This window comes from Phodopus roborovskii, unplaced genomic scaffold (assembly GCF_943737965.1).
Source record: "Phodopus roborovskii unplaced genomic scaffold, PHOROB, whole genome shotgun sequence".
NCBI lineage: Eukaryota > Metazoa > Chordata > Mammalia > Rodentia > Cricetidae > Phodopus > Phodopus roborovskii.
The window spans coordinates 9079154-9149219 of NW_026126516.1; the positions used below are offsets into that span (position 1 = coordinate 9079154).

General features: G+C 53.9%; 2 protein-coding genes across 7 annotated transcripts in view; one reads left to right on the forward strand and one right to left on the reverse strand.

Moving 5' to 3' along the window:
- The window catches only part of Wdr25 (WD repeat domain 25), a 135172-nt gene extending 112408 nt beyond the window's left edge, over window positions 1-22764 (forward strand). For both annotated transcript variants that reach the window (XM_051196601.1, XM_051196602.1), the window contains 3 exons: window positions 19208-19378; window positions 21506-21646; window positions 22374-22764. In XM_051196601.1, coding sequence (XP_051052558.1) covers window positions 19208-19378; window positions 21506-21646; window positions 22374-22595 — 534 coding nt within the window. In that variant the 3' untranslated portion in view covers window positions 22596-22764. The remainder of the gene's footprint in view (window positions 1-19207; window positions 19379-21505; window positions 21647-22373) is intronic.
- A 4498-nt stretch (window positions 22765-27262) lies between these two features.
- On the reverse strand, window positions 27263-59226 carry Begain (brain enriched guanylate kinase associated). 5 transcript variants are annotated; one of them, XM_051196595.1, is made up of 8 exons: window positions 46570-46652; window positions 46150-46460; window positions 45721-45749; window positions 32984-33145; window positions 31822-31888; window positions 31168-31275; window positions 29501-29695; window positions 27263-28647 (listed from the first exon to the last, which is right to left on the reverse strand). In XM_051196595.1, the coding sequence occupies exons 2-8, from the start codon at window positions 46183-46185 to the stop codon at window positions 27298-27300; spliced, it is 1947 nt and encodes a 648-aa protein (XP_051052552.1). In that variant the 5' UTR covers window positions 46186-46460; window positions 46570-46652; the 3' UTR covers window positions 27263-27297. The 5 variants fall into 5 exon arrangements, with proteins under 5 accessions (XP_051052552.1, XP_051052551.1, XP_051052554.1 ...); XM_051196594.1 differs by lacking the exons at window positions 46150-46460; window positions 46570-46652 and adding an exon at window positions 58942-59226; XM_051196597.1 differs by lacking the exons at window positions 46150-46460; window positions 46570-46652 and adding an exon at window positions 58942-59080 and having other exon boundaries at window positions 29612-29695.
- Between the last annotated feature and the right edge of the window lie 10840 nt (window positions 59227-70066).

Consider the following 70066-nt stretch of genomic DNA (forward strand, 5'->3'; position numbering starts at 1 on the left):
ACCAGAAACCTCTGTGGCAGTGTTAATGAGTGGTTTTTCCGCTGGCCTGGTCACAGAGCTGCGCCAACCCCAAGTAACACATAGAGATGCTGTATTAGATATAACGCTGTTGGTCTGTTACTAGTCTTTCTTATCAGCTAGCTCTGTCTTAAATATTAACCCATTTCTATTAATCTAAGTGTTTCCACGTGTTCTTATCTTACTGAGAGAGGATTTGGCCTCTGTTCTTTTGGTCCTATATCTTGAAACTCCTCCTTACTACTTCCTCTCTCCTCCTTGTCTCTTAGTCCCGCCTATCTTGCTTTCCTATTGGCCAACAGTGCTTTATTCATTAACCAATACGAAAAACATATTTACAGAATAACATCTCCCATTATGGCATCTTTAGGGTTACATCTCCTACCCCACCGAAGTCCTCATGCTCTCCTCCTTCGGGACAGTGTAAAGTCATGCAGGTTGTCCACTGCACACAGATTCCTGGCCAGAAGACGGCCAGTATCCAAGCAGTGTCCATATGCTGGTGAGCTCCGCCGAAGGGTGTCTGCTTTCTTTTCCTTATGTGGACCATTTCTATATATAATTATTAGCGTATATAATACAAAACATTGCTTTCATTATGACGTGTATACATGTATATTATGAACTTTGATCATATTCACCACATTATCCTCTCTTGTCCCCTTTCCAGAAGATGGCATCTGGGTCAGCAGTGGCTGTCTCTTTCCCTGCTGTTCCTTACTTGGTATGAGAGGGACCATGAGCTGTATAGAGGGTGTGGTGAGGTCCCCTGTCACTTAGAGTGACTTAGAATAGAGAGGTGCTAGAGACCCATGCATGACCAGGACCAGGATAGACAGATAGGTGTGGGTGGGCTGGGGAGCTATGACCTATATAGGTCACACGATGACCCAAGTGGAATGAAAAGAAAGATACCCACCAGTGCTTAGCTTAGCCAGCTGGCACCCTCCATCAGTGGCTGGCACCCTCCACTGAAGCTCTTTGGGCACATGCATTTGCATTTTAATGTGATTTTCCCCGGCTTAATATCACATCATTAGCATTTCCCATATTGTTAAAAGACTTTTGGACGCTATAATTTTTAACAATTATCCAGTATGCCATGATGTATTTAACCAGTCCTTTGTTGTGGGTGTTTATAATATTTCTGTGTTTTCTTTATTACAACATGGAGACGAGTGTCTGGCTTCCTAGTTGGGGTGCTTGGTCAGACGCATGCACACTTGTTAAATCTGTGTAGCCCACCCCCTCCCAGAGGGCAGCTGCCTGCCTGCCCCCCAGACTCATTCATCACTTTGCTTTGCTTTGTCTGGGGCACTGTGAGGCTTTTGTAGACCCAGTCCTGTCTGGAGAGGAGCTGGTACAGAGAGAGGGGCTAAGTAGGGTGACCAAAGAGGGATCTGGGCCTAGGGTCTGGGAGGAAGCAGGCAGAGACTAAGGTAAATAGATAGGCCAGGGGAGCCTGCCTTCCTCCCCTTGGGTGTCCTGGTCTGGAGCAGGTCCAGGGTGTGAAGCTCCTGATGTCTCTGCTCTTCTGCTCTTTGCTCATTAGTCCCAAAGAGTCCTTGGAAGTCAGACAGCAGTCGGAAGGCTGTCTTGGTGTCAGATAGGATGGATGGAACGACATAGTAAGCATTGGATGGGGAGACAGAGGGAGCCCTAAGATGACAGGGGACTTGCTCCCTGTGTGGCCAGTATTTGGAAGTGGGCCTTGCAGCCTGCCTGGCCCTTCCATCATCCAGAGAGTCCCAGGCCATTGTTGCTGTCCTTTGTTTGGATCATACGGTCTCCCTGATGTACACCGTGTATGCTCAGGCTGTGGACACAAGAGGGCCTCATTCTCACCTCTCTGTTCCTGTGCGTTTGTGTTGCTCAGGGTCTGCAAGTCCCTAGAGGAGGCCCTGTCCTCCTGGCCTGTTAGTTAGTTAGTTAGTTAGCCCAGCTCATCCGGGCTCTCCTTCCCAGGTGCCCTGGCTTTGGAGGATACAGAAGTAGGGTTATTGTTGTTGGAGGAACATGATGCAGGCAGAGACATCCCTGCAGCCCAGGCGAGGGCACCCTGTCCTCATCTGAGAGAGACCCCTCCCCTCAGAGTCCTAAGGCTTTCCAGGGATGTCAGGGCCTGGTTTGACAGCCTCTGTAGTTTGGTGATGGCTGAAGTAGGTGAGTCTGTGTCCTCCAACATCCTGTATAGCCTGGATGCCTGCATACCTCGCACTGTGTCGCTTACTGGGGCTGGGAATGCCCGATGGGCTGATGTATAATTTCAGCATCCAGCTTGGGTCCTCTAGTGCTGGGAGACTGGGGAGCTGCAGTGTTGGAAGTCACTCCTAACTCATGGCTGCACTATGGGGGAGAGCCTTTGTAAGGTGTACGGTTTTTCCTCCCGCCGCCTGGTCTTGTCCTGCCGCCGTGCCAGCCCCAAATAATACACAGAGACTCTGTATTTGATACAATGCTATTGGCCCAGTTACTTGTTTCTTATCCGCTAGCTCTATCTTAATTATTAACCCATTTCTGCTGATCTATGTATTTCTCTTACCGGGAAGCTGGCTGGCATTTTGCTTTCTCCAGACTCTCCATCTTGGCTCCTCCTTCCTACTTCCTCTTTCCTCCTTGTCTCCTAGTCCCTCCTATCTTCCTTTCCTATTGGCCAACAGTGCTTTATTCATTAACCAGTATGAGAAACATATTTACAGAATGACATCTCCCATCAAGCCTTCACTTTGGAGGGCTGGCAACATGGATGCCTGTGCCATTGGCCCTTTCTGTTTTACCCCCTTGTGTTCTGTATCCATGATTTGAAATTTCACGGTGGTCAGTTCTGCTTTTTCCTGGGAGGATGCTATGGTCTCAGTCACTTCCAGGAAGCACTAACTGAGCAGCTGCTACTGTGGAATGTAGCATGGCAAGGTCAGGCATGAGTGTCAGGCTGCAGACTTGTCATGACTGTAGCAAGGCCTCTAGGTAGCTGTGTGGTCCTGGGCAGGATAAATCCCCTTTCTGAATCAGAGTCCTCATCCATGCAGCGAGGGTGCTAACCTTGACTTCCCAGAATGCCCACAGGGATTGTGGGTAATACGTATGGCACATAGCAGTTATTGTTTGCTCAAATGGTCACAGCAGACCCAGCCCTCTGTGAGCTCGTGGTAGTCGAGCTGTCTTCTGTTTGCTAACAGCGGGTAGATCTGTTCTTGTAACTGGGTGCACCCTGACCACAATGCCAAGTGTCTGTGCTGTGGGCGCAAGATGGTCACCCAAGGCAATGGCACAGCCAGCGCAGGGAATCACAGGCTCCAGCAAATGTTCTCCTGCACCTTTGATACATTTTTAAAAGGCAAAAGTAAATTAATTATTGCCAAGTAAGTGTGGGCACTCAGACTACCTGGAAAAGTCGATGTGGAATCTTCTGTGTCAGCCATGGAGGTTGCAGCCCAAGATGGCCCAGGAACTGTCACTTCACATGGAAATCTGGCCACTGACACCCTCATGCTGGGAATGGAGCCCCTGAGGCTACAGCGGTGGCCATGGTCAGAGTGGGGCCAGGCTTCCCTTTGTATCTGCTCCTCACTCCTACCAAGTCCAAGGCCTCAGGACTCCCAGGGCGACTCCTTGGGCTGCCCCGTGAGGCTCACGCCAGGAAGACAGCGTGTTCTGGCCTTTGTTCTCTCTCTCACAGTGACTGGACAGTGCTGGGAGGCCAGGGTCACCGTGTTCCCTGGGGTTGGGGCCTGGAAGTCCTTGTCACCTGATTTCCTCAGCTCCTCGCCCTCCTGTCCCTTACCATTGGGAAGAAGTTGAGCCCCATGGTGTGGACCAAGGGAGTCAGGTCCCAAGGCTCATCTGGAGGGCTCAGCTGAGACCTTCACACTGCCCACAGTCAGCTCCTTCCTCAGAACTGTGAGGACCCCTGCAGGCTGCACCATGCTTCGGCCACGGCCCCGTCAGTCTAGGCTCCTCCTCGTAGGAGTCTACAAACAGGCAAGGGCCAAGTGGCTATGAAACGGAGGAGGACGGAGGTTCATCTCCGCCAGGCCCTGATGTCACTATCGAGGAGGGAACTGGTTCCATTGTGTGACCTGTAGGGGCCACACAGTGGAGATGACAGATCTCAAAGGGATGAGCTAGTGATTTCATATAGGCACGTTTAGGGGTTTTAAACTGTGCGTAGCAGTTTCCCAGGTAACAAGTCACATTAGGGTGTTTTAGGCCCAACAGTAGTGTCAAGATATCATAGGTAAGGGAATTCGTGGTAAAGGGTTGTGTGATTAGAGACCACATTGCTTCCGTGTGTGCGCATGCATGCGTGTGTTGTGTGTGCATGCTCATGCATGGGTGTGTCCATCTCATCCAGAGGAAGGTTAGGAAAGAACATCAGGCCCGTGTTTTGGGCTAGTCAGGGCAGGGCTTCTACCCCAGCCATTTGTGGCTTGTGACCCACAGCCAAACCCTCCAAAGGGAGCCTTTGGATAGGGGACCCCTTCACATATCCTAGACTGCTCTCAGCTTGTCCCCGGGGAGCCAGGCAGCTCATCAGTCACACCTAGGTGTGAAGGGGAAGGTGCCCTCCCAGCATATGGTTATTAAAGTGTGCCATCTTTAAGCCTCATTAGGGAGTGTTAAATGCTAATGAATTTAGAGAGGGGTGTCTTGGGGCCTCTGTTTCCTTGGAAACATTAGAGAGCAGGTGCTTTATAATGAGCTGTACCTATTTTAAAAGTGAGCGGCGAGGGCTCTTTGATAGGGCCAGCTCTTAGATGCTGATGGGCAGGTGTGCTCTGAGCGGCAAGGCCAGTGGAGATGTGCTGTGCTCTCTGGAATAGCATCTCTCTGGTGGTTTCTATAGAAACGGCCGGCACCTAGGTAGGAGAACAGCCAAGATCCAGGTTCGCTTACGCAACACTGGGCACACCCAACCTCTGAAGACTGGATCCTGTGGGACGGGGTGGGGACAGATGCGCACTGCTACAGCTGTAACATGCGATATTAATTCTCCACCTACTGCCCAATTTCAGCTGTCCCCACCCTGCCTATTATTCAGGCCCAGCTGATGAGAGGTAGATGAACATTTGTGGAGCTAATTCCTCCCCGCAGAGCACTTTAAAGAAACTTTTCATTACTGAAAAATTTAAATATCCATCGAAGTAGAGAGCTACCTAATGACCCTGCACAGCCATCGGCTCTCTCAGCAGCTGGGAACTGGTGTCCAGCCTCGTTCTACTCTAACCCCACCCATTCCCCAGCAGCCTCCACCCCCTCCCACTGCGTTATTATGAAGCAAGTCTCACAGATCCATTTCATTTGTAATTACTTTTTTTTTTATAAGATAAGGACTTCAAAAATTATTATAATACCATTATCCCTTCTAAGACTTTAGCAGTAATTCCTTAATACCATCAAATATCCAGTCTCTGTTCAGATTTCCCTATAGCCTCATAATTTGCCTTAAATAGTTGCCCTGTTTAAATCAGGGCCCAAACATTTGGTTGGTAAGTCTCCCCAGTCTTGTTTAATCTGCAGGTTTTCCTTGTAACATATTTATTGGGTAATAAACTGATTGCTTGTCCTGTATTTTCTGGATTTTTGTCCCTGTGACATCACTCACATACGCCTGTGGTCTCTGCATGTCTCCTTCGACCTGCAGCTTCCAACCCGGCACATTGCACGCAGGTCACTTGGGGGAGCTGTGTTCTGCACCGTCTGAGCTCTTGCCCTCCATCCACCTATGATGCAGGACCTCTTCAGCCAGGACTTCTCTTTCCAGGCTTTAGTTACCCATACTCAGCCATAGCCCATGTTATGCAGGGGAAGTCTCTGGAATCAACAGTCCACAAGTTTGAAGTTGTTGAACATTCATACAGTCCCACAATACCCGCCCACAGCACCCAAACTGTGTGTGCCAGCTGCCTGTCAGTCACCCTGCTGAGGCCAGGGTCTTTAGTGTCCACATAACCATTGTTTACTTAACCCCGTCTCAGCTGGGGCTTTTTCTGTTTGCTTGCTTGTTTTGTTTGTTTGTTTGTTTTCCATGATGAAACACCATGATTAAAGCAAGCTGGGGAGGAAAGGGCCTGGCTTACACTTCAGCATCGCTGTTCATCACTGAAACAAGTCAGGACAGGAACTCACACAGGAAAGGGTCCTGGAGGCAGGAGCTGATGCAGAGAGACCTTGGGGGAGCTGCTCACTGGCTTGCTTGCCCTGGCTCGCTCAGCCTGCTTTCTTATGGAGCCCAGGACCACCAGTCCAGGGGTGGCCCCACCCACAGTGGGTCTGGCCCTCCCTGGTCCATCACTAATTGAGAAAATGCCTTTCAGCTGGATCTCATGGAGGCGTTTCCTCAGCTGAGGTCTTTCCTCTGATGACTCTAGCTGGTGTCAAGTGGACACACAAAACCCGACAGTACAGACCCCACAGCCCAAGAATAGTGGCATCAGTTGCCCCGTGTGTGGAAGAGAAGATGGGAGGTACCTCCTTCAGGCAGGAGGGAAAGCGGTCTGAGAGGAGAAGAGCCTTGTGATCATGTGGGAGCCTTGACGAGAGGCGCATGTCCCATTCAGTGTCCTGTTGCTGTGAGGAGACACTGTGACCACAGCAGCCCTTATAAAGGAAAGCATGTAAATGGGGCTGGCTTATAGTTCTGAGGTTTAGTTCATTACCTTCGTGGTAGGGAGCATGGTGGCATGCAGGCAGACATGGTGCTGGAGAGGGAGTTGAGATTTCTGCGTCTCCGTCCACAGAGAGCAGGGAAAGGGGAGAGAGCTTCTGAGCCCAGCTTGAGTATTTAAACCCCCAAGCCTACCACCCCAGTGACATACTTCCTCCCCCCAAGGCCACACCTCCTAATTCCTGTCAAGGAGTGCCACTCCCTAGTGACCAAGCATTCAAACATGAGCCTATGGGGCCCTTCCTATTCAAACCACCCATGACCCGGTACATGAAGACATCCCAACACATACCATGATCTGCTTAGCTTTTCCTACGGTATATCATTATCACTGCCCCATTTAATTTTCAGTTATTGATATTAATCTTCTTTTGTATCTAAATTATAGGTTAAATTCCATGATATACACAGACTGGTTTGAATACCGTTTGTATCACAAGGGCTAATGTTCTGGGATGGTCCTCAGTGTGGTGAGATTGGAGAGTGGTACTGGGGGGGGGGGGAGGGGGGGACTTGAGGCCCTGGAGCGGAGAGGCTTGTGTTGAGGTCATTGTTCAAGGCACAGGTCATGATGTCAATTCTTATGAGAGGAAGGTGGCTTACCATTTCTCTTGATGTTAGTTTGTGTTTCGAGACAGTCCTGACTGTCCTGGAACTCGCTGTGTAGACCGGACTGGCCTTGAACTCAGAAGAGAGCCACTAGCTGGGATTAAAGGTTCGTGCCACCTAAACGTCTTAAATTCTATGTCAGCTGACTTCTGTTGCATTATGTTCTCCTGTGTTCTGTTAATGGGCTGTGTCATTAAAAACAGCACCCTTGGGTTTCTGGCACAAGTCTACCCCAGATGGGATACACCCTCCTTCTTCTGTGTGCTTGGGTTCAAGTTGGCAAGGAATTGTTAAAAGTTCTGCATCTGTGAGGATCGCATTAATCTCTATCTTATTTTTTGTCTAGTTTTAGTGTGAGGTTAACACTGGACTTAGAGGAGTGATCTGAGGCTCCCTCATATTTTCTAACTGTTCGTGTAGAATCGCCTCTCCTTCTTTCTTAATCCTTGACAGAGTCCACCGCGAGGCTGTCTGGAGTACAGTGTTCTAGTAGGAAGGTGATAATAACAGTAATAATAATAATAATAAAAATAAATGCAGTATCAAAATAAATATAATAACATCATACATAAAATATAATAACATCACACATAACAATATATAATAATATAATGTCACATAATGACATATAATAGTGTAATGTCACATATCACTCTATAATAATTTACACATATAACAATATACAATTACATAATACCACATATAACAACATAAAATAGTATAATATACATAATGATACATAATAATATAATCACACATAATAATAGCAACATAATATGTAGTAATGTGATACACAATATATGTAACAATGTAATGTAATACATAGTAGTGTGGAATTAGCGTAATAAAGGGCTCTGCGGGCATTCTGCTTCTCCCTTGATTACTTTCGGGCCCTTTCCCTGTTAAGGAAGTCTGGATGTCACCTAAGATCATCGACTCTCTTGTCTTACACGTGTCCTCGTCCCTTCAGTGTGGAAGCAGTGCCCAGCTCCTCCTGAAAGTGTCGCTGCTGTTGCACGGCCTTCCTTCGGCACCTCTCCTACACAGGTTTGAGGATAGCAGGGCCTCTCAGTCATGGCTCTTCCCATGTCCTTAGCTCCCTCTTCACACGGTAGTGGTGGCTTGGTTGACATGTCATAAACAACACATGCTGGAAGTATGAAGGATGTTTCATGCACTTTGACATATATAGACATACTTTATTTATTTATTTTGGTGTTTTGAGTCAGGGTTTCTCTGTGAAACAGTTCTGGCTGTCCTGGAACTTGCTTTGTAGGACAGGCTGACCTCAGAAGGGTACCCTTCTGAGGGATCTTGGATGTGTCTAGCACTCCCTTCGCCCTTTTACAGTTGTTTTACCTGCTCTGAGTTTATCTCACACACATTTTCATTTTCAGTCACTCTGCCGAATTCCAACAAAACGAGACGACGTCGCCGGGCTTTGGTATTGTGTCTGCAGGTGGCAGAGAACTGAGCCCCTGATGAGTGAGGGAGGGTTCTGATCCGGGAGCAGCCTTGGATACCTGTCAGGAATGTCTGCGCTTCTTCCTGGATCCTGGTCAGGCTTATCCCCGCGTATTGACGCTTTTGATGCTATAGTTGTAACTCATAGCTACGAACTATTTTTGTAACCAGTTTTTAAAATTTCAGCTTATGATTGTTTATTGTTAGAGAAACAATCAGCATCTGAATAGTCACCCTGGAGCCTGCAGTTCTGTTATACTCCTTTCCTGGTGCATTCTAGGGAGATGGGTCAGCTTAGACGCCATTCACATGTATTAATTACCCACTTTGACCCGCGTATCCATTTCCTTGCTTTGGGCCCTGCCTCAGGCATGGATAGCAGCATTGTCAGTGGATAGCCGGGTCTGGCTTCTGATCCCAAAGGAGCATTCTTCTCCCATTTACCTGTGTGTTGACTGTGGCCGTCTTGTCAGGGGGCAGTTCAGTTTTAGGATTTTCCCTTTTTGTTCTGGTTTTCTGAGATTTTTCGGTTGGGAGTTGTTGGATGCCTTTTCTGCTTCGATGCAAGTGATTGTGTGATGTTTTATTGTTGTTTTTATTCTGTCAATGTGAGGGTTCCTGCATCCATCGTGAGGGTGTGGATGGATCTCAGGGTTCCTGCATCCATCGTGAGGGTGTGGATGGATCTCAGAGTTCCTGCATCCATTGTGAGGATGTGGATGGATCTCAGGGTTCCTGCGTCCATCATGAGGGTGTGGATGGATCTCAGGGTTCCTGCATCCATCGTGAGGGTGTGGATGGATCTCAGGGTTCCTGCATCCATCGTGAGGGTGTGGATGGATCTCAGGGTTCCTGCATCCATCGTGAGGGTGTGGATGGATCTCAGGGTTCCTGCATCCATTGTGAGGATGTGGATGGATCTCAGGGTTCCTGCATCCATCATGAGGGTGTGGATGGATCTCAGGGTTCCTGCATTCATTGTGAGGATGTGGATGGATCTCAGGATTTCTGCACCCATCATGAGGGTTTGGTGTCAGGGTAAGCAAAGGAGTGAGCTTTTCATCAGTTTTCCAAAGGAGTTGTTAAAATTGATATATTATTTTTTCTTTAAGTATTTGCTGGAATTAACCAGTGAAGCTATTTTGCATGAAATTTTTCTCAGAAAGGTTTGGAATTTTAAGTAAAATGTATCTAATAAACCTGTGCTTAACCAGGTTCTGTGTTGTCTTTGAGTTACTTACTCTTGGTGTGGTTTCTCTTTCAAGATGGCTACCCATTTCATCAGAGTTACCAATTTGGATACTTTGTTTGTCTTGATGGCGTTTTATATTTGAATAATCCCTAGTGGGGCCTTCCTGTCCCCCACATCCCCACCCACTCAGTCCAGTTAGAGATTTATAAATGTTGTCTTTTCAAAGCAGCATACTTTGATTTCACTTGTTTTTCTGTATTTGTTTTGCCTTTTGAAGAAACAGGAGTTGCTTTCCTACCCTGTTTACCCCTTTCTTCCGCCTACTGTGGAATTTCATTTTCCCTTGTTTCTAGTTCCCTTCAGTGGGAGCTGAGGTCATTGCTTGAGACTTTTATTTTTTACCGGATCAGCGCTGTCAGTTCCCCCGTAGGAATCACATCTCTGCCGAACAATGTTGATGCACTGTGTTTTTATTTTCATTCAGTTTGAAACACTTTCTCATTTCCTTTTTGATTTATTCTTGACCTGTGGATTATTTAAAAGTTTGTATTTACATTCCGAACACATGAGAGTTTTCCAAATGCCTTTGTTATTCATTTCTAACTTAATTCCACTGTGGGTACAGGATGTGCGCTGTCTATTCCAGTTCTTTTAAATGGAGGCTTGTCTGATGTTATAGCACAGTCTGTGTCATTCTGACTGGGTACTGTATGTTCTACTGTGACTGGGTATGGTGGATGTCACATATCAACTCTATTAGCTTGGTTGGCAGTATTGTGCAGGTCTTCCAAATCTTTTTTGTTTGTTTGTTTCTCTGACTCTTCTATAGGAACAGCTGTGTTGGTTTGAATGTTTATATTTTTCCAATGTTCATGTGCTAGAACATGAACCCTCAAGTGAACGTAATGCTCATTTTTCATGTTGCTGGTACCTGAGAAGACGCTATTTAAGGAAGGGAGGCTTTTGTCTATCTTGGAGTTCAAGTGGGGTAATCCGTCCCAGCCGGGTGGGGGCGCACGGTGGCCCCTCTGGTGCATCTGTGGCCAGAAAGCAGGGAGTAAACCGGAAGTAGCATCGACTCTGGAAGCTCAAGGCCTGTCCCCCAGTGAGTCACTTCCTCCAGGAAGGTTCCACCTCGTGAAGGTCTGCAACCTTCCCCACCAGCCCCACCAGCTGAGGACCAGAATGCACTCGCAACCTGTGGGGGACATCTCACACTCAGACAACAGTGATGAACTTAGGGATGGGTCCAGGGCTAGTGGAGTGGCTCGGTGGGAAAACGCTTGCCTGCCGCACGAGTCTGGTGGCCCGAGTTTGGTCCCTGGGACCTATGTGAAGGTGGGAGGGGAAAACAAGTTCTACAAAGTCATCTTCTGACCTCCACATCCGGGTGGTGGCTCATTTGCCACACATACACTATAAATCATATTGATAAATTTAAAAGCAATTAAAACGTTTAAATGAAATAGGTGCTCTGGGCGGTGATGTGCTAGAAGGGTGGCCTGGGCGGTGACATGTTAGGAGAAGGGTGCTTTGGGGAGTCCTTCACAATTAGGTCATGAGCTCTGTTCTTTCAAGAACAACTAACATCCTTATAAAATGGCTGAAGGGGAATATCCAGACCCTCCTACCCTGTGAAGATGATTCTTGTCCTCTGTTCCCTCTGCCGGGTGAGATGCAGCAGGAAGGCACAGAAACTCACAAGACATTGGCTCTACTGGCACCTTGATCTTGACCCTCCCAAACCGCAGATCTGCGATGAATAACGTTCTCATCCCAGTTAACCCACCGAACCCCAGCAGACTGGCTGATGCTGATGGCTAAGATTCTGATGTGATCCCATCTCAATCTCCCGTTCCAAGTTCACTGCTTCTCTTTGAAGTTCTGTACCAGTTGCCTGAGGGCCAGGGTTCTTATTTTCTGCTGTGAACAAAAGCTCCCAAAAAATAAGCGCAACTGAGCCTTCTGCAAGGCCCATTAGCACATCAGCACTTCAGTGATGGTGGGTGGGGGAGTGGGAATGTTGCAGGTCCACAGCCTCATTACAGTTTATTTTGGGTGATCTTTAGTCTCCTACATGGCCATTCCTTGCCCACTTCTGTGTCAGGCCTAATGTGCTGTGACTAACAGATAGAAACCGTTTGGAATGTATTAACCTAACAAAACCCTGGTTTCTATCCACCGAAGTCTGAGAGTCATCAGACAACATCCAGTTCCTATATCTGGGATTCTCTGCTTTGCTGTTCTGTTTCTACAAAAATTCATGAAACTGCTTTCAACAGGAACATGGGATTCAGGGTCCCCTAAATCTGTGTGACGTTTTTAAGTTTGTTACATGTATCTTTCTGTGTGTGTGTGTGTGTGTGTGTGTGTGTGTGTGTATGTGTGTGTGTGTGTGTGTGTACATGTGTGTGGCACTGCGGAGGTCAAGAGTAGCTTTTGAAAGTTAGTTTTCTCTTCCCGCCATATAGGTCCCAGCATTTCCCACCATATAGGTTCAATTAACGAAGCTCGGTAGCAGGCACCATTACCTAGTGAAGTGTGCCACCAGCCCTGAGTTGACAGTTCTTAATGCCTAGCCTACTCAGTCATGTGACCTCTTCTCTGTAAGACTTTTACCTCACTTACAGAGTTTCAGCTTGATCACTCCACGATACATATTTATTGTTTTTTTAAGTTTGATTTTAATTTAATTTGTTGTATGTTTTATGAAACGTGTTGTATGTTTTACTAATATGCCATGTTCTCTCAGGGTCGTCTAGTGGAACCAGGAGAGTTTTCCTTGCAGCTCCCTTCAAATGGTTGGCTTCTGTTAGTTTTGTGTCTCTGCAATCAAAGCCTGCAATGAGAAACAATTCAAGGGAGAGAGGGTTGCTTTTGGCTCCACTTCCGAATTTTATAGTCTGGCATGGCAGGGCAGGGAGGCTGGAAGCCAGGGTCAGACTTGAACCTCAAAGGCCCGCCCCGATGACCCACTCCTAAAGGTCCCTAAATATCAGCACAGGCAGGGAGCTAGGCACTTAAAACATGAGCCTGTGGGGACCTCGAGGTTCCAGCCCTAGCAGGAAGCTATTGTGTATTGTGAGGTTTTCACCATCGGGTCAGTGGGCATGGGCGTAGTTCTGCCCAGCTGTAGGAACCCTTTAGGGTGCTTGGCCTATACCTATCTGGCAGTTTATGTTATGGGCCTGTGTCGTTTCCTCACGTGAAGAATAACCTGATCATTTGTCCTACCTGTCACGAAGATCCCCAGGTCTAACTGGGCTCATCCCTGCCTGGCACAATGGCCATCCTTACTGTGCACACTAAATCAGCCCTTGGGTGTGTATTTGCTACATGTGCTGACGCCTGCATCTCTGCAAATGTCCACGTTATTCACCGTGGCTTTTCCACATATTAACGCAGACACTCTGGCTTTCATTTGATTAGATGTAATATGGTGTGGTTTTCACCCATTCACTTACAGTCTATCTCTTCCGTTTTATTTAAAGTGGCTTTCTGGTGCTGATCCCATCCAGTCTATTTTTTTTAATTATTTATTTATTTTTTGACACAGCATCTGGCCCCAGACCCCTAGATGCAAGGAACCCTCCTTCCTCAGCCTCCTATGCAGCCTGGCCTGCAGGCGGGCGGTACTGTGTCTGTCTTGCTTTGCTGCGTCTTCAGAAAAAAAAAAAGTTAAATCCAATTTGATAGTTTTTAGTTAGTAGTTTAAATAATTTACATGCAAAGTGATTATTGATGGGGTTAATTGGGCCCTACCATTTCCTGTTTCCCATTTCTCTTGGTTTTGCTCTGTTTCTCGCCCCCTGTCTTCCTGTCTTCTTTGGATTATGTGAACATTTTCCTCTTGAGTCATGTGCTACATTGGGCGAGAGTCCCCATGGCTTGTGCATAGTGCCTTCCTCTTTCCCCGTAGCCTTCAGGAAGTCCATTGGCAAGATAGCTAAGATGCAGTTGGTTTTACTTTTGGAACAGTAATGTAATCAGAATAGTGGGTTTTAACTCAGTCTGTGTGCTTCAGCTCCCGTACTGAGCTTTCTGTGGCTGCTCATTGGACTTCCCAGCCCACCGGTTGCTGTTTGCTTTCCTTCGGGTAGTTGCCCTTTGGGTTTACTCCAGAGCTGCTGTTCCTGTGTGTAGATGGTGGGCTCGCAGCAGGGACCCTTGTGGGCTTGATTTGCTTCGTTGTTTCGTTCCTTTAAAATCCAGTGAATTTTTTTTTTTTTTTTTCATGGCACATGCTGAGACATTGCCACCCACCACGCTCTGTGTGGCTGTCCTCTGTAGTGCCCTTCTGACGTCACCTTGGTCCCCTCCACCAAATACATGCAGCAGTTACAGCAGTTCTTAAAGCCCTGGCTTGTCACCTGTACTGCTCGGGGAGCCTTGCTGGGTGCAGGGACCATAGTCTGCTCTCTGCCTCTCTGTGGACAGAGTGAGGCAATATTGTTTGGTTGGTTGGTCTTTTGAAACAGGGTGTCTCTGTGTAGCCCTGGCTGTCCTGGAACTAGCTCTGCATATCAGGCTGGTCTTGAACTCAGAGATCCTCCTCCTGCCTCCATGCCCCACAGTATTTTTGTTGTTAAGACAAAATATATCATCAGTATTGACTTCCAGTGCAAATGTAAGGTTACAGGCTTTTCATTGTACCTCACATTTATTGTAAACTTTTTTATGGGAAATTTTACTTGTATTCACTTGGACACTTTCTTTTTTGGTAGTGGCAGTGGATGCTGGGAGATGCTCCAGCCTTCATGTAGGTTTCTTTTCTTCTTTTTTTGGTCCACAATGTACATCCACTTAGGACCTACCATCAGATTGCTGATTTCCCATTAATAATGTGTATTCAACTAAGGAGCTGCCATTAAATTATCGTGCTTTAGACTCTCTTAAAAGCAATCCTGTTTGTGTGGTTAACCTACCAAATCAATACTTGGTTAATTTGATTCGCTTAATTATGCCTTCACATTTTAAAAATTGCTTTTTAAGTTAATTTTGTAGTATAATTTAATTTAATAAAATATGTCCATGAATCTAGAGAAAAGGTTGGCAACCAGAGCATACAGGCCCCATCTGGCCTATGACCTGTTTTTATATGGCCCCTGGGCTAAAAGTGGGTTTTATGCCTGTAATCAACTCTAATATGCACACGCACACATGTACACACACACACACTGCAACAGTGACTATACATGGTTCATAAAACCTAAACTATTTATCATCTGGCCCTTTGCACAAAAATAAACAAACAAACCAATAATCCTTATTCGTAGGTAAAACATGCAAAAAAAGATCTTTTTTTAAAAGGCTTTTTATTTTTTTAAATTTGTGTGTGTGTGTGTGTGTGTGTATGCATGTATGTATGTACGTATGTGTGTATGTATACCATGTGTGTACAGGTGCCCAGGGAGGCCAGGGGAAGGTGTTAGATTCCCTGGAGCTGGAGTTACAGGAGGCTGTGAGCCGCTGGAGTGCTGGAAACTGCACCCAGGTCTTCAGGAAGAGCAGTAAGTGCTCCACTGAGCTATTTCTCCAGCCCCCAGAGAAATATCACATTCTACTGGTAACCCCATCTCCCCCATTCTGCCCCTCCCCTTCCTCTACAGGTAAAGCATATGCACTTGCTTTGATTTGAAGCATAACTCTCTATAGTTTGTTTATTAATCAGGACCGTAAGTATCTATGAAAGCTGGTCTCAAACTTGCTATGTAGCTAACAGTGACTTTGAACTTCAGATCTTCTCGTCTGATCCCCCCCCCCCCCCCAAGCACTGAAATTACAAATGTGCTCCACCACTCCTGGCTGTTCCTAATGATTTAAACACTAGCACACATATCTGTCTGCCTGCCACTGTTTGCAACAGGGCTCTGAACACGGGGCCCCGGAGACGGCTTCAGCAAGACAGGCTCCCGGTGTTGTGACGGGCACAGTGGCTCCCATGTCATGTCTACTTTGTGCTTCTTGTGGTGTATGCTGGGCTATTTCTGGTTCTTCACTGTCGTTGACATAGAGCTGACATCTTGGCACTTTGCCGGTGCGGCCCTATGACCAGTTCTTAGATGGGTTGGAGGTGGGTGTGGGGGTGGGCAGAGGGCTGGGCTGTGGGTGGCTGAACACCAGTCTCTCTGTAGTGTTGCTCAGGTCCTCCTCGATGAGTCTGTGTGTTTCTGCCAGCAGCGTATAGCTATCCAGCACCCTGACACCATCCAACAGAGGTACTGTCAAACTCTGGGAGTTTGCTCATTTAATAGGCAAGGGATGACATTTAAGTTTGCTTAAATTGCTCTTGTTATGAGCAAGGTCGAAGCCATTTCCCTGTTGATGAGCCACGTCCTCTCGCCGTCTTCCGTGGAACGCAGGCTTTCTCGTCTTGTCGCAGAAACTTCTGGTGCTGCAGATGGTGACCTTCGCATCTGATACAAGTTACAAATGCCTCTCCCGCTTGGCTCTCCTCTACTCGTCTATTATTTATCTGCTCTTTTCCCGCCTGTGTGCCAGTCGTGATAGTCACTCTTTCACTTGGTCAGTGTAACTGGCTACCCTCTCGCTGCCCCCAGCTCCAGAGGGGTAGCTGCGAAGTTCTCCAAGGCCCAGCCCATAGAGGAATCCAACCACGTCTTCCCATAATTATATGCCTTTCTCTCCTTTCTCAGTGTAAAATTTTAGTTGCTTCTTTAATGTCTACAGACACTTTGATGGTCATGTGACTGTCTCCTTACTCATGTTACCTTACATCTTAGAGACCAGCCCTGCACACATGCTCTGAGCTGGCATGTATAGGCTGGCTGTCACATGCTTACACTTGAGGAAAACCATATGCTTGTTATCAGGGAAATGGGAGAGCCTGGGAGCGTAGGGAGTGTAGACCTGGGCCAGGGCCAGAACCCCGCCGTAGCAACTCTGGAAATCAGAGAGAGCCAGGGGCCCAAAAAAGGCCGAGCTGTGCCTTCGTCAGCAGTAAGGGCACAGTGGCGTCCAGGCTGGTTGGCCACAGGCGGTCTCTTACCCAGATACTGCATGAGCTGTCCTACACTTTCCCCAAGGCCAGGCTTGTCCGGTGGGCCTGTGGTTGCCAGTGGAGGCTCTCCTCCTTGGCTCCAGTCCTGGGTGAGGGTATGCCAGCTGCCAGGGCTGCCATGAAACTCAGCAGCCAGTTGCACAAATGGTGTGTCTACTCTACAGTGGGAAGGAAAGTCTGTCACGTTGGGTGACGAGCACTCGAAAGGCCAGCCTCCTGCCCACAGCTGTGCTTCATTGGCAGGGTTCGTCCATTACACGGCACGTTCCCATCCATTTGCTTTTATGATGCCCTAGTGAACCGGGCTATTTCTAGCTATTGTGATGTAGGCCTTTTGTTTTGGTAAAGTTTGCTGGGGAGGTGCCTGGGTGCAGGAAGTTGGGTCATGGGTATGTCTGAGAGAAGGCAGCAAGCACAGGGAAAGCCCCGGCCCCCAGGTGCCTCCGTCATTTTCTGCCGAAGCCCTTGCATAACTCGAGGAGGCTGAAGAGTACTGAAGAGGCCGCAAATATCCCAAAGCACACATGGCGCCCGCTAACTGCTGTTCGCTAGGAACCGGAGGGCTCTGCCTTGTATTTGCCAGGGAGAAGCTCACAGGCCACTCCCAGAGATGAGACTTACTTCTTACCGTGCATCTAATCTCCTTCCTGGCAGTTGTCTCTTGCCTGCCGGGCAACCTGGCCTGTGGTGGATGGAGAGACAGAAGGAGGTGTGTCTTAACAAGGCCACAGAGATGCCACGTGACACCAGAAGGGTTTTAAGGGTGGTAGATTGAACTGCTTAGAGCAGTGGGTTTCCAACCTGTGGATTCCAACCCCTTTGGGGGGATCGACTGGCCCTCTTACAGGGGTCACCTAAGACTATATTTACATTACAGTTCACAACAGTAGCAACATTACAGTTATGAAATAGAAAAAATTAATTTATGGTTGGAGGTCACCACAACACGAGGAACTGTATTAAAGGGTCCCGGCGTTAGGAAGGCTGAGAACCACTCACTGGCTTGGGATGACCAAAGACAGTGAAGAGACTCCTAGAGTCAAGGTGAGCCCTGTTTGCTCTAGGCCCCTCTGCCCACCAGCAACTGCGCTTGAACAGGAAGCTCCTAGTGCCTGAGGAGCTGCTGCAAGCATTGCCTTCATGCGTCTGCAGGGCTGTTCCCTCCGATTCAGGGCTGGGGGCGGGCGCCCTGGTGTACCTTAGCAGAAGGCTGCTTGTGAAGAGGCCAAGCCATTTGTTGCCCCTGTTTGTCCCTAGGAACTTACAGAGGCAGGAACTGACCAGCAGGTAACCCAGTTGTGGACCCCAGCAAAGCAGCTGGGATGGGAGAGGCTTGGCTTCAGCTGGCCATGTGACTACTGCTCATTTGGTAGCAGATCACCCAAGAACCCTGTGTCTGCTATAACCACATGGTGGCGCCCAGGGAGCTGATAACCCCGTGGCCAGTCCCAGGGGGCATCGGGGTTCCCACTGTGCTTCTGTCCAGACAGCAGTGGGTAGTCTGTCTTCTCAGTATTGCAGTTGGCATCAGGCCATGAGAAAGCTCATCCCACATGTTTGCATTGGGTCCTTGTCTTGGGCCTCAGAGCATGAAGAACGCCTTTAAAAGTAAAATACATTCTGCCTGGCCTTGGTGGCACAAGACTTTAATCCTAGCACTTGGGAAGCAGAGGCAGGCGGATCACTGGGTTTGAGGCCAGCCTGCTCTACAGAGTGAGTTCCAGGAAACAAACAGCAACAGCAAAAGTAAAATACGTTGAGCTTTGATATTCTGATGTTATTTTTTCTCTCTAAAAATGCTTGCTCCCTGTGTTAGCCTTACTCATCCAGGGGCAGTACGTAGTCCAGGCTTTGTCTCTCAGAAGTGTAACCCCGTTATCCCTGGATGCCACTCTGCGCCTTAGGTACCTAGAGCAGGGGGGAGCCCCATTCCTAATGTGCTTCCATTGTGTACAGCTGCTGTCCAGGGGCCCTGCCATCCCAGGGACCAAGTGCATCTCCTTGGACACACCCATGTGCTAGCAGCGTTAGCTTGTCTCTGGGAGGCCCAAGAGCAATAGATGTTGGCCTGGTGAGATTGGAAAGTCCTATGGAACCGCATGCGTGCATGGCCTAGTATGTTCTTATTGACTCTGTGCCCATGCCTGGCTCTTGATAACTCTCCGTGGCTCTCCCAGGGTGGGCGCCTACCGCACGCCCCCAGGCCCACCATGGTGACTAGTGTCCATTCTTGCAGGTAGTGAAGGGTTACAAGGCAACCATCCAGCAGACCCTGGACATCCTCTTCCTCCAAGAAGGGTCTGAGTTCCTGAGCAGCACCGATGCATCCACTCGGGACTCTGCTGACCGAACCATCATTGCCTGGGATTTCCGGACTGCTGCAAAAATCTCCAACCAAATTTTCCACGTGAGAAGCCTTGTGTAACATTGTTCATGGTGCCAGCCTGAGGGATATTCTTGTAGCCCTAGGTTGGGGCCCTGGGCCCCTCTCTCTCTGGGGGAAGAGGAGCTCAGCTATTTGAAATCTGTAGGATAGGGTCGGCATAGGTCAGGCCCAGGTCTGATGCACAGTGACAGCCTCTGTAGACTGCCCTTTCTGGTTCTGTCCCCCATGGCGATGACAATACTCACTTTAAATAATACTCATTTCATAGAGTACTAAGAACTACAGGAAGAAAATACTTATAAAGATCTAACACAGTGTCAGAGAGACCACCATCACTACCAACATCACCATCGCCACCACCACCTGTCACCAACATCACCATCGCTGTGACCACCATCCTTATCACTTCTGTCACCACCACCGCCATCATCACCATCACTGTAGTCATTGCCTCCACAATCATCGCCGCCGCCCTCACCATCACCCACTACCACCACCACCATCTCCACCACACTGCCATCACCAACACCATCCCAACACTGTGGTCACCACCATCACCATCGCCCCACCATCTCCCCTCCCACCTGCCCCACCATCCCCCACCATCCCCCACCATCCCCCGCATCCCCCACCATCCCCACCATCCCCCACATCCCCCACCATCCCCTACCATCCCCCACCATCCCCCCACCATCCCCCGCATCCCCCACCATCCCCCACCATCCCCCACATCCCCCGCATCCCCCACCATCCCCACCATCCCCCACCATCCCCCACCATCCCCCACCATCCCCCACCATCCCCCGCATCCCCCCACCATCCCCCACCATCCCCCGCATCCCCCACCATCCCCCGCATCCCCCACCATCCCCCGCATCCCCCACCATCCCACCATCCCCCACCATCCCCCACCATCCCCCGCATCCCCCCACCATCCCCCACCATCCCCACCATCCCCCCACCATCCCCCACCATCCCCTACCATCCCCCACCATCCCCACCATCCCCCACCATCCCCCACCATCCCCACCATCCCCCACCATCCCCCACCATCCCCCACCATCCCCACCATCCCCCACCATCCCCCACCATCCCCACCATCCCCCACCATCCCCCACCATCCCCCGCATCCCCCACCATCCCCTACCATCCCCCACCATCCCCACCATCCCCCACCATCCCCCACCATCCCCCGCATCCCCCCACCATCCCCCACCATCCCCACCATCCCCCCACCATCCCCCACCATCCCCACCATCCCCCCCACCCTCCCTCCCACCATCTCCTCCCCACCACCACCACAACTAACCACTACCACCATCATCTCCATCACCATCTGTGATCACCATCACCATCATTTGGTGATGGTAAACTGTCACTGATCTCTTGGGTGTCCTGCCCCTGGTCTTAGTAGTGACCCTGAGTACATCTAGACCTTGTCCTCCCTGCCATGTCCTTCTGCTCAGCGGGTTCTGAGTGAACCTGAGCAAGCCGACTTTCAGACGGCCTCAGACAGCCTGGTAGAGATGAGGTGAGGGCAGGTGAGAGTGTTGCTGGCCACCCTCTACCTCTGCTCTACCTCCACGTGCTCAGGAACAAATGAGCGCTTCACTGAAGTGCCTCTCCAGAATACCAGCGCATCGCCTGCTATTCCAGGTGCTGTGATCCAGCTGTTCCCAGAGAGCTGTTTGCTCTGTCGGGAGGCTTTCAAGATGGTGGCTTAAGGACAGTCTTAGAGCTGGGGGCGGTAGCACACACCTTTAATCCCAGCACTCAGAGGCAGAGGCAGGCTGGTCTTTTTGAGTTTGGGACCAGCACATTTGTATAGACGAGGGCCTTCTTTAGCACCGTGCGGAAGGGACACAGCGTGTTCATGTTGGCACTGGGTTGGCCCGCTGAGCTCCACTTCACACTGCAGAGCCGCAGGACAGGATAATTGTTTTAAAGCTCTAATGTGTGGCAACTTGTTACAGCAACAGCAACCCATACAGACTCTGAAGCCAAGATCCAGGAGAAGGGGGCAAAACCCCAAGAGCAGAGTGCGGGCTTGTGGGAGGGGCTTGTGGGAGGGGCTTGTGGGAGGGGCTTGTGGGAGGCAGAAACCGCACTGTGTGGGAGGCTCATCCCTCTGTGGTCCTGCTTTCTCAGGAGAGGTACACCTGCCCGAGCCTTGCCTTGCATCCGAGGGAGCCTGTGTTTCTGGCGCAAACCAACGGCAACTACCTGGCTCTCTTCTCCTCCGTGTGGCCCTATCGGATGAGCCGACGGCGGCGCTATGAAGGACACAAGGTACCCCTATCTTTGTTACCTAGGTCAGATGCTGACATTGGCCTCCAAGCTTCCCCAGGCATCCCCAGGACTCTGATGTGGCCCCTCTGGGCACCATGCTGCTTAGGTGGACGACTACTAGCTGTGTGGATGAGGTCCACTCAGGGCTAGGCCACATGCACAGCCACAGGCAGGAGAGCATTTCAGTTCACATGTCATGGGGCGGTGACAAGAACAGGGTAAGATAGACTTGGGAGCTCTTTCTCTGCGTATCCGTTTCCTGCCTGAGGCCCACTTTGCTGGGCTGGAAAAGGCTGGGGACTCACTGACTTTTTGGTGCCAAACCCCAGCTGTGCAGAAGATGCAGCATCTGGCTTCCATTACCAGGACATTGTGGTTAGATGCTGTCATCTATGAAGTTTACGCCCAAGTGCCGTGCAGTGGAGCCACAGTAAAATAAAATAAACCGCAATAAAATAAAATAAACTACACATATCGCTTTAATGTGTTAGCCATTCATGTACTGGAGACCTGCAGCCCGTGGGCCATGGGTTTGACATGACTGTGGGCTTAGTGGCCTTGGGACATCAGTTACCCCACGCACCCCTCTCTCCCCGCAGCCATATAGCAGGAGTTCAGCCTTGGGCCTCAGGGTCACTGGCGATTTTTGGCCTCAGCTTACGCATTGTAGTGCACGGGTTCATAGCCACCGCCTGCCTTACAGGTCTCCTGCTGTCTTTCTTCACAGGTGGAAGGCTACGCCGTAGGCTGTGAATGCTCCCCGTGCGGTGAGCTGCTGGTGACGGGCAGCGCTGATGGCCGGGTTCTGATGTTCAGCTTCCGCACTGCCAGGCGGGCCTGCACACTACAGGGGCATGCGCAGGCTTGCCTCGGTACCACCTACCATCCCGTGCTGTCCTCTGTCCTCGGCACCTGCTCCTGGGGAGGGGACATCAAGATCTGGCACTAACGGGCAACGGAGACACCGAAGTTGGCTGGAGGTTAAGCCAGGGCAGGGGCTGTCGCCGCTGCCTGCTTGGCCTCAGTGACTCATCTGTGAAATGGACATGAGAAGCTGTCTCAGGGTGTAAGGACCGCGTCAGTAAAGGCATTGCTAAATGGTGGTCGATGCCCAGTCATTAAGTGTGTGTCGTGTAGTTTTTCTTAATATGATTTTGGGAATGAACACATGTCAGCAGCTTCCTGCTGCCTTCATACTGCGGGTAGGGGATGTTGAGGTGGGACTGTCACCTGCTGGTCCTGAGAGTGTTGTTCTTGTGACAATGGGGCTCCGGGCCTTCTGTCTGCTCAGGAACCCTGTGCAGGACCTCCACAGGGCCCTGCTGCTCGCCTGCTCCCTACTAGACACCGGAGCTCCACCCTGCTCCATCCTAGTCACCTCTCCGGTCCTCTACCCTGCCACTTGCCCACTGCCGGGTGGGTGGTCTGTGCTGGCCACGGCTATGTGACTCTCCTGGAAGGGGCGGTGAGGAGCAGCAGGGGCCCAGAAGCACCTTCAGACACTTCAGAGACTGACTGGGCTGCTTAGGAAGTGTGCTGCTTTGAATAAGAATGGCTCCCAAGTGTAAGGAGTAGGTTTTTCTGCCTGACCCTGGTCTTGTCCCGCGGTGCCACCGCGCCAGCCCCAGTTAGCACATCGAGACTCTGTATCAGATATAAAGCTGTTGGCCAGGTACTTGTTTCTTATCAGCTAGCTCTGTCTTAAGTATTCTGTCTGTTAATCTAATATTTCCACGTGCTTTCATCTTACCGGGGAATGGGGCCTGTTGTCTGGTCTCCCCAGCCTCTCCATGTTGACTCCTCCTTCCTCCTTCCTCTTTTCCTCCTTGTCTCCTAGTCCCTCCTCTCTTGCTTTCCTATTGGCCAACACTGCTTTATTCATTAACCAGTATGAGTAACACATTTACAGAATGACATCTCCCATCACCCAAGGGCTCATATATATTTGAATGCTTAGTCACCGGGGAGGGGAACTGTTTGAAAGGACTGTGAGGGTTAGCGGGTATGGCCTTGTTGGAGGAAATGAGTGACTGGGAATGGACTTTGAGGTTTCAAAAGCCCATGCTAGGCCCAGATTCTCTCTCTCTCTTCCCCTCCCCCTCCCCCTCCTCCCTCCCTCCCACCTTCTGCCTTCAGGTCAGGATGTAGAACTCTCCAGAACTATGTCTGTACTCTCTCGTATGCGTCTATGCTTTCTGCCATGATGACTAAACTCCTGAAACTGTTTGCAAGCCCCAATTAAATGCTTTCTTTTATAAGAGTTGCCATGGTCATGGTGTCTCTTCACAGCAATAGAACAGTGACTGAGACAGGAAGCCTAGCTCTTTAGGGACCTGGGCAGGCCCATGAGTCTCAGGCACTACCAGAATTGTCACTGAGAAACAGGGACTCACAGGTTGGGGTGACGGGAGGAGGCAGGAGGCCTGGGACTTGGCAGAGTGGAATGTGACCTCACACCTTACCCCGTTCTACAGTCTAGTCCCAGGCAAGACCTGCCTCCCTCCCTCTGTGCCCCAGTAAGTCAGGAGAGCAGCCTACGGGTGTGTTGGGGAGCTGGAAGAGTGGTGGTCATGGTGAGCCCAAGTCAGAGGCCAGGGACTCAGGGATGCTGTGTAAGGCCATTGATTTTGGTGTTCAAGGCATCGAGGGGCCATTCCCACCAGAGTAAAGCAGGTCAGGGCCCCGGGCTGGGGCTTGTCCTAAAGCCCCTATGCCGGCCCCTATGCCCCTGCTGCCCCAGTAGGTCAGCTTAGGTTCCCTCTCCCCAAGCCGGTGGCTGCCTCCTCAGTGCTCGGGTGCCTCGGGCCATTGTACCACCGTCCTGGCCCTAGGCTTCTGTCCTTCCCTCATGAGCCTACCCTCTCCCTCATTCAGGGAGCTGTGGAGACGCAACACAGTCTCCTTCTCCCTCAAGCACTGGGTTCTACCCCATGCTGTCCTGTGTGACTGACACTCAGGTGTGGAGTAAGCTCCCTGGGCAGAGCTTTGTGTTCTGCTGTGTCTCTGGCACATACACATGCAATAAGTAAGGCTGTAGTCTGTCGGGACCCAGGGTTTAGGGCCAGTCAGACCCAGACTTGAGCTCTGCCTCTGTTTCCTTCATCACTGTGTGACCGTAGTCAAGCTGTGTCTCAGTCCCCCCTCCCTAAGATCAGCACGGGCTCTGTGTGCAGTGGGCACTCGGTATTTGGACCTGTGGCCGTCTTGATGCGGAACCAGGGCCAGGCCCCATTCTGAGGCTCTCCTGTGGCAGTCCAAGGGCTGGATGGTCCAGAACTAACCCTTGTAGAGGAGAGCTGACAGAAGCCTACTTGCTTCCTCCCCACTGGACAAACTCTTGACCAGCTGCGTTCTGTCTCAAGCCCTACTAGACTAGGACTCCTTGCCCAGACAGATGGGGAGCTGTGATCAGTAGCCCCCACCCTGAGCCAGAGGACCGCTATGCTCCGCGAAGAACTCGGGTCCCTTGATGGTGTCTTCATGAGTGTCTCCCCAGATTCAGGCCTGAATGATCTAGAACACAATAGGCCCAGCCTCTTTCTAGCCATTCCCAGTGCTCTTCCAGCCTCCCCCAGCCTCTCCCAATGCTCCTCCTTCTCCTCCATCATCTCCCCCATCAGCCTCCCCCAATACCTCCTCCCATGCCCCCATCAGCCATCCCAAGGTCTCTCCTTAACCCGGGGTATCTTCTGATCACTGTCCCCACCTAAGTGTTGGTGTCTTTGGGCTTCCCAGGGAGGGCTAGCAGATGGCTGTAGAGGGCTTCCCTGTCTACCTCAGCCCCACCCCCTCCTGTCCTCTCTCTGATCAGACTCTGGGCCCATCCCCTGATAGTGTGGGATTTGGCTTCTCTAAACCTCTGCTTTCTTTCTCCGGTACACAGTGGGCCCTTCGGGACAAAGAGGGTAGAGGAAAGAGTTCCACAGACTGTCACCCTGCTGGTGTCACCAGGACAGACAGAGCCCATCTGAGTCTTCCATGCTCTAGTTCGGGTCCAGGGGGACCAGTCAGGGTCTCCAGGAGTCTCGTGGTGGTTGTTTCCCGGTGTCATCCTCAGTGTTGGGTTTGTCCCTGGACGAGCTGGTGCCCTGTGCTTCTGGGCAGGAGGGCAGGTGTGTCCCCTGCTCCCCCTGCTTTCTTCAAATGTCTCCTTCCAAAGAACATTCGGAAAGATTGACTTTGATCCCAGCTGAGGTGTCGGGAGTTCACCATTTGCAATTTAAAAATAGGAAAGCTAAATTTGGAAGGCAGAGAGCAGGATGAACCTGGAGTGTGGGTTCTCCCTCCACCCACCCTCCTGGGCCGAACTCACCCCATCCCACTTAGCATCTGCATCCTGCAACGCCAGATCCCAGGTACCCTGGGAGGAGAGCCGCCCTGGCTAGAGCTGCCTCCACAGGCAGAATCTGCTGCTGGCTTGTTCACCGAGTCAGGTTATGACTGTGGCACTAACATGCAGCCCCCCACGGCGTCCTACAGAGGAGGCTTCTGATCCAAGAGCACAGAGACATTCGGGGACCACTCTTCCCTGAAGCCGGTACTCTTGACTCATTTTACTGACTGTCCAAATGGCTCTCTATATTCTCCCAACCCTACACTGGAGAGGTCACCTCAGAGAAAGGAGCCGTCTAGGGCAGCAAGAAGAAAGGGTGAGTGTAGGGGACAGCGCCAGGTGACCTGAAATGCTGAGCTGGCTGGCCGGTCACAGGAACCCTAGATGAAAGCTTGGATGCCGAGCCAGGGGGGCTGCAAGGAGGGGACCGGGGAGGGACAGCACACGAGGTCCCTGCTTCCAGATAACTGGTTAATGCGGAGAAAAAAAAAGAACCGTGGACCCAGACTCTTTTTCACTGCTGCATTTATTGAGGAGTGCGGAATACAGTTCTAATTGACGGCATGCATCACAGACGACAACTTCACAGGGAGTGGGGTAGGGCTGAGGGGGTGGGAGGAGCCTCATATCGGAGGTAGAGCCAGGTGGTGCTGGGAGGGGAGCGGAGGAGCGAGCACCGGCGGTTCTGGGGGTGTTCCTGGCCCCTCTTGGGCCTACAGGCCGGGACATGGGAGAGCTCAGGGTGGATCAGGGCAGAGTGCTGGCTGCACTGCGGGACGGGTGCGAAAGACATTTGCTGCGCCCTAAGTGGCTTCGGTTCCCCCTCTCAGTGGACAGAACATCTGGATTCCCTTGCTGCTGGCTTGCTAGCTTCCCCCCACTGTGGAGGCTGGCCCCCCCTTTTGGGCCCCTGCCTCCCTTTCTCTAGGGCAGGCCCCACGGACCCTCACTGGAATGAAGGAGCTTCATGTGAGGCATGCCAAGGCTGCCATCCAGGAGCCGGAGGCAAGCTCTTGAAGAAACACTCTTTTCCCTACAAAAATACTTTCACTTATAAAACTGGGGATGCTCACTTCAGGGAGGGGCGCAGTGTGTAAATATTCTGGGTGGGGTTTGTAGCAGAGGCTGGGGTGAACAAGACGATAAGCAGAGAGGGTTGTTCTTTCGGGTTTCACTGGGGTGTTGGTAAGGGGGTCAAAGGAACTCGAGTTCCTTGGCAGGGGTCCTTGGCAGGGGTCGGGCACGTGGGGGCTGACTACTCCTTACTTAGGGCGGGATAGATAGGTGGGGGCCCCTGACTGCAGCCTGCTGCTGGCAGTCAGTTGAGCAGGGTACCGTAGAGCTGGGCCTTAGTGAGACTGTCCTTACGGCTCAGCCCAGACCCTCCAGTCCTGGGGAAGGCCTGCTGAGGACTAAGACGGGTACCAGGGCGCATTTCAGGAGAGGCCTCCATGGAGCTGGGCTCCAAGGAATCCCTGGAACCATGCTCGGGCTCGGGGCTGCTGCCAGCCCCGCACAGCTGCACCCCCAGCCTATCCCCATCCCCCTCACTGGCTGCATAGCCAGGGTCGACTGAACGGCTGGGGCTGAGGCTCAGATCGCCCCCTGCTCGGAGGTAGCAGGGCTCGGCCAGATGACCCTGGGAGAGGTCATCGCCCTCCGAGAAACTATCAGCTTTGTAGGTGGCATAGAGGGGGCTGGCACGGCCCTCGGCCTTCTTGCCTGGGCTGCTACCGCCGCCGCCGCGGCCAGCGCCGTAGAAACGTTCTGAGAAGTTGCAGGGCGAGGCGCGGCCGGCGGTGCCAGCCTGGTAGGAGTAGGCGCCGACATCCTCCACGCTCACGGGGCGCCACTGGCCTCGAATGTTCTCTCCAGCGAGCCGGTTACCGCTTGGCTTGGCCCTCAGGTTCCACAGGTTTGGAGGCATCAGAGCCGGCTGGGGACCTGGGGAGGTCGGGAAGCGGTAGGACTCGGCCTGGTACGGAGACACAGTCCGAGCAAAGCCTGGGGCTACCTGGGCCTCGAGCGGGGAGGCCAGGGTGGCCGAGGCCTTGGGGAAGCGAGCGCTGCCCCCATAGCTGGCAGAGGGCGGCTTGCGGTTGAAGAGCTCGTCGCGGCTATTCAGGTAGATGGCCTGCTGCGAGGCGGTCAGCGTGCTGGCCTGCGCGTGCTCCTTCTCCTCGGACGTGGCGCTGAAGCTGGAGTAGGAGCTGGACGTGGGCAGCGAGGCCGCGTAGCCCGGGAAGGCATCGTGGCGGAAGGCCTCAGGGTAGGCTGCCGCCTCGGCTTCCTCCTCCTCATCCGCTGCGCTGTCGGTGGAATTCTGCCCCCGCAGGAAGCCCACATCGGTCACCGGCGTGTCCACGCTGGGTCGCCGGTCGTGCTGACGCTCTTCGGGGCAGTAGAGAGCCGTGTCGCTGCAGTAGATGTCTTCCTTGTACTGGGGTCGTGCGCCAGACTTCTCCACGCCATCACAGAAGCCCAGGTCGCAGACAGAGGCATCCGACAGGTGCGAGGACAGACTACCAGGGTCTGGCTTCTCTAGCACCTTGGCGATGACGCAGGTGGGCACGCTGTCAGCGTAGACCGGATGGCAGAGCTGGGAAGGTAGGCTGCAGCCATGCTTCTCCATGTGCAGGCTCACACGCTGCTGGAAGTCCGAGGGTAGCTGGAACGGGCGTGGGGAGGAGAGGATGGAAACAGGTCATAGTCAGCAAAGCCGCTCAGCCCTGGCCTCGAGGCCAGGGCCACGTCAGCATCACTGACAGACAGAGACAGACAGACAGACACACGACATCCCCCACCCCCAGGCGTCTCAACTCACATTAGTGGGAGCAACTTAACCCCAAGGACAAGTACCTGGGGCTTCCCATCACCTCTACCCATCCACCCTACTCTAAGCGGCTGAGCAGAGGTTGTCTAGGCTCTGTTCTGCACCCTTTCTGGGTCCTGTCTAGTGAGGGGTGACTCGTTCTTGTCAGCCCAAAGTGTCTATAGCCGCCCCCACCCCTGTGAGCTGCTGAGTGAGACAGACTCAGAACACAGATGCAACAAAGATTGAGGGACCAGGGCCAGGAGCCAAAGGGTTCCACAGAGTGCCTGGTGGCAGGTGGGGGGGGGGTGTCCAGCTACTGTTTGATCTATTTTGTGAGTGTTGCAGGTTTGGCTAGGCCTGGGGGAAGGGGACATGGGCAGGGCTCTGGGTAGGAGACTTCTTGTCCATGTGGGCTGGGAGGAACAGTCTGGCCAGGACGGGCTCTGTCTAGTCCAGTGTTGGTACCCGCAGCCGAGGGCTGCCGTGGGCTCTGCTGCCAATTCACTCTGTAGGCCTTCAACGTGTGCCCTGTCCTTGATGTGTCCCTTGTTTCTGGTATGGGCCTGTCTCTAACTGTGCAGCCCCCAAAGGAAACAGGTGTGTAGCCTAAGTAGGTTAGAGCGGCCCTTGGAAATGAGTATGGGGCCACCTTTCACCATCAGGAAGCCAGGACCCAGGTGCACAAGGGACGAGGGTTCAGGCTCACCGGGCAGCTTCTTCTTGGAGGGTGGGGAGAGGCTTCGGGGTGGGGTGGCCCAAAAGGAGCCGGGTGGTCCTGGGACGGGGCGGGCCTGGCTGTGGGGCGGGGCCACGTTACCTCGGACACCTTATGGACCCTGCCGTAGGTCTGGCTGCACTGCAGCAGCTGGGCCGCTAGATTGCAGTCCTTCCTATAGAGCTCCTGGAAGACAAGAGAGGGTGATTGACAGCCCCCAGTGCCAGCAGGGTGATCGGAGCTGGAGAGCAGAGCGGGCAGGACAGCTGGTTCTGGCCGGTCCCTGTCCAGGCTCTGCACTCTGGCTGCAGTCAGGGTCTACTTGGACCTGAAGCTGCTGGTGTATAGAGGGTGCCCTGTCCACACGGGGCTCTCCACAGGTCGGGGCAGTGACAGACAGGTGGACCCCATCAGCCCTGCGCTCCCAGACAAGTCAGGGACAGGGATGAACCCCAGCTCTCCCACCCTTGTGGCCCACTTCACTGGCATTGCCTGGCCTTGGGGCTGATTGCCAGGCTGGGCCAGGGGCAGGGTGGGTGTGTGACCCCAGGTGCAGGAGGGGCCCTGCCCAGCAGCCTCCTGAGCTGGGAACACATGCAAACAGTGGGAATGAGGGGGTGCTTTCACCCTCGGTATTGACCTGTCGCATGTGTCTGCGGCACACTGTCCCTCCCTGCTCTCCAGAGGTCACAGCTGTCACAGGACCCGCCTGCACTGCCCAGAGGGCCCAGGACTACTGCCACACCCCCATTCAACTGGGAACGGCACTCTGAGCTGCCCTCCCCCACCCCACCTCTGCATGGGGGAGGGCAACTGGGTCCTGCAGCCCCGCATAACTCCTCCTAGGGACAGAGTTGGAAGTCATCCCCTATGAGACCCCACGGGGGACTGGAGGGTTGTGGGCACTGCCCAGCCAGCCCAGGTCAGCCACAGTGAGTGGGGATACCTCTTGGAGAAGTAGGCGGCCTTGGACAGACATGCACATTAGAGTCAGGCTCCTTCCTTGAGCTGCCTGTGTTTGGGACATCCCTGCCCTACTCTGGGAAGGGCCCAGGCCACCTGGCCACGGAGTGCTTAGTCTTCAAATCCTAAGTGATAGGCTCTAGTGGAACTAACAGAAACTGCCACTGGCACACTTAGTTCGCACTTAGCACTTCTAACAGGCTACTCAGACCGTTGACTGCCCAATTTACCATCTACTTTCCCCATATGGACTCAAAATCCACAAGGGCAGCCATCTTTCTCTCTTCGGTCTGTGTTGGTCAGGCCATAATCTCAGAACCTCGTATGATCTCATGGCAAGGAGCACAGGCTAATTAGTGCGTCCACAGTCAGCCCACAGGGAGCAGTGGGGAGCGCCTGGCCATCTCATGGGGCTCCTCTGGATGATCACATAGCTGTGGTGTGAGTCTGGGGCTGCCTGAAGCCAAAAGTCTCGTGCGGATGGGACAGATGGCCTCCTGTACCCGCCGGGAAGTCTGCCCCCTTTCAGTGTCTTGGGCACTTCTCCAAGGCCTCACTGCCCTGTCTCTCCCCTTGTCTGGAGCCAGGCTGGGGTCCCTCTGAATCAGAAAGGCCCTGCCTGCCAAGGCTTCCCCTGGGAAGCCCCCCAAACACCTGCCACATCCCTCCAGGGGCCGAATGAGTTCGGCACTCACGTTGTCCTCTGACAGCTTGTCGATGGTCACCTTGGCCTCCAGCAGGTGGCTGTTGAGGGCGACAATCTCGTGGCTCATGGCACGCTTCTCTTCCTCATAGTGTTGGCCCTGGGTAATAGGGACAGAGGAAGGAATGGTTAGCAGTTAGGGCCAAAGCCCAGCTGCTGGGTCGAGGCTTTTGTGAGCCCAGTAGTTGTTGATGACAAAGTGCTCAAGGGCTAAGCTCAAGACCACTTACTAACCCGGGCTTCATCCCGTCACAGTACTGAGTAACTGGTTTAGCCTGGGCCAGCCCCTCCACTGAGCCTCAGTTACCTAATCCCAATGCCCTGCTTATGAGGTGGAAAGTATGGCTTGCCCTGCCCATCTATCACAATGAGTTGGGAGAGTGATGCTCAGCCCCTACCTATCCCTTTTGTTCTCACATTGAGGACAGGCAGGCACAGTAAGCAAACACCTGTCACCAAACAAGATCAAGCGAGAACCTCATCCTAATATAGGGAAGTGCCAGAACCCCATGGCCATTCTCTATGCTGCATGCACAGGCGTGGCGTCCCTGGACCCCGCCTCGTTTCGCCCTGAGTGCACCTCCCCCTCAGGGGAACAAGCCACAAGGGGCTACTCAGCGAGAGGTACTGTGCACTGGGGCCTCACCATCCGGTACAGCTTATCCTCCAGTTCTTGGTTGACACGCTGCAGGGTCATGTAGTTGCTCTGAATCCTGCAGCAGGAGGCAACAGCGTCAAGACTTGCAAGCCCTGACCTCCCTACTCACAGACATCATGCTCTGCTTACCATGGCTGTCAGGCACCTAAGCTTGTTCCACCAGCCCTACCTGATTCCATGTCTGCACTTAAGATCTGATCAGATCTAGCTCCTGCCCCTTTGCTCTGCCCACACACAGTAGGGCTCTTTGGAGAAAACACAGAGAGGCCTATGTGCACAAGAGCCTGGAAGAGCTGTACTAAGGTCTCAGAAGCTGGCAGGTGGTTTACAGGCCAACTGCACATCAGAAGGAGACACACGTAAATATGGCCCTGGGACGTGGTTCACCTGGAAAAGCAGGTAGACACAGAGCAGTGTGCTTTGGGATTCTCTTGCTGGTGGCTGGGGGACTGGGCATGGTGGCTGTGTGTCCTCTAGACGACCTTGGCAGTATTATTGCTACCTTGCCAATGGGAAAGGGACACAAAAAGACGCTTAATGCAGTTAAGTGGCAGAGCTGGGACTTTAACCAAGGTCTGGTTGCACTACCCAAGCTTGGCTCCCACACAGCATGGTGGTGATGTTCAAAATCCCAGAAGAATGGGACCATCCGAAGAGGGACACACTGCCCTCGGGACAGTGCCAGCTGCTTCTCTGAGTACTTAAAACAAACTCAGCCAACAGCAGCCTGCATCCTCTTTGTGTTTCTAAGCTGGGGATACCCACAATAGGGTTTAGAAAAATCAATGCCAGAAGGAAAATGTAAGAATCTGGTCCACCTCTCAATGCATCCTCAGTCCCCAAGCCACTCAAGATGCAGCTTTTACATTCATTCAAATTCATCTCAGGAGTTTTTGTGGCCAGTGGGGTGGGGTCTGGAAGCGGCCCCTCCCATGCTGCCGCTGGCCCATCCAGTGTCAGAGCAGTGCGTGTATGGGGGGGTATGAGCCAGGTCAGGAAGAGGGCCCCGTGAGAGCCTGCCAATGGCATCAGTGGGCCATAGGTTCAAGCCCTGGGTAGGCTGCTCTGCTCCATGTTTGCCAAACATCCCCAGAGCTGGCATCGTGGTAATCTAGCTCCTCCCCTCTGCTCATCCCAGCCCCATCCTCACCTGCGCAGTTTCTCAGTGACCTTGTCCAGCTCCTCCTGAGCGCGCCGTAGCTCAATCTCCAGGTAGTGGCGTGTGGAGTCAAACTCGGTCTCCAGTTTCTCCAGCTTATGTGTGGTGTAGGACAGCCGCTTGCGCAGCTCGCCCTTCTGCTCCTGCAGGGCGCTGCAAGACAACAGGCAGCTGGCCAGGCTGTGCCGCTGAGTATGGGGAAACTGAGGCCACACTGGCCAGCCAGGCATGCCGTGGGCATGTACTGTGATCTTGACCCTTGTGCACCCAGGCACACCCCTGCCTTCTCTGTGGTGGCTTTGCCAGCACTCATGTCCCTTGAGGGGCCAGGACTCTGTGTTGCCCCCTGGTCATCTTAGCCCCAACACCTGAGAGTGTAACTTGTAATAGACTTGCTGTAGGTAGAGGGCAGGAGGGAAGTTCAGGAAACCTGGGGGCAGGGGGTGGGAGGCGCTGGGAGCCCCAGCTCTGCCCAGATGTGCTGTGGGACTAATGCTCTAGGAACCCCCCAACCGGTGTCAAACCCAGTGAGGAGTGTGGAGGGCAGGCAGGCAGGCATCACCAGAAATGTCCCCAACTCTGTGAGTAAGCTACACATCACAGGCACACTCCAGGCCACCCCCATCAAGCATTCCTGGATTCCTGCCCAGACCTAAGGAAAGGGGGCGGGTCCTCCTGAGAGTCAATCCCCAAAAGAGAATCCAAAGTAGCAAGGGAAGCCCAAAGGCAAGGCCTTGCTGCCCACACAGGCCCAGCTGCCGGGAGTTATGTTGCCTCACCCAGCTGGCTCCATGCTGCTCTCCTCCAGGCAGCCCGCCCAGCTGCACCAGCCGCTACTCAGGCCCTTCCTCCCTTGTGGGGTGGCAAGCTTCCAGGAGTACCCACTTCATCCAAAGCAGAGTCGCTGTGGGCAGCAGCCCTTGAGGTTGGGAGTTCCTTACAGGGGCTCCTGGCTGTAAGCTACAGGGAGAGACTGTGCCCTCGGGAAGAGGTGGCAGCATGGTCCATCCGCTGTGGTGGCTGTGGTGGCCCTTTCAGCATGGTAAGCTTTTGCACTCAGCTTTGGTCCTTTATGGGTCTGCGAGGCAGCCTGCCCCACATGCCTCCAGCCACCTGGCTCTACTCAGTTCGGACTCTGCCCACACTGGCAAGCCCAACCCAGGCACTACATTGTTCCTCTCCCCTGCCTTGGGAACCCACCGGAAGAGGAAAGGAGCTCCAGGGTGCATTCCATGCGGCACTGGGACCCACCAGGAAGCATTGCTTCACAGAGCCTTACCCTGGCCACCCAATGGTCTTCTAGACATGGGGTGACTTACTGGTCCACCAGCCTTGCCTGTCCCTGCCCATCTCAGCCATCACAGTCACCTACCTTTCCAGGACAGTTGACCAACAGAGCTCCGGCTGCTGGATCTCCAGCCTGCTTGTTCCAGGGGCTACATCGCCCAGGCCCCTGGCCCAGACACATATCCCCTGTCCTTGCTGGTGGCGATTCCATGACATCTTCTCCCTTGCATCTGGCACCATCTTACCTGCAGGCCTTTGCCTCACGTGCCACTGCACCTTGGGTCCATGCTCCAGACTCATCCCCACAACAGCCACACCCAGCACCTTCTTGGACTCCACCCATCAGTTTGTGTCCCCTTGCTTACAGCCTACCCTCTGAGCCCCACAATCCAGAGAGGGTCAGGAAGGGAGGATGGTTGAGGAGCAGCTGTGCATCTGACAGTCCTTGCTGGTAGCTCTAGAGGCTCTGAGCTCTTTGATGGCACCGGGTCCCACGGTGGTATGGTTCCTTGGTCACTGGCTGGGTTTATTTCCGGGGTTCTGTTCCCACCCACAGGCTTGCATCCTCTATCTTAGACTCAGGTATGTTGTAGGGGGACCCCCCCCACACACACTCTGGATCTATCAAGTGGGGCTGGTTTCTGGCAGGCTCTGCTCCTAGTGTACATGACTTCCTGGCCAGAGAGACAAGGAGGGACAGGTGGCTCCTCTCTGCAGGGAGGCCATATTGGCTGACGTACGTGAGTCATATGAGTGTGGGGTCTGTGATGCTAAGGGTCTCTTCATCCTCTGCTAGGACCCTGCTCAGCTACCCCTGCCTGTGGCTGTAGGTATAATAAAGGACACAGGCCTGCCTCAGCCCAACTCTGGTGCTGCCCTGCTGGGGGACAGTACCACACATGTGGCTGCCACAAGGCCATGGCCTGCCTGGAGCCTTCATGGTCAGGCCTGACACATGTACCTGAGCGGTTACATGTGCAGAGCTGAGGTACTGTCAAACAGCCACCGAGGTGGGTCAGTAACACCCACTAGAGCTCCTGGCTGGCCCAGAAACCAGGCTTTCAGAGAGGACTTGAGGATGAGGCAAATAGCGGAGGAGCTGCATAATCCCGTTTAAAAGACTCGCTGTAAAGACCATCACAGAAGAGAAACGTTCATTTGTTATGCCTGGGTGGTGGAATACTGGGTAATTGGGAAAAAAGGTATACTTTTCTGGATTTGTCATCTTTTCTACAGATGAAAAATCAGAAGGAAAAAATGTATGTAGGATCAAATTTCGTCACTGTGAGCATCAGTGAAGGGGTCAGGGGTGGGGTGGGGAGGGGCTACATGGTAGCCACTCCCAAGGCTGTAGAGGGTGGAAGGGTCTATGCTGTCTCCCTTCCTGTTTGTTCAAGGCCAGCAGTGGCCACGCCCTTTTCCTCGAAGCCCTTGCCATCAAGTTTCCACTTAATACCCCTTGTGGGGGCCTCGGTTTGGGCGCCTCAACACTAGATGAACCCTGGGCCCACTAGCGAAACTGGTGTCCAGGGAAGGGCTGGATGTACGTGGGCCAAGAGGGGATACAAAGTCTGACTGTGGTCACTTCTGGGACATTCATTCAGCACCATCGGATATCTGTTTTTGTTCTGAGCCAGGTAACACATGGAAACTGGCGGTGCAGCATTTGGTATAGACACGAGGAAAGTAGGCCCCAGGGAGGTGATACCACAGTCCCAAGATCACCAGGCAGGTCCCAGGGCTGAGAAGCAGGCTAGCTCACCACTCCCTTCTTGCGCCCCGTTCAGGAGAGAGGACAGGCCAAGTAAGCTGAGCCTGCTGAGGGATGCTGCGGGTTGTGCCCACCTCCAGTAGGGCCAGTGTCTGCCTTACCCTGATCACTAAGCCCCCGGGGTACACATGAGCAGGCGATGCCTGACACTGAGTGCCTCTCAGGAAGAGATGGGGCGGGGCCCTGTCATGCACTGCCTCCTGGCCCATTTCTGTCCCTCTAGACGCGGAAGCAATCCTTTCTCCATGGAGGGAATCTCTCCCAGGAAATGCCTGATAAATATGCTCTGAGGGACTCCAGGGACCAGCAAGGGTCCTTGAAGATAGAGAAAGCACAGGACACGGAGGGAACAGTAGGCAAAGACTAGAGCCTCCCCTCAAAACACACGAGGGGGGCTGTCACCACTTGCCTTAGATGCAGATGGGTAGCCGCGGCGCCTATGCAGCCACGGAGGCTGCCTGTGCTTGCTCCAGCATGCCCGGGCAAGAAGAAAGGTCCCAGCCCCACTCGTGGACTCTATACACATCTGCTGAAGGCTCTTGAGCTAGGCAAGCCATCCCTTTCCTCTGCATTCCTCTCTAATTCTCATCAGCCACGCCCTCACTCCTGCCTGCCTTGCTGTCCCTCACACCTGGACGTCTGTCCTCCCTCTCCTTTCTTGGGATGCTCATCTTGACACCCCCTCCTGCCTCTGGGGCTACCTGCCTTGCCTGGTGACTGCCAGGCTGCTCCACATGAGGGTGTGGTGGGGCGGGACTCTTGGTCACTGCTCCGGGACCAGGGGAGGGCCAGTGTCTTGCTCTGGCCCCGGTGTCACTGGCATTCTGTGGGGCCCTGCAGAATGCCTGGGCTCAGCCTGTCTTGCTCTCCAGCACAGCTCAGCCTGGCCCCTGCAGTCATGCTCCAACAACGCCAAATTGCTTGTCATTCTTCACATGCTGCACGCACTTTCTCATTTTGGTGACTTTGTCCCCATGTCCCTTCTGCCAGCATCTTGTCTGCCTACCCCAGGTTAACTCTTACCCGCCTGAAAAGATCTGCTCCCCTGGATGGTTGTTACCAGCCTGTCTACCTTTGAGAGCAAGGGTGCGCAGATCTCCTACACAGCCATCCTCGCCTCCCAACTCCAAGCTCTTCTGGCGACTGGATGGCTCATTTCTAAACCTAAGCAGACCACACCCTGCCCTGGCCTCTGTGCCCAGCCTAAATGCCCAGACTCTCATCTCTTTGGCCACCACTCCCTTAGCCTCTGCCTGTTGGTCTTGGAGCCCCTGACTGCTCCCCTGCCTCCTCGGGACCTGGGGTATTCTCTTTGGAGGGTCTTCACCGGCATACCACCTCCTCTGGCAACCTGCTTAGTCTCAGTGGACGGTGTGGTGACCTGGCTCCTCGCCATGCCCACTAAGCATACAGGGCTACCTCAGGTATCAGCACCCAGTCAGGCTGCGAGGCACTTGGCTGGCAGTCTGTTGCTGCAGGAGCAAGGCCAGGCATGACTACCTGGGGCTGAGGTCATCCCCTCAACTAGCCTAGAATGCCAGTCTTCAAAGCTGTTGCCAAGGGCCACCTCTATCTACTAACCTGTCCTCTCCTGAGCCTTGAACTAGCTCCCTGGGGACAATATACCAAAATGGTAGAAACATCTGTATCTTATGCGGGACCTGTGAAGGCTATGGGCCACCTCTGTTCCCATGGACCATCCAGAGTGACCTACCCTCAGCGCCTCTGACCGGGCTGTGCTATGCCCAGTAGCTACATTTCTGTACATCTTCAGGGTCCATCATGCCTTGGTCATAGCCTGAATGATTCTATCCTTCATGCTTGTGGCTCCCTTCACCCAAGGGCATGTGAGTCATGGAGCAGCGAACAACTCAACACTCCTGCCCAAGTGCCCATCTGTCTCTCATCATCTTCTTTGATTCCCCCCCCTCACCCCCACTTTCTCGGTGGGGGTAACAGGCACAGCCAGGAAAGGTCAAGCCTGCCTGTCCAGGACAAAGGACTTGGCTGGGCTATGCTCTGTGCTGTCTTTTTTACCCCAGTGGAGAGGACAGGTGTTAATGTAAGTCTCTGCGCGGTGCTATCATGGTCACTAAGGTGTCACAAAACAAACAGCCCCTGTGGAGAGGTCGTGCGTGTCTCTGTGATGTCCTGTTGGCATGCTCTAGGGAACAGGACAGTCACATGTGGTTCCGTGGCCACAGCAGGGAGCTGTCTGGAAGGGGGTTGTCTCTAGGGAGCACAGGTAGCCACGCTGGGCCCCTGCCCTGATTCTACCCCCAGGGCCCAGTGGATATGCAGTTCCGACTGGCATGGCCCCCTGGAGCATTGGTCAGGAGCCACCACAGGAAAAATCAGCTCCTCACCTCATCTTATCACATAGCTGCAGCCCTGCCGCCCTCCCCCACCCCTGCGGGGAGCCGGGGTCCCATGTCCTACAGAGGTCTTGGGGTGGGTAGAGATAGATGTCCAGGGCAGCTACAGAGCCATCGGGGCTGGGCACACACAGCCTCCCATCCCCAGGGACGTCCCTCTCTCTGTCCCTAAGCTCCTCCTCCATGCTTCCCTGGCACATACTCCCCCACCCCAAGGACAGGAGGTCCCCACCTCAAGGACAGGAGGTCCCCACCTGGACTCAGCCCTTAAAGATGGATGCCTTGGAACCCTGCCACCACCACCCTCATGTCTCTGCCCTACCTTCCTCTTCCTCCTCCCACCACATACAGCATGGGGCACAGGAAGCTGTCCAAGGCAACCTCCACAGATGTCACCTCCATGTGCCACCTACCTAGATCTATCTGCCTGACACCTGTGCTATGCACCCGGGACAACCCTCTGGGCCCTGCCTGCTCTCTGTCTGCTCCAGCAAACCCCTCCTCTCTGAATCAGTGAGCCCCCCTCCTTCTAGATCATTCTCTCCAGCAGTCCAGTAGGTGGCTTCTTTTCACACTTCAGTAACCACCTTCTCTGATCTCCAGGCACTGCCCGTTCTGACGCAGGAAAGGCAGTCTGTCCCTGCTGTCTGTCTCTGTGTCCCCACCTTTGAATGGCGCCTGTCAGTCCTTTCTTGTCCCTTACCTGGCATCTGGCTGGCTGGCTACCCCTTCCCAGCATCCTTTGAGTCCTCCTCATTTCTGCTCCCTATCAGCAATCGCTTTCCTCCCCTGGGTGCACACACTCACAATAATCCCCAGGAGCAAATATCGTGAGCTGCCCGCCACCGTGCCTGCCACACTGCCTCACCTGTCTGCGGGGCTCACGAGAGGCTCTCTACAGACAGCCTCTCCTGTGTCTGAAGAGTCCTGGACATCCCCCACCCTCCCATCGGCTCTGCCTTCAGGACGGGCCCCCTTCCTCCTGTGCTCCCCCAATGCTGCCCTCCCAGCTTGAGTTGGTCACCCTGTGTTGGGGAGGTCACCAGGCTGTGCTGGGGCTGGGGACAAAGAAAGGAAGGAGTTACATCCTGGGATGGGCTGTAACTGTGCTGGGGCCAGGGAGTGGGTGGGGCCTGGATCAGCCACAAAAAGCCACAGGCGGGGGGGGGGGGGTTACCCTGCACTGGAGAGCTGAAAGTTCTGTGTTGGGGGCCACCCTGGGGGGTGGAGTCAGAGCAGGAGCTGGCGGAGGTTAAGCAGAGGGACTGCATGGACCCTTGGGGCATCTATAGCCCCAAGCTTCGGGGGCTCCCGTGTCTCCTGCCTGGTTCTCTCATCCCTGTCCTCACCCTAAGACAGGGTCAGCATGCAGGACAGGACGGTGGATGGATGGCCTCAAAGGGAGCCTCACCGCTAAGTGTCTCCTCAGGGGCTCCCCTGGGTGCCATGTCCCTCAGAGCCCAGTTAAGGGAACTGCAAAGCCACTCAGGCACTGATACGTCTTGAGGTCAAACCTTCAGGCCCCTCTTCACTATCAGCAGACATGCAAACTCACTAGTGGAAGGAGGCTGTCTTCGGTGTGCCTCAGTTTCCCTATCTGTGCCACACAGCTTCCTTCTAGAAGCTTGCTCCATGGCCTCCGAGCCTTCTTCCACCCGTGTTACAGGGTCACATAGTGCCCTGGGTAGGGGTGTAGGCAGCATGCCTAATGGTGGATGGAGGGCTACCTGGACCATTGCCAAGTGTGACCCCCGCCCAGCTCGGCAAGTCCTGTATTCCTCTTACCTCTAGAGGTCAGAAGAGCGTGTTGGAGCCCCTACAATTGGAATTATGGACAGTTCTGAGCTACTGTGTATGTGCTGGGACTCGAACCTGGGTCCTTCGCAAGAACAAATGCTGAGCTAGTGCTCTAGTCCTGTGGGTGTTTTCCCGTCCAAGGTTGATAGGGTTGACACTAAACACAGCCCTGCCACAAACCCTAGACTCTCTCCATCCTGTGTCCATTCTCCTCACTATGGGAATAATGTCACTTACCCAGTGGGTGGGGCAACATGGCCCCCTTGGGGCAATGACTGACCCTCTGAGAGAGGCAGGTAGTAACTATCATGAGTTAAGTCTCTATAGCATCAGCTAAGTGCCAAGTTCTTGCAAATGCATTCGATACATCAAAGCAAGCACCACTGTCAGAGAATCAGAGAGGGTCAGAAGTTTACTCAAGGCCACACATCCAAGCTAGGTAGGTGAACCCACTTTCATAAAATGGCGTAATCCATGAAGGAGGCTTGGCAGGGTAGGGTCCCAGATGGGCTGTGGGACAGGAGATTTTGAAGGGAAACAGAGTGGGAAATACATGTGCCGGTCCGGCCCCTGAAGGAAGAATTTAGGAGGTAGTCACTCTCACCTTAGTGAAAATTAGGCTTCCTCCGGTAGCATCAGAGTTACAAGTAGAGCCGGGAGCCCTGAGGGACGTCATTTATTGAATGACTTGGCCAGCTGGCATAGTGGGTGCATGGGCTCGAGGGGAAAAAGGAGAGTAGGGGATCTGATGTGGGGAGACACCCCCACAAGCAAGGAGACCCAAGCCTACATACCTCAAAAGCAAGGCTTCCTCACAGCTGTCTCCACGTCTGCCAGGGGCTCAGGCCCAGCACTCCAGCTCTCTCATCAGCAGGCGTGGCTTCATGGACCCTCTCTGCTCCCAGATCCCACCTCTGGGTCCGTCCGTCCGTCCCCAGACCTGCCCCTCCCATCCCATCATTCCTACCAGGCCCTTGCACTGGTTAACCCCCATCACCTGCCTGGAGCTCAGGTCTCTATTTGTTCTCAGGCTTGCAGAACTGCCCCGCCCACCCCACAGGATGCTGGCCACCCTCCCTGTGTCTGTCTCTAAAGCTCTGGCAAATTCTACCTGCTTAGAAAAGGTCTCTGTTTCCATCAACTGCAGTGTTTTCTCTATATCCTCCTTTGACTAAACTACCCTTGGTAAACAGTGGTGCTTAATAGGTGAGTTGAGCCTGTGGTCAATGAGCAAACTAAAGTCTAAGTGACAAGCCAGAGGGCTAAGGCTAGACTTTCAGGGCGGGGCAGATCCAGTGCATGAGGGCAGATGTGCCAAGCCAGGGGTGGGGTGGGAGCGGTATTGGGGGCTGCATAGGGGGCCTGAGGAGCAGAGATCTGGAGGCTTGCCTTATGCATCCTCAGCTCTGGCTTCAGGAAAAATACCCTTGAAGCCCTGAAGGGGGCGCTGAGACAGGTATAAGACTGCCTGACAGCCACTTGTTTATCTGGAGCCAGTACGGTGCTCCCCCACCCTCCACTGCCCGGGCAGTGACAGCAGCCTGGCTTGTGCCAGGCTGGCTGAGAAACAGCGAGGTGAACAGATCAAACTCTGGGGAAATGCAAGAGCAGGTGGCCATGTGAAAATAATACCAGCCTCGGGACACAGGGACCAAGCTCAAGGAGAGGAAGGCCGTGCAGGGCACCTGGAAATCCATTAGCAGCACACAAGAGACTTCGGCAGGAAAACAGGAGCAAGCTGTGCTTGCTCAGTGGTGGAGTGCCCGATAGCACCGTGAAGCCCCGATGCCATCCCGGTACCCCAGCCTGAGCCACAGCGCCAAAGCCACCAAGTCCCATCTACCCCAGGACCACGGTGAGCAGCATATGGTGGCAGGAGGTGCTGGCCTGCTGGGATTGGCTGTATAAAGATCCCTCACAATCCAAAACCACACTGGATCCCTGGGGAAAATGCCTGCAGATGGCACCCAAGAGGGACATCAAATGACAGGAATCCAGCTAGGAAAGACCCCAGTGCCCACATCTGATGGGGAAGTTGGTGAGGACTTGGGCAGTGGCACTGGGTACCTCTGGGCCTGTTGTCTCGAGATGGTCACACGTGCCCTGGCACACACTGGACACTTGTCCATGGCTGTCCACAGCAGCTCTGCTTACCTTGATCCAATCACTAAGGAATGCCTGTGGCTCAGGGGGACTGCCAGTCATTGGGCGACTCCCACAGCCATGGCACAGATGAACCCCAGGGGCACGGATGGGGGGTCCAAGTGAGGCACAGTAGGAGCTGCTCATGAATTGAAAAGCCAGGAGCCTGTATCACAAAGCCAGGGTCCTGGTAACTTTGAGGTGGGGGCTGTATTTGGGGAAGGGTCTTGGGGATTTGGGGTGGCTGGCAGCTTGGGGTCCCCTGGCTTGCTCTAACCACAGCTAGTCCTACAGTTGATCACTGGTTTTGCATTGCTTCTCTGGACTATCTCTTTAAGGACTTGCTTTGGGCAGAAGGCGTGGTCCCCGGTGAGGGAATCTCTGGGTTTGCTGAGTACCCCCCCACTTCCCCTCAGGACAGAGGAGAAACTGCAGCTCAGAGCCTGGGGGGTGGGGGTGGGGGTGTTTGCTGCCTAAGATGGCAGCAGAGAGAGGCCCATGACCACACATCAGGCAGCTGAGATGCAGGGACTTCCCAATGCTGTAGCGTCACACTAAGTTTTACAAATAGCTGGAGGTAGAATGGCTGAGCAGGGATGAAGCAGCTGAGCAGGGATGTGTAGGCCTCTGGGAGGGGGGAGATGCTGGGCTACAGCCAGGTGGCCAGGTCATCAATAGGTGTGGCTGTGCACCCACTATGTGCCATTGCCCCCAAGGAGTCCTACCTACTGTGTGCAAGTCCCTGCCAGGCACTGGGGTGAGCAGAAGAGAGGCCAGAGACAAGTCTTGCTCTCAGGATGCTTGCATGTGGCACTAGGGAGGAGGGAGACTTCATTGCAGGTGTCTGGGACAGCCCCCTGACCTCTGGTCCCCATCCCTCCCCTGCCCAGCATTGCTTCCTGAGCCCCTCGGTTTCTCTGTGCTCCTGGAGGGTGTGTTGTCTAACCTGTCATCCTGAGCCCTAGTTCTGTCATCCTGAGAATTACCCTTCAATACCTCAGGAGACTAAAGTCTCTAACCTGGTACATGGAGCATCCTGGGCAGACCTCACTGGCCTGTGTGCCTGCTTTGGGCAGACGGGTGGGATCTCAGCATCCAGTACATGGTCAGGTGCTCAGAGGGAGTAAGAATCTTAGTGAAGCAGCTCATTAGAGTCTAACTTTGCTGTGCACTAATGGAATGGGGAAAAAGGCTTCCTGAGCAGAGAGGGCCATGGGACTGTGAGCTCCATGGCAGGATCATGATGTGGGATGAGAGTCCAGCAGAGGGGAGAAGACAGTGAGATGCCAGCTGCTTATTTGCTCACAAAAAAGCTGCCAACCAAGTCTTTTTGCAGGTTAGCCAGCCAGGCTCAAGCCTGGAGTGGGTGGGTGGAGGAGTGGGTGGAGCCAAGGCTAGACTTCCCAGAACTGAGCCTAGGTCCAAAGCCCAGGCTTCAGCAGGGAAGAGATCCCCATTCTGTGCCCCAGGAAGCAGAACCAAGCTCATACCTACCACCTTTTGTCTGGATGACCAGGACCCCTTCACTCAACCATAAATACCATTCCTCTTGCCTGGGATCTGCAGGTTACCTCCTCTCCTCAAAGGGGACAGTCTGCCTGGGCCCCTGGCGTGCTCCTGGCCCCAGATCCCTTCTCCCCCTCCCAACATCCTTTGGTAGGGACATTCATTCTGCAGCTGAGGAAACTCAAGATCAAGGGGAAGGTTTTGCTACAAGCTGTATCTGTGGGCCCCCAAATCCTGTGACCACTCCGAAAGGAGATCATGTGACTGGATTTCCTTGGCCTCTGGTTCCTTTGCTCCTCAGGCCCAACCCTAATCTCCAGACAGAAACCCATTATGGCTCTCAGTACCCATACCTTCAGGGGAGGAATGTTCTGGAGGAAGCTGTGCAAGCAGAGTGCAGGAGGGCCAGCAGCTGACAAGTGGGTCCCTCCCCAATCCCAGGGGATAGGGCCCTTCCCACCCTTATTCCAGGAGGCACAGTGAGTCCCATCTTAAGACCCCACCAAGTCTGGAAGGTCATGTGATCCAATTCAGTCCAGGGCCCCAGCTCCTAACCACTGCCCCCAGCCCCCCCTTTCAGTCCAGGGCAGGACATCTGCCTACCTATGTCCCACATCAGGTTGATCAGACCCCAGACCCGACACTCAGACCACTCTCAAGACCCTTGGCTGAGCATAAGGAGAGGAAGAGAGGAAGGAACCTTAGGCAGTCCATCATGTTTCTGGAAATCTCTGATTTTTTTTTTCCAGTCCCAGTTGGGTTGAGCAGTGTCCCCCCCCAGGGCTCAGGGTGGGGGTGATGATGAACAGCAGGCAGTGTGGGGGCCAGTGAGGGCCCTGGCCTGGGGAGGAAGCCTGGGTTTGGGTTTGAGGTCATTGCAATGACCATGAACAGAACATGGCTCCCTAGGCCTGGATGCCTCCATTTGGGCCTGGATCAAGCAAGGTGGGCCTCGGCCCACTGACATCAGCTTTTGTTCTGAGGTCCCAAGATGCTGGACCCCTCCCAGCTCAGGATGTGCTGACCCCAGTCCTGTGATCCTCTGTTCTTGTCTCCAGATACCTGGGTATCTGAGACCACTTACCAGTATTGAAGGTCAGCTGGTGAGGCCCAGCCCCTCCCCTGGAGCCAGGCCCCACCTTGGGCCAGGCCTGATCAGGCCCTACCCTTCAGGGACTGGGGGCCTCCTACCCAATTCTTTCCATATTCACAATTTTGGTCTTGGACAAGGGAGGGTAAAAGGTCCTTTAGGCTAGGGGCGAGGGCCCCGAACCCAGCACCAAAGGGCTGGGCCTGCTGACCATAGCCTGGGCCCTGGCTCGGGAGGAAAATACTGTGTGGGGGGGGAGGGGGGCTGTCCGAAGATAAGGGCAACAAGGCAGAAGCCGCGAATATTCAAATGGGCTGGTCCCGGGTCTGCCGCGCGCCGGGCCCCTCGGAGCCCGGGCCCCCGCTCTAAGTTGGGGTGCGAGGGAAGGCCTTGGGGGCTCTCCGGGCCGCGGCCGCGGGGTTCCCCCAAAATGGCTCCAAGATGCGGGGCCTGGGCAGCCGCGCGGGCTCCATCCCCGCCCGTCGCCATCGGCGAAAACTTCGCCACCGCGGCCGCGACAACTGTCGGCTCAACGGCGGGGACGCGGCAGGGGGTCCTGGGGTCCCGGGGGGGCGAGCGCGTGAGGGCCTCGGGGACCGGTCCGGGATGACGCCCCTGCCGCAGCCGCCCCGAGCCCCGCGCGCTGCCCCGCGCCCATCCGCGCACCCCGGCCCGTCACCTGCGCCCACCCCGCGCCCCCCGGACCCCGCCGCACCCCCAGCCCGCCCGCCCCTCCCCCCGGCCCGCCCGCAGCACTCACCTGAGTTTCTCCATGTCTGCGGCAGAGGCCTGCGGAGAGCAAAGGAAAGGGTCAGTGCGCGGCAGGGCGCCCCGCCGGCCCGTTCCGTTCCGTGGGCGGCCCCGCACGCGCCCCAGCCCGTGCCCCCCGTGCCTCAGTGGGCGCGCCGGGCCTCGGCCGTGTAACAGGTGAGCCCGCCCGGGCCGCCACCGAGTTACGCCCCCCGGACAGAACCGGGAACCGGCCGGGGACGCGGGGTGCAGCGGCCCGGGCGGCTGGCGGCCTCGCTGGTACAGGGGCCCCTCCGTGCCCGTCGACTCTCGGGCGGCCGCGGCCCCCGCCGCTCCCCGGCCCGCCGTTAACCCCTGCTGCCCCGTTCCCTCCCTCCGTCCCTCCCGAGCCCGGCAGCGCAAGAGCGCTGAGTCGCTAGAGAGTGTTGGAACCGCGTACCCGGCCGGCGCTCACGCAGCCCGAGGGGAACGGCATCGGAAGCAGGCGCTCTGGTCTCGGCCCGGGACCCTGCTGCCTCTGATCCTGGGGTTCGGGGTCTGCCCCCCCTTCTGGGCCCGAGGGATTAACCCCGGCGCGCCCGGTTCTCCGGCGGGGTTCCGAGCCGCTGGCGCAGACCCGCCCGCGTGCGATGTGCAGACCCTCGGTGCCGGACGGCACCTCCTTACGTCCGGGACCCACCAGCCCCTGTTAACCCTGCGGGTTCCGGCGAACCCCGGGGACGGCGAGCGGCCCGAGCGGGATCGCACTTCCTGCGTGCAACGGGCTCTTCTATGCCCGGCCGAGGCCGTCCCCGGGGCTGCCCCCGCCCTCCCGCTAAAGGCTGTGCTGGAGACTGAGCTCTGGGACGACGCCACAGACCTGAGAAGACTGATGGCTGCCCATCCCGGACCCTCGCGCCGGGCGCCGCCGCCGCGTCCGCCGGGAGCGCGCTCTGCTCAGTCCGGGCCCCACGCCGCCTCCCCCACCGCCCCGCCGAGCGAGGGCGCAGCCCGGCCTCGGAGCTTCGGCCAGGCTCGGCCAGCAACTTCCCGGGCGCCCGAGCAGGCCTCCCCTGCGCTCCCCCAGCCTCAGTTTCCTCTCCTGAAACCTGGAGGTGGGAGGGCGGGAGGAGCTCGGACAGGCGCTCTGCTGCCCTCCAGCTCTGGCGCGCTGCAGAGGGGCTGGGTTAGGGAAAGGACCCCTGGGGCGCCCGGTGGGCTTCCCTCCCCGTACACTTTAATAAAAGTTTACAAAAAAGCACGAGCCCAGACCCCCTTCTACGAGTCCTCCTTCCGGATCAGAGTTCTCTAGTTAAGAGTTTGACGCATTCCAGCACGACCCCCAGCGCCCCTCTTCCCCAGGCCCACCTTTTCGAGTTCCCATCATAGCACGCATCTCTCGCACTGGGTTCCAGCACATAGCAGACACTCAATAAACACGGACAGTGCATGCCTGGGTCCTATGGCACCGAAGTAAGGCTTCTCCAGCCTTCCCCAGGCTGTCTGTGAGTTTCCACGCAGGAGCCCCGGATCTCCCCAGGACACCCAGCACCCAGCAGTCTTGGCCTCCTCGAGCCAGCGCAGGGTGGGAGGAGCCGTCCACTGGCAGGGTCAGAGCTAGCCAGGATGAAACCAACCCCCCCAATCCAAGTGTTCATCTACCCATCCATCCACCAATGGCTCCCCACTCATTCGGTGGCTGGCAGCCGGGGAGGAGGGCAAGGGAGGCCAGCAGGCTCTCTGGAGGCTAATCTGGAGGTATACCTCCACCCCAAGTCTGGGGTTCATCTTAAGGAGAGCCACCTGCCCCTGGCCCAGGGCGATAGCTCCTTCCAGCCACCAGGGCCCTAGATCTACAAGGCTGGGCCCTCAAGCTGACATGACAGGGCTTGTTTTGGGTCTGACGCCATTCTTAAGAGGCCTCTTCTACCCAAAGGCAGGGGCCATCCCTCATCTGTCTTCGGCCTCCTCAATCACTCACAGTGAATGACCTGCCGGGGCATTTGTCTGGAATTAATAAGAATGTATTAAAATTTAATTTTAAAAAGCTAGCATCAATTATTTACATTGACTATTTCAGCTCTTCTAGAAGGCTGATCTGGGAACCCCCCACCTCCCAGGGGACTGGGAAAGAAGCAAGGGAGGTGATGGGTAGCTTTGTGGCTAGGGTGGGGGCTGGGCGGGGCAGGAGACAATGGAAAGACAGCCCCTGCCCTTTCCTTTACTGTTTCTGATTGTGGCACACGGCTTGGATTCTCCTCTGACCCTGGACCCAGGTGGGTCAGCAGGGCCCTGGCTTTTACAATCGCCTTCACAAGCAACTCTGCATGCAGGGTAGCTACTGCGTCTAGTTCCAGCCAGATAGAAGGCCGTGTCTTTGCCAGTGCCATCCAGAGCATCCTGATTCGGTGGAGGAGGAGCCACCAGACATGAGGAGATTCAGGGAACTAGCGACCCGACCTGAGGCTGGCCCTCCTGGGACTTGCTATTGCGCAGTTCAAGACTTCACTAACCTCAGACCCGGGAAAGCATGGTCCAGGGGACCTTTGTTTTCCAGCACCTTCACCTGAGCACCCTCCTTATTACATGTCCCAAACGGGGCTCCTTCTGACCGGGGTGGGCTATCTTCTTCCTGCCACCTGTGTCTTTATTTCCTGCAAAACCCTCATGAGACAAGTACGGAATGACGGAGGCCCAGAGGCTTGCCCTGCCTGGACACTCTCCCTGTGTCACCGAGGCACGAGGGCTTGCATACCCACACAGTCCCTTGAGGAGGACTGGGACACTCAGTCCTGCCTAGCAGAGACCCTATCCTCCCCTACCCAGGCCACCTCTGAGCTGCCCAGGTCTCTGTCTCAGCATCCTTGTTCTTCTGGGATGCCACGCTCAGAACTCTGTCCAGCTGACGCCTTCTCTGGCTACCCAGGCAGCACAGAGCCCTCCTGGCTGGTTACTATGTCACTGTGGCCACAGCAAGGTGGCATTCCAACACACAGGTAAGGGGCCATCTGTGAATGTAAGTGCAGAGTCTCATCTGCCACAAGCCATTCCTGGCCCTCCCTGCAGCCTGCCTCTGCCAGCTGGAGGCCTGGGTCCCTGGGTGCTCAGCGGATAGCTCTGTCCACTGAAGACATGGGAATGTCTTCCACTACCTGCTTCACACACATCTGAGGTGCATACTAAAACCACTTCACAGGAGCCAGTCAGGTTGAAGGGAGGGCCTTGGTCAAGCCTGGGCTCTGAACTTACCCTTACCTTACTTCTCTCTCCTTGGCTATTTCTCTTTCCCTTCCTTCCTAACAGCAGCCGAGGAAACAGTCTAAACCATGGGAGAGGGGCAGGGCCTACCCCTCCTCACTGACTGTAAAGGGGGACTCCCCTAATTAACTGTGTGACCTCGACAAGGCTCTCTTCCTGTCTAGGAAGGAAGGATAGAAAATTCTCTGGGGGGATGCTTTGAGTGACAGGTGGCCCCAAGGAAGGATGTCCTATGGACCAGGCTGCAGAGGGTGCCTGCCCCAGAGAGTCAGTCTTTATATGGCTATTTTGGGAAGACTTCTCCCTTGCTCCTGGCATTCCTGCATTTGTTCAACAAACACAAGTTGGGTGCTGAGACCTGCTGTTGGGGAAGGGCAGTGTGTACTCCAGCTGGGAACACTCAGTATTCCAGGAGTCTAGCAGAAGCTCCTGCATCAGGCCAGGTGGGGACCAGGTAGAGGTGGGAAGGCTCCTGGATGCAGGCTGGCTGGAGAGTGAGGAAGAGAGAGCAGGACTCTGGTCAAGAGGGTCTGCAGTTGCCTACACAGTCAATGGAGGCATCGATGGAGACACAGGAACTTGGGGCTGGGGAACAGGGTCAAGAAATGCAGATCTGGCGGTGGTCAGACCAGGGGTGACACTTAAGACCCCCACCCTGGTCAGTGAAGCCAACACAGTCACAGGAGTCAGGATAGTACCTGCAGGCTCCATATGGGGTCTCTAGGAGGGAGAGGTCATCTTTGTGCCATGGCTGGGTCATAGGAGAGTTGAGGACAGGATCTAGCATCCCTAGGCAACCCCAGGGCTCTGTCTGTGCTGTGGGATCCCCATGGCAACCTCAGCGGATGGGGGCAAGAAGAATGCCCATCCAAGGCTGCCTGGCAAATTAGTGGCTTGGCGCTGTCCCAAGGAGGGGGCAAAGCATCCTTCTTGGGTACAGTAGAACCTGTCTTCTTAGGCTTTTTTGGGATCTATGGGGCTTGCAGGGATCCCTCTCCAAGCCTGTTACATTCATCAACCAGGCCTGTGCCTGCAAACTGGCCTCCCAGGCTAAATCTGGCCCGCTAGCATGTTGTATTTGGCCTGTTTGAGGTTTCTCTCTCTCTCTCTCTCTCTCTCTCTCTCTCTCTCTCTCTCTCTCTCTCTCTCTCAATGTTTGAGCCAACATGTAAAAATTGGATGAGTTTACATTTTAAAATCCGTATTTTTGGCTTCTACTGAAAATTTTGGAAGATGTAGCGACTCCGCCCCACATTCCCACGCAGAAGGAGACAGGGTGCATGAAGCAGCGCCCTTTGGAGGCATGGGAGGCACTTCCAAACATCTGCTCAAGGTCACTCAGCATCAAGCACATTGTCACAACCCCACCCTACCACACCATTGTCATTGGCTCGGTGCCTCTTGATTTCTTTTTGACACTGATTTAAAAGGAAAAAAAAAAAAAAAAAAGGCAGACTTTTAAGTCACTCACAGTGGGGTATGAGTGATCCCCAGTCCCAAGTCTGTAGCAGCTGTAGTTTCCTGTGACCTTCCACACTGATTTCTTATTCATCTACCCACGGCCACTCATCCAGACAGGACTAAAGCCCAACACCGCATGCTGGTCACCCACTCTGTCCAGAGGAGCTGCTAAAGGCCAGGGACTGGCTCTCACAGAGGGGTTTCTCAGGCCTGTCGCCTTACCATGCACCCCTGGTCTAACAAGTCCCCAAGACTCTCGGCTGCAAGGCACCCCTCCAAAGTTCTAACTTGGACAGAGCCTTCCAGAAGCCTGGGTGTCAGCAATTCCCCTGGGCCATGGTCCTCAGAGAGAGAGAAAGAGAGAGAGAGAGCTAGAGCAATGCAGAGATGCAGACAGTGGGGATCCCAGACGATTAGCAGTACCTCATGGAGGAGACGGGGACAAGATCAGGAGCTGGGAAAACTGAGGCCAGGGAAGGCAGGAAGACCTACCTAATCACACAGCAGGCAGCTGGCCCTGGTGGGCCTTAGGGGAGGCTTTGGGGACCTCTGAGAAGCAGAACTCCATGTCCATCTCTTAGAGGACTGGCCCTGGAGAAGGGCCACCTGGAGGCGACGAGGACAGACCGGAGGCTTATTGTAGCTGCCCTTCCCTGCACACTGAACAATGGAGAATGAGATAGTCCATCAGGAGCTTAGAGCAGGATGAGCCAACAATAGGCAGGTGGACCTCTCCCTAGACCATGAACTATCCTGGTAGCCATAGTGCTTTGCTAATTGAGTCCGTTGTGATGGAATCAGAACCATAGACTGGCACTGTCCTCAGTATACAGGAGGAGTGTCTTCAGGAGCCTCCAGGTTGTGGTAGGAGAACCAGGAAGGCTCTGTTGACCCAGTAATGATGTTAATATTGTTACTGAGTCCAGACCCCACCCAGTTTGCTGCTTGGAAATTAGAACATTCACTTTCATCTTAGTGATTCACGCGTTGGGTGCTTGTGGTCTGTGGTACAATCATATAAAACAGTGTGATGAGGGCCGGACAGGACTTGCGGGGAGCAGACTCATGCTCATTCATGCTAGGGTTGGGGGTAGGATGGGGACTCACCCGGTACATGCTGGGGGAACCAGTTGCATCTCCCTGCTTGCTGCTGCCCATGCCAAGGCCCCTGCTGTCTGTGACATCCAAAGAATACCAGGGGCTCTGAGCCGGGTCCTGTTCCTCAGAGGCTGGGGCTCTGGTCTGGGATTCTTGGGCTGGAGAGGACTCCTGGCTGTGGCCTTGAGGACCCCTGAAGCCCTCCAGGGTCTCTGGGTCCAGCACACGCACAGTGACCTCATCCAGGAACTTGGAGAAAGGCAGCCTGGCCTCCCGACGGTGGCCCAAGCGGGCAAGGGATCCCCCAGCAGCCTTGCAGCCTGAGCTTGGGGGCTCTGCCGTGAAAGGAGAGCCAGGAGACCTCAGTGCCCTGGCCTGGCAGCGGCCTGCTTTCCAGCTGTGGTGAGAAACTGTGCTCTCTAGGCCTGTGCCAGGTTTCTGCTTGTGGCTGTGTATCTCCCTTGTGTGGGCTTCTGCCCTGGATGGCAGGAGGCAGTTGGAATCTACCCACCCAGGGCTAGCAGGGCCAGGGCTTTGGGCCTGGGAGCTGGCCCCTGTAAGCATCCTTCTCAGGCGGTCCAGCGTCATGCTTTCCATCATCTGTCTTAGAGCTCATGCCCTCCTGGCTCAGGCTCCGATGACCAGCCAATGTCCTCTTACCCATCGACCCAGTGCCAGCACACGGCAGTCCCACCCTCAAAATTGATTGCCACTACATGCAAGCTTTGGGGATTGGCATCAGAGAGAAAGCGTCACGTCCGTCCTCAGCTTTGCCTGGTGGGCAGACAAGGGCTGCCATGGCTGGGGTTCAGCACAGGGAACAGGACAGAAGGACAGACACCTGTCACAGCCACCCAGTACCGGCACAGGGAAGGTATTAACTGCAACAAATGCACCAGATTACACCTGCGCCTCTCCTCTTCCCGACAAGAGCCGGCGGCCAGGGCCAGGGCATGGCTCTGTGGGCAGCATGCGAACATCAGGGCCTGCGTTCAGATCCCCAGCACTCACACAAGCGGGGCTGACACTGCATGTCTTGTGACTCCAGCACTGGATGAGCAGAGGCAGGAGGATCCCCAGGAGCTCTCTGGTCAGCCATCCTAGCTGAACTGGTGAGCTCCAGGTCCACTGAAGAAAGTCTGTCTCAGAAAATAAGGTGGAGAGCAATGGAGGAAGACAACTAGTGTCAACCTCTGGCCTTCACATATGTATGTGTGCGCACGCGCACACACACGCGCGCGCGCGCACACACACACACACGCACGCGCACACACACGCACGCGCACACACACGCACACGCACGCGCGCGCACACACGCACGCACGCACGCACCCCCCCTCAAAAAGAGCCTGCATTTTCATCTGAGATGCAATATTAACCATTAAAGCCCCACATTTCCCAGGCTCCCTTGCAACCAGGGATATGAACACGTCGGGTGCATGAGTTAGGGACCTCTTTCACACAGACCGGGTGGCTTTCCTACGTCCTTCAGGCTCCCACTCCGATACCCTCTTTCGTGGCGCTCTGCAGTTGGAGCTGTGGCAGCCAAGTTGCACCATGAGCCATACTTGTGGCCAAGGATACACAAAGACAAGAGGAGCAGAGACACGAAACAGAGTTGGATCCTTTGCCGACCACTGAAACCTCACAGTAGCCCCACACTTCTTGCCTGTGTTGTCCCTTTAGCCTGAGAAAGATGGCTGCGTAAGTCACAATTGCTTGCAGTCTTGGTTGCTAGCAACTACAAACAATTGAGATACACGGGATGAGGTGGGTGGCGGCGGCTGCCAACCCTGGAGCAGAGACCTGTAGCACTGGCGCAGGTGTGGTGACAGGGGGTAGTGCCAGGAGGAGGAAAGCTGTGTAACCGCGCCACCCCTAAGCTTCAAAGGGAACTAAAGCTGCGGCAGGTCCAGGCCCTCAGCCAGCTGGCAGCCTCACCCCTCCCTTCATACTGCCTGTCTACACTGCACCTGGAAGCCTGCAGAGACGCCACAGGGCAAGCCCCCAGGGTCCTGGCTCTCCGGGTGCTGCTAGATGCCCCTTTGAAGCCCATAACAGCCAGCTGAATGGCTGTGGGACTCAGCATGCAGCAGCACCATAAAGGCCTCAGCGGGCCAAGGTGGGCAAACTACAGCCAGCTCAGCGCTACCCTGATCCCTGATCACACCTCCATACCATCTCCATCGTCACTTTTCAGGCCCCAGCTGCCACCGGGTCTCACCCGCACCCCAGTGATCATCTGCCTCCTACACCTGGCAGCACCAGCTTTGTAAATCCCCAGCCTAGGTGACTTGACACACAGCTGGCAGACTTCTGAAGACCCAGAGCCTTCCCTCCATTGCCCCCAGAGGAATGTGTCTAGTTCTTAAATGTATCAAAGTCTGTGCGGCCCAGGGGCCTTGGCAACTACTGTCCTTACCCCCAATCTCCTCACCATCTAACTCCTGACTAACCTTTAGAGGCCCAATTCAATAGTTTGTACCCTGGTGTCCCCACATTTGGATCATATATGCCACCCACAGTCTCTTTCATACCTACTGACTTTCTCATGACATGGCCCCCAGAACTCATCTGCTTAGTCTCTATGGCTCTCATTTGAACGCCAGATTTCTGCACTGCATCAGGCACATAGCACAGGCCTAATGAGGAGGCTGTGGGTAAGTAGGTGAGTGGATGGATGGATGGATGGATGGATAAGTGGGCAGGTAGATGAGTGGATGGGTGGGTAGGTGGATGGATTAACAGGCTAATGAATGAACAGGTGAATGAATGAATGTATGGGTAGGTGGATGGGTTGTAAAGGAGTGAGTGGATGGACAGATGGATGGATGTGTAGGATGATCAATCAGTAGGTGGAAAGACGGATGGGTACGGTGGGGAGTGGATGGACTGATGAATGGGTGAATGGGTAGATGAAAATAAATGGAAGGATGTGCGGGGGGATGGATGAATGGATATATCCATGGATGGGTGGGTAGAGTGAAAGACATACAGGCTCAGATGCCGGCTCACAAACAAGCATCATCCCAACCTGACAGGGAACCTGCTGTGGGCTGGGATTTGGATGAAGACATCAGGAAGAATCCCCAGTCCCTTGGAGAGCCAGTGTCCCCTGCCACAACCCCCAACAGCTTCCCCTGTATTCCCAACACCGCTCCATCGCCTACCTCATTGCCTGCTAGAACAATGGCCCATCAGACCTTAGGGTGCCACCTCATCTGACTACCCAGGCTGGCAGGGTGGGCAGGGCAGCAGGGAGTGTGTAAAGGGTCCCAGGAGGACTTGGAGCTCACTTGCAAGGGTGCTCATTTGGCTGTGGCATTAGCATGTGTGGTCCCTGAAGAGCCCCAGGGCCCTGGCCAACAAACACATCCTTTGAGTCTATTCCTGACTTCCAGCCACATGAGACCAGTTTCTGTTGTCATAACAATCACTGGCTCCCAGCCCTGAGGATGATGCTGGCCATCACAACTGGCAGTCTGGGCCTGCTGGCCCCTTGGTAGTCTGGGGTACCATCACAGGAGGGGATCGCTGCTTCTGAACAGCAAGCACACTGCCTGAGCTCTTCAGAGCTCTACCCCATTGGGTTCTGCATGGCAGGTCTATTCTCCCCTGTGGTGGCACAGGGAACTTGATCTTTTACGTGAAGTAGCTTGTCAGAGACCCTGGGGACAGGAAGAAGAGACAGGCACTGCCTGCTCCTCCTGGGTGGTAAGCCCTGGAAACCCAAGTCATCTTGTTCTCACAATTCTCCAAGCTAGGACAGCCACTCTGTATCTAGAGGAAGAACAGGGAAGAGGCAGGGTTACTGGGAAATGCACGTGGCCCACCATAAACCATGTATGGAGCAAGCACCACAGAGACCCCAGCCTCCTTCCCACAATTCTCCTCCAAGCACCGAATTTGTACCATGCTCCCCTTCACAGAGGGCACTCTGAAACATCCCCGGGAACACTCAGCTTCCTACTGATAACCCAAGAATCCTCCAGGGCAGCCACAGCTCCTGGGTATCCGAGTCCCTGACACTGCCTATCTGCTCCGTCCACCCAGAATTCTGCCGTCTCTCATTCCCCAGAAAGCAGGTGAGCTCAGGTCACTGAGACCTTCCACAGTGTCCGCCCCATCCCCTAACCCAGGAGAGAAGCCCTTGTGGGACCATCAGGCTGGCCGATCGTCTTTGGATGGGGCATCACGTCCGCTATGTGGTTCCCTAGGGCATATCCCTTGGTGTGGCCACTGATCTGGGCTTCTCCTGACTCTGAAACCCGTCAGGGGTCAGCACGAGGGTCTGATCCTCCTTCAGCCTTGCTCAGTTGTCCTTCTCTGGAGCAGAGGGATTGAGGGGCACATGGACAGACAACAGCCAGGTCATGGCCTGATGCTGCACCTTGTCACTGTACCAACTGCCTTCCGCCCACAGGTCCCCTAACTACTCACCCATCCTTTCAGTCCTGCACCTGCACCGCTGACAGGCACTTATCCATCCATTACTCGCAGTCTCACTCCTGAATCTATCGGCTGCCCGCTCAACCGTGCACCACTCCCCTGGCTTGTCTTCATGGGTTGACATGTGCAAATTTGTGCACAAACCTGCCCTTCCACGCCTAGGTCCACATGCTACTGCTCTTCTTGAGTCCCTCCGCCCATCTGATCCTACCCTCATCTTACGGGCACTCAAGATCCTACCTACCCCAGCACCCTCTCATTAATCCACCTATTTACTCGCCCATTCTCCTTGTCTACAGTCACACAGTCTGATGCTACTCTGTAACCACCCATCAGTCCCCTGATGTCTACACAGCCGCCCGGCCGTTCATCCATGTGCCTTGCACTACGGTCTTCAGTCATCAACATTTCCTTCTGCCCACTCTTCCATCTGCTCCCACCCATCCTCTTTTCCTCTTATAATCGTTAACCTTTCCTCCCATCACCCACCTCTCCGATTTCCACTCACCTATGCAGTCACTGTCTGTCCTGACGGGATCCCATCAATACACCACCCCCGCCCGTCTCTCTCGCTCTCCCCAGGTCCGATGTCTCCCCTCCGTTCCATCCCAGCATGCACCACCAGTGGCATGACTTGGGATCTCTTCACTTGTCTCCCTACCCAGCCCCCCAACTTGGTTCAGAGCCTGTTAACCTCACACAACTGCAGCCCCCTCGCTCAGCGTAGGCCTGGGTAGCTGCTGCTTTCCCGCAGGGGATGGATGCCCTCAGAGGCGGCATCCTGACCTCCAGGCTCAACTAAGGAGGCATAGGAATGCCTTCTCGTCCGCTGCTGCACTGGCGAGGGGACCACATCTCTCACTAGACTGTGGACTCCCGAAGGCCAGTTTACCTAAGTGACAGTGTGCGTGTAAAGCAGCTGTACAAGGTGAACAGAGAATGCCCAACACATTCACTCATCTGTTCCTACTCCAATGGCTGACCCAGCAGGGACAGCACTGCCTAGCTGCAGCCACCAGTCCCTGCCGGGGCCTGCTCTGGGTTACTCTTCAGGCCGTGCCAGGTGCTTGTCTCTAGAGAGGTCCAGGGCCTTGCCTGAGGTCACACAGCAAACCACTGGCAGAGCATAGACTGGTACCCTGGGCTTTGGACCGAACCCAGAGTCCTCCTCAGTCCCATGACGAGCTCTGAGGCAGGATGAGAGGGGAGAAGGCGCCCCGGGGCAACTGTGGACCAACACAGTGAGCTTAGGCGCCCTGAACATCAGGCCTGTGTCAGGAAGACAACCCTGGCCTTGGATAGCCACATCTCGTCATTTTCTGGTCGGTAGACTCACGCCTTCTCACTGCTCCCTGCAAGCCTTGTTCCTCTACTCCAACGCTAACTTCACCCCCCCCCCCAACTTAGTCTCCTGTGAGTTGTGGGGAAGTCTGTGGACTGCCTCCAAGCCGTGGATGGACGGCATGGACGGCATGGACGGATGGACGGCATGAACGGATGGACGGATGGACGATGGATGGCTGCCACTCCCTCCTGTTCACTCATCCATCCGTCCATTCTCCGAGATACTGCTGCAGGGAGGGTGCTGAGGACACTACCCAATACACAGTCAGTGTTCTATCAATGGCAGGCACTGCAGGCCAACCGGTGCCCATGGCCTTGGAGAGAGACTAACTGGAAAGTTCCTGTCTAGACTGCTGCAGGCTGAGTTCTGCTCTTAGCCCCTCACCTAACCTCTAGCCTATGGGAAGCGTCTATAGGCGCCCGCAGGCAGCCCTGCGCCCCCACTTCCAGGGTCCAGAACAGGCCACAGGAACGCACACGTGTGAGGTGGCAGTAACTTGAGAGGGTCCTTGGTGCTGTGCCGCAGCCCCTCTCCTTGCGCCTGCATCTGCCGCTGCTCACTTTTCAGAGCCGCCCTGATTATAGAGAGATGTGGGAAAATTAAGGGTTTGCAGGAGGCTGCCAGGCCCTGCTGCTGCCTCCCCGCCCTGCTTGTCACAGATGCCAGGCAGAGCCGCCCCCAACGGCCACTTGCCCTAGTGGGCTGTCCAGACGCACCACAGTGGATAAGGGGCTTCCTCCTAGAGACCTTCTCATAGCCTGGACTTGTGAGTAGCAAATACCACTTGCTCCTGGCCAGTGGAGGAAACTGAGGCTCAGAAACCAGAAGAGACCATCCCATGGCCTCCAGAGGCCCCGGGCTATGAGGATCTCCGGGTAGGGGAGCCCGTGAAGACGATGCCGTATCTGTGCCTAAGGCGCTAGTTCAGGGACCGCACTGGTGGGCCACCCCTGGCCATCAGGGCTGCACACCTGCATGGCTCACTTCTCCTGCAGTTAGCTAGCCCTTGCTCCTGGCGACCTTTCTGGCCCATCATGCTCACTCAGGAGATTCTGGGATGTTACCCACACAGCTCCTGCCCCAAAGCAACCTTGTTCTGATGGGGTGGGCACACACGAGGAAGGAAACACCTCTAAAGCAGGCAGGAAACGGAAATACCAGGGGCAGAAATTCCCAGGCAACGTGCTGGGGCTCTGTGAGCAGGTCAGCGCCTGCAGAGCGGCCCTGGGCGAGGCCCTGTCTCCCCAGCCTCAGTTTCCTCTCCTGTCAATGAGAGGGCTGCTGGCGGCCTGCTAAGGCCGCCTGAGATGAAGGTGCCCGAGGCTTGCGCGGGCACACGCACGGCCCACGCTCGGGAACCGGCCCCTGTCCAGTCTCCTTCCGGCTCTGCGGCCTCTCTGCGGCCGCCCCCCCTTCCCCGAGCGGGGTGGGCTCAGCCGGGTCCCCCGCACCCGCCTTGCGCACGTCCTCAGGCCGCACGCGCACTGCAGTCGCGGAGGCCCAGCCGCCCCGCCCCGCGCCAGGGCCCCGGGCCCCGGCGCCACCCAGGGCCGCCGCGGGCGCGCGCAGGGACCGCCCCGGCGTGGTGCCCGCCGCCCCGCCCCGCCCCGCGCCCTCCCCGCCCGGCTCGCGGGTACTCACCGCCCGGCGAAGCCGGCCCGGCCGCCGGCTGCCCGTCCACATGGCCCCGGCTCTGCGCGCCCGAGCCCGCGGCCGGGGCTCCCCAGCGCCCCGCTTCCCGCAGGGAGCGCCCGCCCCCCGCCCCCGGCCCGGCTCCCCGCCAGCCCCGGCCCCGCGCAGCCGCGGCTGCTCCGGCGCTTCCCCGCGCCGCGCCGGGCTGGGCGCACGTGGTGGGCGCGGGGCGCACAGGGCGCGGAATGGCGGCGCGCGGGGTGAATGAGTCCCGCGCGCATGAATGGCGGCGGACATGAATGGAGGAGTGCGGGGTGCAATGCAGTGTCCCAGGCGCTGCTAGGGCTAATCTGCTGGGGGGCTTCAGCATTTAGTAGGCACCTGGTGTATACCAGCGAGCCCCGCACAGAAAAGACAGGTGCCTGCCCTCAGCGAGCTTACAGTTGAGGAAAGTGACTTCCCAGGGTATGGCCTGCTCTCCAGGCCAGTGCAGGACCCCCTACCTAACCCCCCCCCATCCCATCCCAGTCAGGGACTCTTTAAACTGCTACAACCTTCCCATTCCTTTCCCAGCCTGACCTGCAGATGTTATTTTTATTTTGGGGGTGTGTATGTGTGTGGGGGGTCTTCCTTCTTTCCAAGAAGTAATCAGAAAGGGAGAGTGATTTCAGGCAGGCCACTGTGGCTGGGGTGGAGCATCCTTCTCCTTGTCCCCAGTAGCGTTCAGAGCTTGCCCGATCTTGGCAGTAGATGACACTCTGATATAGTGGGTCTAATGGCCCCAACCAGCATGGTTGGAGTCCAGCATAAGTCCTGAGAACTCCAGGGTCTCTGGTCCAGCAGTAGCCAGCATACGAATGCAAGACACATGGGGCCAGGAAGAATCTGGGGTGAGAGGAGAAAGCAGAGCCTGCCTTTGGCCTCCCTCGGCCTGTGGGTCCAGTGGTTTGTGCCTGCTAATGGCTTCCAAACACAAGGCAGATAAGAGGTCACTCCCAGTGAATAAGGCATGTATGTTGATTTTGTACTGTGGTAAAATATGCATGCCAAGAGTTCCCATTTTCACCACCTTTAAATAAATGTACAGTTCAGGGGCAGCTAGTACATCCACGCTGTCACAGGGCTGTCACCACCATCTACCTCTCAGTCCTGTGTGCTATGCACATCGCAGCTTCTCCTTTAATTAGAGAGGAGCTGGTGCGTTCAGGCACTGTGACAGTGCGGAGAGAAGGTGCTGATGGCACAGAAAGAATTTAGATGGCAATAAAACCGAGTCTTTAGAAGGAGCAGGCAGCCAAGGAGGTAGAAGCTAAACACTGCCCCCCCCAACCCCCGGCACCAGGGGACATTATTGGGTAAGAGGTGCAGAAGGGAAGGTGTTAGTGAGCCTCAGGATGCCCTTCTTGACTCTAGGGGCATGAAGCACAGTTGGGACAGGTTCAAGAAGGCAGCGATAGCCCATGGGTTATCCAGCTGAGGCTAACCCCCCACTCACTTTAGACTCATCCTTTGCTCTGGGGGCATCCCGAGTAAAGGGTACCACAGACCACCACTCCTGATCTCCGAGGTCCTGACCTCACTCGGGTCTCTAACAGAGGTGGAAGGGTCCAGCCAGCTCTTGAGGTCCTACTTCCCTGCACATACACCCCCAAAAGCCTGAAGGGAAAAAACAGGACGCAGATGCAGTCCATGGAACAGGGCTCTGCCTGCATTTCCTGCCCTGGGCTGTAGCCTTTCCCTAGAGATGGGTCCTGCTCAGATGAAGCCAGAACGTTCTCCTCGGCCCTGCCTCCTCCTCTGCTGCCAACGCACAGATGGCTGGAGAGGAGGAGGAGGGGCTGGTGGCTCCTGCCTGCCATACTCAGGAAGTCTGCAGACTCAGGCCAGGCTTGCCTGGGAAGGCTTCAACCAGCCCTGCTCTAGAGTTGTTCCCAAGGTCTTATTCCACCCCTCTCCCAGCAGCCCCCTCCCTCTTCTATCCATGGTAGGGAGGCAGGAAGAAAGCTGGCCCTGGCTGTGGGTCTCTGTCCCTGCCATGCTCTATGTGGTACTGCCCCCCCCCACCCCCTGACCCTTTGCAGATGGTGCAGCTGAAGCCTGGTGCCCATATCTGTTCCCATAGGCCACTAGCAAGGAGAAAGCTGACCAAGGGTCTGAGCACGTGGTTCAGTCTGGCCCAGTGATGCCCATCCATGTCGGACCTTCCATCGGAGCCTCCCCCAGGTGGAGGAAAGCCTCAGGCACTGCCTGAAGAACCCACAGGGTTGCCGGGCCCAGGGCCGTTGTGTTCAGGGCAGCAGAGCACAGCAACCCAGCAGGCTTCCTAGAGGAGTCCTGTCTTCAGTTGGGGTAGGGATGAAGGTGGCTAGGCTGGGGAACGCAGTCCTGTGTGGTAGGTAGAGGCCTTTGTCCCCAGCTCCTGTCCCCATTTAGCTTCTGTTGGGGGAGGGGAAGGAAACACTAGGTGCTCACAGAGCGCTGGCCCCGAAGCCCTCATCACCTTCCCAGATGTCTGGACCCGGGCTCCATACCTGTCCCCTATACTTAATGTCATCTGGGAAACAGGGTGGGGCTGCTCCCTCAACAGTGTCCTCGTTGGGCTTGGACAGTCACAGGAGGCTCCTCCAGGAAGCATTTGTCTCAGTGAGACCCCCGCTCTTCCGTGGCCTCTCCTCCTCCTCCCTGACCACCCAGTGCTGGGTCTCTACATCCCTGAGACTGTCACCCTGAGTCTGGCTGGCAAGGTTCCTGCCACCTCCGCACATCTACAGGAAGGAGTCTGGTTCCTAGGGCAGCCCACCCCAGGCACTCCAGCCACGGGCTCTCGAAGCTTCTCTGCCTCACAGCCTTTCAGGGTGCCCCTCCAACCCCACCCACCCAAGACATGTTTACTGTAGCCTGCTCAAACAAGAAGCAACACTCTGAAGAAGAAAGCTCTAGTGGCCCCTAGAATAGTGGGGTCGGGCAGGGCTACCTGGCCTCAGCTCTGTCCAGATCCCCAACTTCTGGGTCTAAGGAGATGCTTGGTTTTCTATTCCAACTTCCAATACCTTCACACACTCTTCTCCCAGCGAGAATGCGGACCCTCGTGGGTGCATCGTTCTTTGAATGTCCTTCTCTTCTATTCCCACCCAGGATGGCCTGAGTTCCCCAGACCTCTGGCATGGGCCCTGTGCGTCTGTGTTCTCTGGGTGTCCTCATGTCACTTTTGGAATGGGCACCCACTTTGTCTGTACACTTTCCCATATACTGCTCAGAAGACACGGTGAGTGGACCGGGCCTGGGCAAGATTCACCCTGCAGCAGGAGTCTGCATTCTCAGGCATGGGTCACACTGCCCGGAGACTCTGACACCAGGCAGAGCCAGCCTGCCAGGCACGGACTCCCCACCGGGACGCAAGGTGGCAGCAGGGCCACAGCCGCCGGGACATGAGCAGGCTGCCCTCGTTGAAAACAGGAGCTCTGAGGCAGCCACCAATTTTCTTCACTCCACTGGGCAGGAAAATGATTTCTGCCGGTTTTGTGTGTCCCAGACAGTCTGCGTGCCTGTGAGAGACCTAGTCTGTCAGCCCGAGGAGTTTTGGAGTTGTTCTGGGGACAAGACTGGCCTACTCCAGTGGGACTGGATGGCAGGGGGCAGCAAAAAGCCCTGGCCGAGCAGGTGGGCAGAGTTCAGCCCCTGGCCTCCTCTGGTGCCTGCAGGTTGGCAGGGTTACTCCCAGTCTTAGTGTCTCCTTCTCTGGTTACTACACTAGTGACCCCCAACCAGAGTGTTGGCTTCATCCCCAGATTCATACACCAGGAGAAAGGGCCCCAAAAGAGCCCCTTAGAGGGGCTCCCAGGCATGCATGCGGCTCATGGAGACACCCATAGCCCTTGGGCCTACCTTAGAAGAGGTACTAGTTTGGGAGTCAGCCATGATCTGACCACCCCATGTCCAAGCTCTGTAACAGCCACCAGTGTCACCAGACTCAAAACCATCAGAGGTAGCAAGGGCCAAGGTTGTCTCTAGCAGGAAGGGCTGATGGGTCTGTTTACCTCGATCTGGGGATGGGGACACAAATAGGTGCCCACCTTCAATGTTCTGTGGCCAGAGCTGGAGCCCAGAGTGCTATTCCTGTGAGATCAGAGGTTGGAGTAAGGTTGGAAAGACAAGTAAGGTGGATGATTTGCCCAAACTCCTAGACCAAGAGTCTTTCTCTTTCAAAATGGGACAATTTTGAAGAGAGAGAGAGAGAGAGAGAGCGCAAGCAGGGTAAGTTGAACAAAGACCTTTTGATGACTCAAGGCCAAGAGTTTGGCTTCAAGTGGTGAGCGCTCCAGCACTAGAGGAAACCAAGCATTTAGCTATGCCACAACCTCTGCCAAGCTTCTCCTAGGGTCCATGGGCATTCCCTAGAGAAAGGCTGCTTTGGCATGGGGGTCTGTCAGTTCCGGTTCAGTCTGCTCACAATCAGCCTCCCTCCACTGGGGCCCTGGGGTTGCCTGGATCTCTGCCTCTCCTTGGCACACCCTCATTCTTTCCTTCTCTGGCTCGTTGTGCACCTCGAGGGACCGTGGAGCCCGAGAGCTTAGAGCTTGCCAGGCCTGGCCTAAATTCTGAGCTCAACTGGCTCACCCTTGCTCTGGGGTGGATGGTGACCTCCGGGTTTCCTGGGTATCAAGAAAATGGTCAGATAAAAATGGGATTTCTTCGATCAGTTCCAACTCAAATAAATAAAGATGCTAGGGAGAAAATTCAGAGTGGTAAAATGCTTGCCCCACAAGCATGGATAAGGACACGAGTTTGGGTCCCCTACAGAAAGAGTTGGGGATCATGGTACACACCTGTTTATCCCAACATTGGGGAGGTAGAGATGGGCAAATCTTTCTTTCACTCACTGGCCAGCCAGTCCAGCTGTATCTTACTTAGAACTCCAGATTCAGTGAGAGACACTGTCTCAAAAAAAGGGGGGGGTGATTGATGAGACATACAACATCAACCCCTAGCCTTTTGTACATGTTTAAGTACCCACACACATGTGCATAAGAATATGTAAACATGTATCATACACACACACACACACACACACACACACACACACACACACACACACAGCTCCTTAACTGTGCCCATGGCTCACTGTGCACACACATTCTGACCCTGTGCTCTGCTACCCACGGGTATGTTACCTCTCCTTGAGATGCTTATGTTGTTTCAGTTGATAGCATTGAGCCCCCTCTCCAGAAAGCTGTCTGTTTTGAAGATAAGGAACAGAGGCTGTGATAGCCCTCCTGAGTCCCAGTGTGCCTAGGAGGCTGCATCGATGGCATGGGCTGGAACTGGAAGACCACGGCTCAGAAGCCTGAGCCTTTGGAAATCTTTTTGCTGCGCGCATTACAGCTTTACTGAGGCGTGAAGTACACAGCTCATAGTTACAGTGTAACGTGATAAGTTTTGACATATGCAGATGCGAAGAAACCATCACCACAATCAAGAGAACGTGGATTTCAGTCAATTTCCAGCATTTTCTAGTGCTCGTAGTAAATCCCCCTCCCTCTGCCCTAGCAATATTACTGATCTGCCTCCACCACTGCAGATTACCTTGGGTGTTTTAGATGCTTCCGAAAGTGGAGTGATATTCTATATGCTCTCTTTTGTGTGGTGTGTGGATGAATGCGTGAGTGCGTCTGTGCACAAAGCATGAGCCTGAGATTCACCCAAGCCTGTGCCTCAATAGCTCATCCTTTTAAAACTGGTGAGTAGTATTCCATCCGATGTGCTACTGTTTCTAAAATGTATTCATGTATGAATGGACACCTGGCTTTTTCCACTTCTACTTTGGCTGCTGTACACACAGTTACTATGACCATCCATGCACAAATTACCATGTGCAGACACAGCTCTTTGATTTCTCTTGTGTAAGAGCCTGGGAGTAGAGGTGGACCAGGAGCTGCAATGCTGTTTCCAAATGCTGGAAGCATCTTACATTCCTGCCAGCAGAGCCTGAGCACTCTAGTTGCTCCATATCCTTGTCAACACTTGGCATGTTCTTTTTAGCCACCTGCGTTCAGTTCTCATTTTCCAAAGGACGCACAGGGGAATCTACTTCACAAGTGTTGGTCCGTGTTTTAACTGGGTTGGTTGTGTTTCCATTACTCAGTTGTGATGCTCTTTATGTATTCTAGACTTTATAAAGTTGGCTTTTTCACTTCCTTCAAAGTGTCTTTTGAGAGGAGGGTTTTCATTGTGATGAAGCCCACACTTAGGAGTTTCTAACAATTTGTGTTAGGCATCTTTTTTAAACAATGACATCAGGACATTTGAAGGCAAGCGGACCCAGACCCGGAAAGACAAACTTATGTACTCACTCATAAGTGGATATTAGCTGTAAAGGATAACCATGCTACAATCCACAGACTCAGAGAGGTTAGGTAACCAGGAGGACCCAAGCAGGGATCTCTCTGGGAAGGGGAAGTAGAAGAGATCTCCTGGGTGGACTGGGGGCCGTGGGAATGGGAACATGAAGGATCAGGCTGGGGGGGATGGAGGGGTAGAGTAAGGAAAGAGATGTCTTGATGGGAGGGCACTTTGGGGTCAGATAGAGGCCTGATGCAGGGAGACTCCTGTTACAGGTAGGTTTTCCCTGCCTGTCCATACCCACCATGGTGCCAGCCCCAATTAACACACCGAGATTCTGTATTTGATATAATGCTGTTGGCCAGTTACTTGTTTCTTATTGGCTAGCTCTGTCTTAAGTATTAACCCATTTCTATTAATCTAAGTATTTCCACGTGGACTCATCTTACCGGAGAGGGGCTGGCATTGTGCTCTCCCTGGTCTCTACATGCTGACTCCTCCTTACTACTTCCTTGAATCTTCCTTGTCTCCTAGTCCCGCCTATCTTACTTTCCTATTGTCCAACAGTGCTTTATTCATTATGAGAATATGAGAGAGAATGTAAATATGAGAAACATATTTACAGAATGACATCTCCCATCAGACTCCCATGAATCAACTGGGATAAGCCTAGCTAGGACTCCTAGCAAAGGTGAATGGGTGGCCTGGACTGACCGTCTCCTGTGATCAGATTGGTGGCTACCCCAATTGTTGCCATAGAGCCTTCATCCAGTGACTGTTGAAAACAAATGTGGAAATTCATGGCCAAGCACTGGGCCAAGCTCAGGGAATCCTGTTGAGGAGAGGGAAGGATTGTACAAGCCAGGTCATCACAAGAGAACCCACAGAAACAACTAACTGGGCTCATAGGAGCTCACAGACTTAGGACTGACAGCTAGGGAACCCGCATGGGACCGACCCAGGTCCTCTGTATATGTATGCCAGTTGTGTAGCTTGGTCTACTTGTGGATTCCTGGCAGTGGGAGCAGGGTCTGCTCCTAACACTTTGGCTGGCTCTTGGGAACCTATTTCTCAGCTGGTTTGCCTTGTCTAGACTTGGTGCAAGGGGAGGAGCTTGGTCCTGCCTCAGCTTGATATGCTATGCTTTGTTGACACCCACAGGAGTCTTGCCCCTCTCTAAGCAAAAACAAAGGAGAAGTAGATGGGGAAGGGGAGGGAGGTGGAGGGAGGAAATGGGAGGGGCAAACTATGGTCAGGATATAAAATAAACGAATAGATTTAATTAGTAAAAGAAGGAGAAGAATGAGAAAGAAGAAGGAGAAGAAGGAGGAGGAGGAGGAGAAGAAGAAGAAGAAAACAAACAAGACTGTTTCTGAGCAGTTGCTGCTAATACAGATTCTGCTGTCTAGTTCACCTTGGTGTCTTACAATCTTGCCGTTGTAGCAGTATCTTTTTTGTAAAGCCCTTAGCGGCATTTACGTAGGTGACAATCTCAGTCTGCTTTCTGTTACTGCAATCACAAAATTAGTCCAGGTAATGAATAGGGAGAGAGGTTTATTTGTTTCATGGCTTTGGAGGTCTCTAGGTAGCAGGGTGCTGGCAGGCCTCTCACGTGGCTTTGACTCATGGTAGCAGTGAACGGTAAAAGGGAGAAGAGGAAGAACACCAGGGTCCCCTGACCCAGGCCAGCCGCTACTTTAGAAACTCATCCAGTCCCTAAAGCAAGAACTCACTCTTGGGAACTAACCCAGTCCCTTAAGTAATCTTTTTGAGAAGCTTTACTGTCCATTCCCAAAGATTCAGTAAGGTTCAGAAATGGCAGCTACAAGAGCCATGCACTTGTTAATATTTTGTCAACTTGACATAAGCTGACGTTATCATGGACAAAAGAAACTCAGTCCAGTAAACACCTCCATTAGATTGGCCTGTAGAGTGATTGTGTCAGGCATCTTCCTGGTTAAAGACTGGTATGAGAGGGTCCAGCCCACTGTGGGCAGTGCCGTCTCTGGGCAGGTGGTACCTGGCTTATATTAGAAAGCAGGCTGAGTATGCCAAGGGGACCAAGCCAGCGAGCAACTTCTCAAAAAAAAATTACTTTGTATCTGTCAAGACAATTGTGGGTGTTTTCTGTTTAGTTTGTTAACATGTTGGATTACACAAAGTTTCAGATCTTAAACCATCCTTGTATTGCTGAGATAATTTCCTCCTTCGTTTATTTTGTATTCTGCTGCAGTAAAAACCTTTGTGTGATGCACATAAGTGTGTGTGTGTGTGTGTGTTCATGCACAGAAAGGCCAGAGGGCAATCTTGGGTGCTGTTCCCCAGAACACCTTGTCTTTTGTGACAATGTCTCTGACTGAGCTCTGGAACTCATCCATTTGTCCAAGCCGGTTGGCCAGCAATCCTCAGGGATCTGCCTGCTTCCACCTGGCCAGACCTAGGATTATAAGGATGCAGGGGATCGAACTTGCTTCCAAAGCAAACACTCTAAGGACTCATCTCCCTGTCCCTAATACGCAAACATTTTCTTAATATTTTTGTGTCTGCAATGGAATACTACTCTGCAGAAAAAAATAATGGATTCTTGAAATTTGCAGGCAAGTGGATGGCGCTTGAAGAAACCATCCTGAATGAGGTAACCCAGTCACAAAAAGAGGAACATGGTATGTACTCACTCATACATGGATTTTAGACCTAGAGTAAAGGATCACCAGCCTATAATTCACACCACCAGAGGAACTAGGATACAAGGTGTATTGTATTCTAAGAGATTCATATAAAGTCCCCCACAGAAGGGGGAAGGGACACATCCCCCAGAGCACAGGGGAAGTGGGGGGGCAGTGAAGGGAGAGAGAAGTAGGAGAAAGAGAGGGGGAGGAGAGGAAAGCACGTACGACTAGGAAGATTGAGTCAGGATAGGAATAGAAGACAGAGAGAGAGAGGCTACCGTAAATGCCCTTCCTGGATAGTGAGATCAACAACTAACTTACCCACTGTCATGGAGCCCTCATCTAGTACCTGTTAGAAACAGAAGCAAACACCCACAACTAAACACTGAGTCAAACTAGAATCCAGATGCAGAGGGAGAGGACAAGACCAGGTTGCAGAAACACATAGAGACAGCTGACCTGAACAAGGAGGAGCTAACGGGCCCCCAGACTGATAGCTGGGAATCCAGCATGGGACTGACTCAGCCCCCCCGAATATGGGTCTCAGTCAGAAGGACTGAGCAGCCTAAGGTGTACCTCAGATAGTGGAACCAGGATGTATCCCTGGTGCACAAAAGGTCCTTGCGTATACATCCCCCATAAAGTGATACTGCCTTAACCTAGAGACAGGAGAGAAGCCCTAGTCCCTACTTCAAATGATTTGACAGATTTACATGACTCCACTTAGATGGCATTGCCCTACATAAGGAATAGGGGTGGGGGGATGGGAGGGGAGGGTGGTCAGGGTGCATGTGAGGGGAGAGAAAGGGTAAGAGGGAACTTGGATCGACATGTAAAATAATAATAATAATAATAATAATAATAATAATAATAATTAATAATAATAATAATAGTAAAAAGGTGCCTTCTTTTCTGTAATGCTGCTTTGGTACTGAGATAACACTGGCCTCAAAAGCCCATTTGAGACTTCCTCTCTTGCTCTCTTCAGGTTTTTGAAAGCGTTCCAATAGAATGACTCCCATGTCTTCATTAAGACTTTGGTAGTTTTGCCAGAAAAGTCATCAGGATCTGGAAATTTCTTTTTTCTCTCATATCTTGCAGTTTACTGCCTCAGGTCTTGAGGAGCTTTGCAGTTCTTTTAAGAAGAAGTTTTTAGTTAAAATATAATTACATCACTTCCCTCTCCCCTCTCCTTCCTCCATCTAACCCCTCCCCCCTACTTCCTTGCAAATTGATAGCCTCTGGAAATTTCTTTGTAGACATGTTAAGACTAAAAATACCATTTTTTTAAAAAAAAAAATGAATGTGGCTATGAATTCCTTTAAATCATTTTTTTTTTTCCTGGTTCACCTAAGGTATCAGATTCTCCGGCATGAAGTTGTTTAAAATATTCCGCTCTTATCATCCCACATCTGTGGCATCCACAGTGTCCTAGCTCTCCCCAGTACTGGTACCGACAATTCATTCTTCCCCCTCCTTCCCCCTCACTTCTTCCCTCCCAATTTTATTGAGGGCATCTCCTCTTTCCTCTCTTCCTTTTCTTTCCCCGTCGCCTCCTTCTCTTTTCTCCCCCTGCTCCCCACGTGCTGGGAATAGACCCCAGGACTCTAGCATCCTAGTCAAGCATTTTGCTGCTGAACTACACCCTGGACTTATTGATCCTTAGAGCCAACTTTTTGATTTAACTGATTTTCCTGTGGTTTGGAGTTTTCCATTTCACTGACTTCTGCTCTTACCTCCACTGTTTTTTGTTTTTGTTTTTGCTTGTTTGTTTATTTTGTTTTGTTTTTATCTACTTATTTGGGATGTTTAAAAAAAAAATTGGATGAGATGTAGAGAGGTTGAGACTTAGTTCCATGTAGCCCAGGCTGACCTCTCGCTCACTGATTAGCCAAGGTTGGCCATAAACAGCAACCCTTTTGCCTCTACCTTCCCAGTGCAGTGATTACACAGGCATCAGTGAGGCTCTTTCTTCTCTATCGTGTAAGAACTTTAGTGCTACAATGTTCCCTAAAATCATCATTGCAGTTTCATTTTTACATGTCATGTTTTCATTATTTCCATGCAAGAGAGCATTGCCTTTAAATGCGTTTATTTTTAAATGTAGTATTTTATTAATTTATGAG

Coding starts and splice junctions, on each gene's coding strand:
- Begain (XM_051196594.1), bottom strand. CDS start 58,983: ATGTGGACGGGCAGCCGGCGGCCGGGCCGGCTTCGCCGGGCG. Junction 45,750..58,941: donor CGGGCCGGCTTCGCCGGGCG/GTGAGTACCCGC, acceptor TGCTCTCCGCAG/GCCTCTGCCGCAGACATGGA. Junction 28,648..29,500: donor CTCCAAGAAGAAGCTGCCCG/GTGAGCCTGAAC, acceptor CGCCCGTTCCAG/CTACCCTCGGACTTCCAGCA.